The sequence below is a fragment of the Alosa sapidissima genome, chromosome 5, assembly GCF_018492685.1.
Source record: "Alosa sapidissima isolate fAloSap1 chromosome 5, fAloSap1.pri, whole genome shotgun sequence".
NCBI classification, from domain to species: Eukaryota; Metazoa; Chordata; class Actinopteri; order Clupeiformes; family Clupeidae; genus Alosa; species Alosa sapidissima.
The window spans coordinates 20,445,389-20,517,140 of record NC_055961.1 but is presented as its reverse complement, the minus strand read 5'-3'; the positions used below and the strand labels follow the sequence as shown (position 1 = coordinate 20,517,140).

At 41.0% G+C, this 71,752-nt stretch overlaps 3 protein-coding genes and 2 long non-coding RNA genes across 13 annotated transcripts; 3 read left to right on the top strand and 2 right to left on the bottom strand.

The window, feature by feature from the left end:
- Window positions 1–5,379: 5,379 nt before the first annotated feature.
- On the bottom strand, window positions 5,380–13,395 carry LOC121708798 (sericin-2-like). 7 transcript variants are annotated; one of them, XM_042091705.1, is made up of 11 exons: window positions 13,234–13,395; window positions 13,049–13,147; window positions 12,883–12,966; window positions 12,697–12,777; window positions 7,377–7,457; window positions 7,197–7,277; window positions 7,005–7,085; window positions 6,834–6,905; window positions 6,575–6,667; window positions 6,338–6,427; window positions 5,380–5,493 (listed from the first exon to the last, which is right to left on the bottom strand). In XM_042091705.1, the coding sequence occupies exons 1-11, from the start codon at window positions 13,289–13,291 to the stop codon at window positions 5,474–5,476; spliced, it is 840 nt and encodes a 279-aa protein (XP_041947639.1). In that variant the 5' UTR covers window positions 13,292–13,395; the 3' UTR covers window positions 5,380–5,473. The 7 variants fall into 7 exon arrangements, with proteins under 7 accessions (XP_041947639.1, XP_041947643.1, XP_041947642.1 ...); XM_042091709.1 differs by lacking the exon at window positions 7,005–7,085; XM_042091708.1 differs by lacking the exon at window positions 7,197–7,277.
- A 3,086-nt stretch (window positions 13,396–16,481) lies between these two features.
- On the top strand, window positions 16,482–20,391 carry LOC121708807 (ependymin-like). Of its 2 annotated transcripts, XM_042091721.1 has the most exons (5): window positions 16,482–16,544; window positions 18,782–18,916; window positions 19,376–19,562; window positions 19,897–19,984; window positions 20,143–20,391. In XM_042091721.1, exons 1-5 carry the CDS (start codon window positions 16,503–16,505, stop codon window positions 20,264–20,266), a joined length of 576 nt encoding a protein of 191 aa, XP_041947655.1. In that variant the 5' UTR covers window positions 16,482–16,502; the 3' UTR covers window positions 20,267–20,391. The 2 variants fall into 2 exon arrangements, with proteins under 2 accessions (XP_041947655.1, XP_041947656.1); XM_042091722.1 differs by lacking the exon at window positions 16,482–16,544 and having other exon boundaries at window positions 18,782–18,932.
- Window positions 20,392–21,547: 1,156 nt separating this feature from the next.
- Window positions 21,548–28,787, top strand: LOC121708789 (pannexin-1-like). 2 transcript variants are annotated; one of them, XM_042091685.1, is made up of 6 exons: window positions 21,548–22,018; window positions 23,120–23,256; window positions 23,806–24,008; window positions 25,363–25,882; window positions 26,385–26,550; window positions 27,193–28,787. In XM_042091685.1, the coding sequence occupies exons 1-6, from the start codon at window positions 21,838–21,840 to the stop codon at window positions 27,276–27,278; spliced, it is 1,293 nt and encodes a 430-aa protein (XP_041947619.1). In that variant the 5' UTR covers window positions 21,548–21,837; the 3' UTR covers window positions 27,279–28,787. The 2 variants fall into 2 exon arrangements, with proteins under 2 accessions (XP_041947619.1, XP_041947620.1); XM_042091686.1 differs by having other exon boundaries at window positions 21,549–22,018; window positions 26,385–26,544.
- Window positions 28,788–40,309: 11,522 nt separating this feature from the next.
- On the bottom strand, window positions 40,310–58,220 carry LOC121708819. Its single transcript, XR_006031771.1, has 4 exons — window positions 58,211–58,220; window positions 52,637–52,642; window positions 44,041–44,049; window positions 40,310–40,385 (listed from the first exon to the last, which is right to left on the bottom strand). It is a non-coding gene; the product is annotated as an uncharacterized LOC121708819 (long non-coding RNA).
- A 10,397-nt stretch (window positions 58,221–68,617) lies between these two features.
- On the top strand, window positions 68,618–69,878 carry LOC121708815. Its single transcript, XR_006031767.1, has 2 exons — window positions 68,618–69,525; window positions 69,725–69,878. It is a non-coding gene; the product is annotated as an uncharacterized LOC121708815 (long non-coding RNA).
- Window positions 69,879–71,752: the final 1,874 nt, after the last annotated feature.

The following is a 71,752-nucleotide window of genomic DNA, read 5'->3' as shown; positions in this document are numbered from 1 at the left end:
GTTTTACTCAAAGATTTTTACATTTACAATATAACTTGATCTCTGACCACTTTCAAGCCATGGCCTTTTAAATTTTGATATAAAAATCCAATGGTGTTGCTTTCTTAACCCTGATGCCTAGTTTGCCAGGTTTAAAAAAGTTATGAGAGGAAATGTTTTTATTTGGTGTGAAACACACACACATACCTGTTTTTTATGTTTTTCATTTATTTTATAATTTGTATTAATATTTATTTTATCATTATTTTATTTATAAGCTAAGGTTGCTAGCACAGGTGTCTAAAACTAGATAAAAACACTTGCACTTTCTGTTTGCAGTTTTGTGTGGTATTTGAAAAAAAGAACATTGCATTTTCAGAAATAGCCGGCCTTCCAATCAGATGACGTTGGCAGAATTGGCCCCCAGCTCATTTGAGTTTGAGACCCCTGCCTTACAGTATCAAGCGGACTTAAACTGCCATATCGTGGCGAATGTTGTAATAACATTCACGCAGCTCCATGAGTCAAGGAAAGCGCGAATGAAGTAGCCACTTCTAAATGGGACCCACTACACAGTAGCTTAAGGTGTGTTGCTAAAGCAGCCATAATGAAATGAAGGTGTCATTGTTTGGATACTTCACACACACGTGCTTTTTAATTTCACAGACGACAACTGCCAAGCTGGAATCAAAGCACATCGATTCCCCTCTCACACCCTGCACGCACGTAAAACAAAATAAACAGGCGTCTCAGTCTCACGCATGTATAGGCAAAACTGTATCAGACCGGTGTAACGTTGGTAAATCTTCCATTGCACAGAATGATTTTGTAGCACATGCAATAAATGACAGTCGAAAGATACAAACAGTGCTGCTATCAATTTGCTTGGTATAACCGCATTTATAGTTTTCTACAAATGCAATCAATCAAATGGGCCTCCATCACTCAACCAACGCTAACGGTAACATTACCTAGGTCCTTATTGATATTACAAGATTAACGTACCTGCAGTAAAAACCAAGCATGTCCGATAAACATCCTCAGATTTATTTCGGCTTTATTTTCGTCCTATCCTTATTAGATGTTCGCTTCGGTAAATTACAGTCCTTGTAGGAAGCGTCCATTGTTCTTCCAACCCACTTTTAACTTCCAACAAAATTACGTCTCACTGCAACGATGCGCCATCTAGTGGACAAACGACTACTTATCGCCAATACTGAAAATGCAGCCATGATGATGATGATGAATATTTATTTTGGCTTTCTTTTAATCCTACTGAATTTGTAATTATGTATCGGCCGTTCTAATACCGATAGTATGTGGGTGCCTGTGTGTGTGCATGTGTATATGTGTGCACCGCCATTTACAGGCCAATGAGTGTACAGTCACTAAATGCAGTGGTGGAGGAAGTACTGAACCTCAGTACTTAAGTAAAAGTACAAATACACAGAGAAATATTTACTTTAGTAAAAGTAAAAGTACCACAATGACAACCCTACTTAAGTAAAAGTAAAAAGTACCTGCTTTTAAATGTACTTTAAGTATTACAAGTAAAAGTATTTGCATAATGATTTATTCTCTTAATATCTATATTCTAAAAGGAAAAATCAGTATGGGCTGTGGCATTTTAATTAAGCTAGTTTTAGGTTATACTCGACTAGATAGTTTTAAGTTAATGCAATTGTGCTTACCATCTGTGGCCCAGTTTACATTCTGACCTATAATTCTAGAGACTGTAATTCTGGTTATCTACTAGGGTGATCTGCTGAGTAATATCATTCAGCAAAACACGAGAGCCTGAAGTTTAACGGGGTAGACAAGGGAAACGTCGGGTGGATCGTAATGCCAATTATGCTGATTGAACAGAAAAGTTGCTGAGAAAGGTGTCTGTCTTTATGATTACGTTCAGTTTCACTTGCGCAGACGCATAGACATTGAATGAGCGCTCACGTTACTACCCCCCAATTGTAGGCTATGCATCTTTATTTAATCACACACAATTAAGGAATATTTCCTAATCTGGAAAATGTTACGTTTTTCCCGGCCACCGGTTCATTAATAGTCTACCATTCATTTGTGCCGCAAATGATCAGACGTGTGACAGAAGCATGGGCATAGCCTGTAACTTCGCTGATCCGCGGATAGCAATCTCATCGGAGTGGAGGCCCTAACGCTGCAGATAACAGACAGAGAAAGGCACAGAACACAGTTGCATGTACAGTGTAGCCATGGGTCTGGTGAATATAGCCTACCGAATGCAGATGGCTACAAGCTCACGCTTTGCCTGGTCTAGACTAGAAGCTTATGTTTCTGAGAATGCACGGAGCGCTCCAGAACCTGTGGTAGCAACCCCCCGGTAAAACAAACGTGTTTGTCAGAGAGAAAAAAAAAACTGATCATAAAATGTATCGTAAAAAGGAACGATGGTGTTGTAGAAATGTAGCGGAGTAAAAGTACAGATAATTGCTGTAAAATGTAACGAAGTAAAAGTCAAAAGTATGCACTATAAAAAAGTAAAGTACAAATACGTGGAAAATTTACTTAAGTACAGTAACGAAGTATTTGTACTTTGTTACATTCCACCACTGACTAAATGTACACATAACCTAATTTTTTTAGACCCCCCCATGGATGAAATTCTACGAAACTTGGCATACCCCCAGAGAATGCCAGGTCAATCATACACATAAAATTTGGTGCAGTTCTGAACATCTTGACTGAAGATAGGGGCGATTAAAGCAGAATAATATTGCATTTTCATTTTTTACCGGGGGGATGGGGACGAAATGACATTTTTGCGTAAAAGTCTAGTGGGGCTACATACCCACCAAATTTCATGTACCCCGGTGGTTCGGTGTCCCGGGTATCAATGACCAAAAATTCAGGAAGTAGATGACGGGAAAAATTCTTCAATTGTGTGCATGTGTGCGTGTACAAGTTTATGTTTATGTGTGTGGGTGTGTGTGTGTGTGTGTGTATGTGCGTGCTTGTGTGTTTGCCTGCGTATGTGTGTTTGTGCATGTGCATGCATGCGTACAGTACATATGTCTACTGTGTGAGTATGTGTCATACGTATGATTACTGTAAATGTATGTGTATGCGTGTGTATCTGTTTATGCACATGTGTGCACATGGAATGGGTTAACATGACCCCTGGAGGCAAACATACGGAAAAAATTGGTCATCCTAGGCCCTACAGTTCTCAAGATATTCACAGAGAACTGTGTCTGCCCTACCCTCCTTTCGGGGGGTCCAGTCCAGCGGGGGGGCTACAGATCAAAACGAAAAATGACGGTTCCATGCTATCCATGTGAGGGTACATGCCCACCAAGTTTTGTGTACCCCGGTCTTTCAGTGTCCCGGGAATCCTTGTTGGTGTACGTCACTAAATGTACACATAAATTATTTTATTGTAAGGCCCCCCATGAACGAAAGTACACAAAACTTGGCATGCATTCGGAGGGTGTCATAATGAACCTACACTTTTAATTTCGTGCAGTTTTGACCTTGTCAGCCAGAGATATTGTGATGAAAACACCTAATTTTTTGCTTTTTAATTTTTAACTAGGTGGCGCTATACATGAAATAAGTGGTAATGGGATGGGTTAACATGCCCCCTTAAGACCAACATACATAAAAAAGGTGGACCTCCTAGGCCCTACGGTTCTCGAGATATTCACAGAAAACTGTCTCCAGCCACCTACAGGCCAGTTGGTGTATAGTAACATAAATTAATTTATTGTGTGGCCCCCCATGAACGGAATTCCACAAAACTTGGCGTGCATACAGAGGGTGTCATAATGATCCTACACTTCCAATTTCGTGCAGTTTTGACTATGTTAGGTCACAGATACCTTCAATTACAACACCTCATTTTTACTTTTTTGTGTTTAACTAGGTGGCGCTATACATGAAATGAGTGGTTATGGAATGGGTTGACATGGCCCCTTGAGATCAACATACAAAAAATAAATGGTCCTCCTAAACCCTACGGTTTTCGAGATATTCACAGAAAACTGTGTCTGCCCTACCCTCCTTTCAGGGGGTCCAGTCCAGCGGGGGGGCTACAGATCAAAACGAAAAACGATGGTTCCATGCTATCCATGTGGGGTTACATGCCCACCAAGTTTCGTGTACCCCGGTCTTTCAGTGTCCTGGGAATCATTGACGGAAATTTGGGCATGCGAAAAAGAAAAAAAAAAAATCTGACTAAACCTACAGTATATGACCGCCGCTTCGCTGCGCGGCAGTCATAATAAGACCAGGTTCCAGTCCAGAAGCCTACAAAAATCCAAAAGGAGCCCTTTACAGTAGGTGCTAATGAAGTTTGAGGATTATTCGTCCACATTTGCTGTAACTACTATAATTTGCTGTAACTGCTGAAGATGTAAGTGAGATCTTGAAACTACTTTTTATTTTGATATGACATGTTAAGTGTTATCCATTTCTAAGACTGTGTGTTTGTTTGGTTTTAGAAAGTACTGTAAGCCCACTTCCGTATTTTAGTTAGAGAGAACAAAGCTTCAACATTACCAATTCATGCTAACGTATTTTGGTTGAATTCCAGAGACTATTTCTGGTTACTACATGTAGCTGCTACCTACACACTGGTGAATAAACTTAAAGAATCCTAACTCCTTTGTGTCCTATGTGGTTGAACTTCCATAGGCTACAAATATAAAACTGTTTAAAGGCAAACAGCCTTACAGCCTGGATGAAGGCTGTTTGCCAAAATGTCAATTATAATCTACAGTGAGCAGCCACTCAGTCCTTACTTCGATAACTTTGTGGCCAGGATCTCTACTCTAAGCTAGTCAGCCCCCTCCCCCCTTTCAGTAATTGTGTCAAATTCAAAACACTGAAAGACCAGGCTGCATGAAACTTAGTGGGCAGGTAGCCCAGCCTGCTTTCATTTATTTTACCGCTACATAGAAACCATCTCTAACCAGGGCACATTTCCAAGATTGGTTGGCTAGTTATGTGGAACGAGGGAGAGAATATCATTGCAGTACTGAATAATTGGAGCCCAGATGCAATTTTGTCATTTTCTAAATTTCTGATCCTCTGAATAAAAACAGAAAAACAGTTCCAAGATCCAATTTAATTTGTCAAGGCGGAAAAAATGAAATTGGATATTTGAATCCATTTCTGTTTTTCCAAATGTCCGTTTGTGTTTAGAAAATCTAACTGATAAGCGTTACACGGACCCAATATCCACCAATTGTATAATTAACTGGACCAACTTCCCTTTTAGTTAGGCTAACACATTACAAAATTAAACGTAAATGTAACAGGAAAATTAATGAGGTCTTCTATTCAGCTTTACCGCCAAATCAGACAAGACAATCACAACTCCCACTTTCAAAAAAAAAAAAACAAAAACAAACAGGAAAGACAATATTGGATAAAAAGTCTGGTCTTTATTGCTTTCAAGATGAAAATGATGAGTAGTTCCATCAGGCATAGCATTCCGAATGGTCACATCAGGAATGGGTTAGGCAGAATCATGGGAGTCTACAGGGATTGGTAAAAAAAAAAAAAGACAAGTTACATTTTACTTACATTTCAGAACTCCTTACCATATGCCATTGCTTCAATCTGGGACTGGTCAACTAGACATTTGTTATGACTATTGGTTGATCTAAGAATGCTACAGCCTGAAATATGAACCAGGCCAGCCCACAATGTTCCATTTCAGCTCCAAAAAGGTTCAAACCAAAATCATTCCTTGTACAGCAGTAGTTGGGCTAACAAACTGCACAAGTTGTTATATAGCCTGCCATCTACAATTCACAGGAGACAAATACAAGATGACTGGGGGAGCTCCATCAGCCAGAGGTTAAGTCTGAGCAGTTTGTTAGGGAGCAGAGTATGCAGCACAGTAAGAGACAGGGATAATAAAGTATTAAAATAATAATTGGTGAGCAAGTTTACAAATGCTATTGCGCTCCAACATGGGGTTGATAACCACCAGAGGTTTGTGACACTACTGGCACTGATTATTATATAAGAGACCTGCTGGGCTAAGATATGAACCATACAACCAAGCCAGCCCACAGTGCCCAGTTTCTGCACCATTGCTCTAAAATCAGTCAACCAAAGGGACTCCTTCCTTGTGTGGTACAGAGCACTAGTGGGGCTAATGAACTGAATTCACACATCTACAATCCACAAGTCTCAGAAGACCAGCGCTAAAGAAGCTAGAGATTGTCATGATGGATGGGGAGAAATTCCACAAATCTAAATCAGATACTAATGTACTGTAGAGCATCATGTCTTGGTCAAGTTTCAAATCCCAGATGTATCAATAAAATTGAAATCTCACAGAAACATGTCAAAAAGCCAAATCAGCAAATACCAGTAACCGTGGTCCCATCTTGGGCAGCAGTAGTCTCATTATGCAGGTTCAGTACAGTAGTTAACACAAAAGCATCCTCACTTGCACCATCTTGGGATACCACATGAGAAAACAAGGAGAAAGTCATGGAGGATCCAGTTAGTTTCAGAACCAAACCGAGTCATAAACAGATTATTCCCAACTGCAGTTGTAAGCAGGACAGGGACACACTGCCCTTCAACAGCCAGCGAGCCTTACCAGTTCCTACAGTGTGGTCTGAGGTGGTCTGGTTTTGGACATTTGGTGTCGGCATGGTAACCTCAGCATCTTCACTTGGACCATCCTGGGACCCTACACAAAAACAGCCGGCTCATTTTAGACCATAGTATAATTTGGGAATGATGTAGGTGGTGGCATAATTTAAAGTGACCCCAATGGTTTTCACTAATAGAAGTTTGTTCAGGCTATGTTAGCAACTACCCCCGTAGGATTTGATTGCCAGTAACAGTTACTCCACCTGCAGCATATGACGTAGTCTGGTTTTGGGAATTTGGGGCTTCAGTTACCAGGTCATCTTCACTTGCTCCATCTTTGTATTTCACAAAATAAATTTATGTCAGTGGGGCTGTGTATGGAATGGTATATAGTGAAGTACACAAATCATATTCAAATGACCCAATGTCCTTACCAGCATTTCCAGTTTGGGCAGCTGTTGTCTGGTTTTGGGAATTTGGGCCTTCAGTTACCACGTCATCTTCACTTACTCCATCTTTGTATTTCACAAAATAAATTTATGTCAGTGGGGCTGTGTATGGAATGGTATATAGTGAAGTACATAAATCATATTCAAATGAAGCCACAAATGACCCAATGTCCTTACCAGCATTTCCAGTTTGGGCAGCTGTTGTCTGGTTTTGGGAATTTGGGCCTTCAGTTACCACGTCATCTTCACTTACTCCATCTTTGTATTTCACAAAATAAATTTATGTCAGTGGGGCTGTGTATGGAATGGTATATAGTGAAGTACATAAATCATATTCAAATGACCCAATGTCCTTACCAGCATTTCCAGTTTGGGCAGCTGTTGTCTGGTTTTGGGAATTTGGGCCTTCAGTTACCACGTCATCTTCACTTGCTCCATCTTTGTATTTCACAAAATAAATGCATTTCAGTTGGGTGATGGGATTGGTATATGGTCACGTATAACAAATATAAAATGAAGGCAAAAATAACCCATTATCCTTACCAGTAACTTCAGTTTGTGCAGCATCTGTCTGATTCTGGGGATTAGGTGCTGGAGTGGCTGATTGAACATCTTCACTTGCACCACCTGGGGATTCCATTCAAGTTTAGACATTTGAGTTCAACACAACCAGCTTGTAAGACTATAGGAGCACTACAGAAATACTCACCATTATCTCCGGTTTGGGTCTGGTTGTTGGGATTTGGTGTTGTAACATCAACCACATGGGCACCTTTCTCCACAACATCCCTCTTTGGAAGACAGAAGACTGCTCAGATGAGCAAAAGAAATCATGATTTAAGTGTGATTTAAAAGACACAATACAACTGCCAAAAGATACTTAACACCACTCACCATTACTAACAGTAGCAATGAGAAACCACACAGCGACAACTTTTGCCAGTACTGCCATGTTGGATCACTAAACAACAATGGAAAGGATGATTTCAAGCTGGCATTATGGAGGCTTATAAAGGCAGGACGCCCTCATGCTCAATTCAGTGATAATTAGAATCAAATGAGTTCCAGGTGTGCATTGTTTAGTGATGCGTGCCAGTGTCTCTGGGGTGTGGCCAGACATTAATAGACCTATGAAGTTCACCTACAAAAAAGCTACCATCTTTGCCCAAATAAGGAGATCCGGTATCTTGAGATTTTTTTCTATAGGAAAATAACATGGGGATTTTGAATAATCGCACCTGTTAAACTCTCACAGGGACGAAGAAATTGGAAATGCAGACGTTTTGCTCTACACAGTTTTGTCGCAGGTGCTAAACATCTTGCACTAACTTAGGGTGTTTTCACATAGGCCATTTATCGACCTACACAGAGCACGCATTCTTGAACCAGTGGCGTTCCGAATTCTTTAAACCTTGGTGCTATCTAGTGGTATCTTGTGCGGTCCAGAACTGGTGCTATCTAGTGAACCAACCAGTTTTGAACCGCACCAAGGGTGTGTCATCAACAATGGGTATTGCATGCAAAACAAAAGTTAATGAGATGCATAAACGGGAGAATGATATGAACAGTTGTCCCCTAAAAATGGCAGAAATTAGCTAGATAGATAGATTGATAGATACTGGTGTGGTGATTTTGTTTCATATAAAAAAAATATGAAATATGTAATATATATATACATTTTTAATGAATTCTGATCTGAAGTTATTGCAAAGATCCTCTAACTGTCAGTCAACATGTCAGCCAATCAAACTTTCTAATTCAGTGCAGGCCCCCTCACATTATGCACAAAAAAGTCGTCAATCTGAGTTCGTTTAGAAGGCTGAAAGGGACCAAGTGTGAAAACACTCTTATGGCGGAGTCTCTAACGGCATCACCGTCGGCCATCTTGTCACAGGCAAGCTATCTGGTGGGCTCTGTGGTACCTGATGTAAGGTGATTGATCTGCACAAACACAAATACTCTTATCTCGCTGAAATCTTGACAGATTTACAAACGGTTTGGTTTCTTACAAACATTATTAACGTAGCTATAATCTGGATACTTGAACATGTTGAAGTTTTTATTATTATTTATAAGTATGCAGTGTCATAACTACATCTCTGACGTTTATAACAAACCAAACCGTTTGAAAATCGGTAGAAAATTGAGCAAGTTATGGTTGTTTAAAAAGTATGCACCATTGAAACACAATGTTAGGCCTATGAGTGAGCGAGCTGACTGTGGCAAGGTGGCCTCCAGGTGTGGACGTCAACCTCTATTGGCCAGCAGTGCGGACGAGACATCTAGCCTGTATTATGTATATCTATGGTTCAACAGACCTCTGAAGTTCGCCTATAAAAATAGTAGGGGTTAAGTCATTGAGAGACCTCAGACCAGCCTCAGACGAGTCCAGGAAGTGACGTCAATTCCAGAAATAAGTACATCATTTACTTTACTCTTTATGGAGAATACAGCAGGAAAACACATATTTTCTTTTACAGTTTATATAGAAAATAGTCATATTAGGTAGAAGCGTTTTATTATTATTCATAATTCACATTTATTTATTAAATAACCGATCGCGACTGACTGTCCATGTGATCTGCCAGAGTCAGCTGGGAGGAGCTCGTGACTCACGCATAGGGACTCACGGCAGATATTTTGGTTTATGGCTATGGTTTAAGTGTCCTTCCTATTCATTAACATGAACATGATGACTGACGAAATAAATGACTATGATGTTTAATAAACCTTTGTAGGCATACATTTAACAAGTTATCATTATATCACATCAATTAAGTGTTTTCTGTAGGCTAGGCTTGATTGTAATTTTTTGCACATTCCAACATGAGGAAACTTGTCTTTTTTCTGCCTTATGTTCTAACTAATTTTACGAGTCTGCAGTATCACCGAGTACAGCTGATACAAGAGGGTCTGGCGTCTCTTTGTTATGATGCACTTCCTGCGACGGTCACCCGTCTCTAAATAACTTAACTCCCTCTAAAGGAACCAAAGCTGCCATCTTTGCCCATATAAGGAGATCCGGGTGTTAATTAAAGCTAACTACCTATGGCCAGTTTTATTGCAAGTTAGCTCTGGGTCGTCTTACCAAACACACCAAAGATCACAGTATCCACTAGAAGGCAGAGGACAAAAGTGTGTAGAGCAAAACATCTGCATTTCCGATTTCTTCATCATCAACATTACCAATTCATGCTAACGTATTTTGGTTGAATGCCAGAGACTATTTCCGGTTACTAGCTGCTACCTACACACTGGTGAATAAACTTAAAGAAAGAATCCTAACTCCTTTGTGTCCTATGTGGTTGAACTTCCATAGGCTACAAATATAAAACTGTTTAAAGGCAAACAGCCTTACAGCCTGGATGAAGGCTGTTTGCCAAAATGTCAATTATAATCTACAGTGAGCAGCCACTCAGTCCTTACTTCGATAACTTTGTGTCCAGGATCTCTACTCTAAGCTAGTCAGCCCCCTCCCCCCTTTCAGTAATTGTGTCAAATTCAACACACTGAAAGACCAGGCTGCATGAAACTTAGTGGGCAGGTAGCCCAGCCTGCTTTCATTTATTTTACCGCTACATAGAAACCATCTCTAACCAGGGCACATTTCCAAGATTGGTTGGCTAGTTATGTGGAACGAGGGAGAGAATATCATTGCAGTACTGAATAATTGGAGCCCAGATGCAATTTTGTCATTTTCTAAATTTCTGATCCTCTGAATAAAAACAGAAAAACAGTTCCAAGATCCAATTTAATTTGTCAAGGCGGAAAAAATGAAATTGGATATTTGAATCCATTTCTGTTTTTCCAAATGTCCGTTTGTGTTTAGAAAATCTAACTGATAAGCGTTACACGGACCCAATATCCACCAATTGTATAATTAACTGGACCAACTTCCCTTTTAGTTAGGCTAACACATTACAAAATTAAACGTAAATGTAACAGGAAAATTAATGAGGTCTTCTATTCAGCTTTACCGCCAAATCAGACAAGACAATCACAACTCCCACTTTCAAAAAAAAAAAAAACAAAAACAAACAGGAAAGACAATATTGGATAAAAAGTCTGGTCTTTATTGCTTTCAAGATGAAAATGATGAGTAGTTCCATCAGGCATAGCATTCCGAATGGTCACATCAGGAATGGGTTAGGCAGAATCATGGGAGTCTACAGGGATTGGTAAAAAAAAAAAAAGACAAGTTACATTTTACTTACATTTCAGAACTCCTTACCATATGCCATTGCTTCAATCTGGGACTGGTCAACTAGACATTTGTTATGACTATTGGTTGATCTAAGAATGCTACAGCCTGAAATATGAACCAGGCCAGCCCACAATGTTCCATTTCAGCTCCAAAAAGGTTCAAACCAAAATCATTCCTTGTACAGCAGTAGTTGGGCTAACAAACTGCACAAGTTGTTATATAGCCTGCCATCTACAATTCACAGGAGACAAATACAAGATGACTGGGGGAGCTCCATCAGCCAGAGGTTAAGTCTGAGCAGTTTGTTAGGGAGCAGAGTATGCAGCACAGTAAGAGACAGGGATAATAAAGTATTAAAATAATAATTGGTGAGCAAGTTTACAAATGCTATTGCGCTCCAACATGGGGTTGATAACCACCAGAGGTTTGTGACACTACTGGCACTGATTATTATATAAGAGACCTGCTGGGCTAAGATATGAACCATACAACCAAGCCAGCCCACAGTGCCCAGTTTCTGCACCATTGCTCTAAAATCAGTCAACCAAAGGGACTCCTTCCTTGTGTGGTACAGAGCACTAGTGGGGCTAATGAACTGAATTCACACATCTACAATCCACAAGTCTCAGAAGACCAGCGCTAAAGAAGCTAGAGATTGTCATGATGGATGGGGAGAAATTCCACAAATCTAAATCAGATACTAATGTACTGTAGAGCATCATGTCTTGGTCAAGTTTCAAATCCCAGATGTATCAATAAAATTGAAATCTCACAGAAACATGTCAAAAAGCCAAATCAGCAAATACCAGTAACCGTGGTCCCATCTTGGGCAGCAGTAGTCTCATTATGCAGGTTCAGTACAGTAGTTAACACAAAAGCATCCTCACTTGCACCATCTTGGGATACCACATGAGAAAACAAGGAGAAAGTCATGGAGGATCCAGTTAGTTTCAGAACCAAACCGAGTCATAAACAGATTATTCCCAACTGCAGTTGTAAGCAGGACAGGGACACACTGCCCTTCAACAGCCAGCGAGCCTTACCAGTTCCTACAGTGTGGTCTGAGGTGGTCTGGTTTTGGACATTTGGTGTCGGCATGGTAACCTCAGCATCTTCACTTGGACCATCCTGGGACCCTACACAAAAACAGCCGGCTCATTTTAGACCATAGTATAATTTGGGAATGATGTAGGTGGTGGCATAATTTAAAGTGACCCCAATGGTTTTCACTAATAGAAGTTTGTTCAGGCTATGTTAGCAACTACCCCCGTAGGATTTGATTGCCAGTAACAGTTACTCCACCTGCAGCATATGACGTAGTCTGGTTTTGGGAATTTGGGGCTTCAGTTACCAGGTCATCTTCACTTGCTCCATCTTTGTATTTCACAAAATAAATTTATGTCAGTGGGGCTGTGTATGGAATGGTATATAGTGAAGTACATAAATCATATTCAAATGACCCAATGTCCTTACCAGCATTTCCAGTTTGGGCAGCTGTTGTCTGGTTTTGGGAATTTGGGCCTTCAGTTACCACGTCATCTTCACTTGCTCCATCTTTGTATTTCACAAAATAAATGCATTTCAGTTGGGTGATGGGATTGGTATATGGTCACGTATAACAAATATAAAATGAAGGCAAAAATAACCCATTATCCTTACCAGTAACTTCAGTTTGTGCAGCATCTGTCTGATTCTGGGGATTAGGTGCTGGAGTGGCTGATTGAACATCTTCACTTGCACCACCTGGGGATTCCATTCAAGTTTAGACATTTGAGTTCAACACAACCAGCTTGTAAGACTATAGGAGCACTACAGAAATACTCACCATTATCTCCGGTTTGGGTCTGGTTGTTGGGATTTGGTGTTGTAACATCAACCACATGGGCACCTTTCTCCACAACATCCCTCTTTGGAAGACAGAAGACTGCTCAGATGAGCAAAAGAAATCATGATTTAAGTGGGATTTAAAAGACACAATACAACTGCCAAAAGATACTTAACACCACTCACCATTACTAACAGTAGCAATGAGAAACCACACAGCGACAACTTTTGCCAGTACTGCCATGTTGGATCACTAAACAACAATGGAAAGGATGATTTCAAGCTGGCATTATGGAGGCTTATAAAGGCAGGACGCCCTCATGCTCAATTCAGTGATAATTAGAATCAAATGAGTTCCAGGTGTGCATTGTTTAGTGATGCGTGCCAGTGTCTCTGGGGTGTGGCCAGACATTAATAGACCTATGAAGTTCATCTACAAAAAAGCTACCGTCTTTGCCCAAATAAGGAGATCCGGTATCTTGAGATTTTTTTCTATAGGAAAATAACATGGGGATTTTGAATAATCGCACCTGTTAAACTCTCACAGGGACGAAGAAATTGGAAATGCAGACGTTTTGCTCTACACAGTTTTGTCGCAGGTGCTAAACATCTTGCACTAACTTAGGGTGTTTTCACATAGGCCATTTATCGACCGACACAGAGCACGCATTCTTGAACCAGTGGCGTTCCGAATTCTTTAAACCTTGGTGCTATCTAGTGGTATCTTGTGCGGTCCAGAACTGGTGCTATCTAGTGAACCAACCAGTTTTGAACCGCACCAAGGGTGTGTCATCAACAATGGGTATTGCATGCAAAACAAAAGTTAATGAGATGCATAAACGGGAGAATGATATGAACAGTTGTCCCCTAAAAATGGCAGAAATTAGCTAGATAGATAGATTGATAGATACTGGTGTGGTGATTTTGTTTCATATAAAAAAAATATGAAATATGTAATATATATATACATTTTTAAGGAATTCTGATCTGAAGTTATTGCAAAGATCCTCTAACTGTCAGTCAACATGTCAGCCAATCAAACTTTCTAATTCAGTGCAGGCCCCCTCACATTATGCACAAAAAAGTCGTCAATCTGAGTTCGTTTAGAAGGCTGAAAGGGACCAAGTGTGAAAACACTCTTATGGCGGAGTCTCTAACGGCATCACCGTCGGCCATCTTGTCACAGGCAAGCTATCTGGTGGGCTCTGTGGTACCTGATGTAAGGTGATTGATCTGCACAAACACAAATACTCTTATCTCGCTGAAATCTTGACAGATTTACAAACGGTTTGGTTTCTTACAAACATTATTAACGTAGCTATAATCTGGATACTTGAACATGTTGAAGTTTTTATTATTATTTATAAGTATGCAGTGTCATAACTACATCTCTGACGTTTATAACAAACCAAACCGTTTGAAAATCGGTAGAAAATTGAGCAAGTTATGGTTGTTTAAAAAGTATGCACCATTGAAACACAATGTTAGGCCTATGAGTGAGCGAGCTGACTGTGGCAAGGTGGCCTCCAGGTGTGGACGTCAACCTCTATTGGCCAGCAGCGCGGACGAGACATCTAGCCTGTATTATGTATATCTATGGTTCAACAGACCTCTGAAGTTCGCCTATAAAAATAGTAGGGGTTAAGTCATTGAGAGACCTCAGACCAGCCTCAGACGAGTCCAGGAAGTGACGTCAATTCCAGAAATAAGTACATCATTTACTTTACTCTTTATGGAGAATACAGCAGGAAAACACATATTTTCTTTTACAGTTTATATAGAAAATAGTCATATTAGGTAGAAGCGTTTTATTATTATTCATAATTCACATTTATTTATTAAATAACCGATCGCGACTGACTGTCCATGTGATCTGCCAGAGTCAGCTGGGAGGAGCTCGTGACTCACGCATAGGGACTCACGGCAGATATTTTGGTTTATGGCTATGGTTTAAGTGTCCTTCCTATTCATTAACATGAACATGATGACTGACGAAATAAATGACTATGATGTTTAATAAACCTTTGTAGGCATACATTTAACAAGTTATCATTATATCACATCAATTAAGTGTTTTCTGTAGGCTAGGCTTGATTGTAATTTTTTGCACATTCCAACATAAGGAAGCAGCATGAGGAAACTTGTCTTTTTTCTGCCTTATGTTCTAACTAATTTTACGAGTCTGCAGTATCACCGAGTACAGCTGATACAAGAGGGTCTGGCGTCTCTTTGTTATGATGCACTTCCTGCGACGGTCACCCGTCTCTAAATAACTTAACTCCCTCTAAAGGAACCAAAGCTGCCATCTTTGCCCATATAAGGAGATCCGGGTGTTAATTAAAGCTAACTACCTATGGCAAGTTTTATTGCAAGTTAGCTCTGGGTCGTCTTACCAAACGCACCAAAGATCACAGTATCCACTAGAAGGCAGAGGACCAAAGTGTGTAGAGCAAAACATCTGCATTTCCGATTTCTTCATCCCCGCAAGAGATTAACAGGGGCGATAATTCAAAATCTCCATGTTATTTTGTCATAGGAAAAATCTCAAGATACAGGATCTTCTTACATGGGCAAGGATAGTAGCTTTTTTGTAAGCAAACTTCAGAGGTCTATTTTCAGCTACAGAGGTTTTTTTAGCATGGTGTCTGAATTTCAGCCAGAGAAGGTGCCAGGATTTATGTATGGGTCTGGCATTGTTTGAGCGGGCCAACTTACACACAAAGCACATACTGTATCTCAGCAATGCTTTCTTGTATCAAAACCAAACTTGTTAAAGTGCTACAGGGGGTGCGCTCTCCTCAGTAGCACTATCTTTACCATGATAAGGTGGGTCTGGTGGCATGGGTTGGCCCAAAGCTTGAGCACCTTCCAATTGAAGAGGCCACACACCAATCTTTAGGTTATTCATTCAACACCGCCATTTCCGCAAACAGCCGTACACACCCTGGATAAATGCAGTTTGCTGAAATGTCAGTCTTCAATATGTAACCAGGTGGTAAAAAGAAGGGATTAAATTACTACATTTATGGTTCATCTTTTATATTGAGAGATTTTTCATTTGTTTTCTTTTATTGTTTTCTATTGAGATCAAAGGTTCACATTGTCATACACTAAACCTAAAAAAATGGTTGTCTACTATTTGTAGTTGGATGCAATATCTAGAGTAATATGTATACCCAGTAGGGGGCGGTAGTTGCCAATCCTTCTGACGAATTGTATATAGTTAGCCTACTTCATTAGTACTTTCCTGCGTGAGATGGAACCCGCTCTTTTTTACCCGAGGAGGCTACGAGAGAAAGCACGTTAAGCTGTTGTGTATATTAAGAACATTTCCTGGTAAATAGCTTTTCCACACAGTAGTTGAGTGAGTTAAAGTGAGTGTTTAATATGCTGTTAGAAACGTGATATGTTTGTGCTATACTGTAGCTCTGCAAGCTCAATGCTCCGGAGGCTGAATGAAATTCAACATTCAATATATTTTACCGTCATTTGTGCAGGTAAAGGACAGTACAGGTACATTAGTATTCTAAATGGATTTCCTCCAACAGTCTTGTACATCTCTCACAGTGTCAGCTTTTGTAAATGCGGGAAAGAGAGGTAATTAAAAGTAACAAGTAGAAATTACACAGTATATAAAAATACACAGTATAACGATTTATACACGATACACTGAATGATGAACTAATGATGAACTTGCAATGTACAATAGACTGGGGAGCGTGAGAGGGAGTAATTTAGTGGAATAGAAAAAGCCCAGCAAGCAAAGTGTGAGTGTAGTGAGGAGTTAAGATGCAGTCAGCGATTGCACAGGAAGTCACGTTTGTTTATGTTTATGTTTATATTTAAAATGATTAGCAGATACTTTTGTCCAAAATAACGTACATTATATTTTAACTAAGGACCAAACGAAACACATCAGAGAGGTAGCTCACTTCTCCTTTCAGTATTCCCAGAGAAACTCCACACAGGATTTTGTTTTTGTTTAGGGGACAGGCTGCCCCCACTTTGTTTGTTTGCTGTTTTCTGAGCCTGAGCTGTACAGAGACTGTTTTTTTTTTTTACAGTGTACTCACGGAATGGGCAGCTAGCTGACCATGAGGGGATGATTTCTGAATGTGACAAAAATTTTTAGTGGCTTGAAATTGTATATGATCGCTGATTGCACCTTTAAGTCTGTTTATGAACAGCATAGGGGTTGTGATATTCTTCCTGCCTTAACTTTTTAAGCAACGTTTCAGCCTGACAGTGTTCCCTAATAGCTGTTGTGGAAACGTGCCTTGTGAGGATACTGAGAGAGTGAATTGGGCGGTGACAATTACTGAGAATGCTGAAATTGTGTATGATCGCTGATTGCACCTTGTTTATGAACAACATAGGGGTTGTGATATCCTTCCTGCCTTAACGTTTTAAGCATATTAGCCAGTGTTCCATAAAAGCTGTTGTGGAAACGTGCCTTGTGACCTCCGATGCTCTCAGGTCTGTGGGGTCTCGGGTTGAAGTCTGAGTGAGTTGGGTGGTGGCAATCACTGCTCAGAGTGAGTTGGGTTGTGGCAATCACTGAGGATGCTCTGTGCTTTTCTCCTGTGGTGCAGTGTGTGTGTGTGTGGGTGTGGGTGGGGGGGGCACCTTGAAAGAGATTTCCTCTCAGTGTGTGTGATTTTTCTAAACCACACAGTGATGCCGGTGGCGAGAATGCTCTCAATAAATCCTCTGTAGGCCTGGCTGGTAGGGGACTGACCTTAGAGTCCAGCCTGTGCTTTTTTCCCTTTTGCCAGTGCAATAGAGATATTGAACCTCTTCAGTGTCACAAAAATCAGTCTACTTTGACGTTAGATGTGGTAAATGTAACAATAGGTATAGTAGAACAAAGCAGTTCCACAAACTGTCCACTGCGAAATTAGCTCTACTAACTACCCCACCTCCACGAGCACCCCTGTGGCACCAATCCTCTTGGAGTAAGAATGAACAGGTATGATAAGGGATCAGATTCCAAAAATAATTCAGTGGAAATGCATGGATTCCAGTTTCTTCCAGTAGCAGCAACTGGAATCCATGCATTTACACTGAATTATTTTTGGAATCTGATCCCTTATCATACCTGTTCATTCTTACTCGTTGCTCGACTTATCGAGACTAAATTCAAGATAGCTGCAAACGCTAAACTTCGTGAAGATACTGTCTGTATAAATCGTCTTGTAAGTAAACTACCAGTGCTTTTTCAAAGTTCTCAATGTCTCGTTTTAAATGTCAGGGCCCTCGGAAGTCTACCAATGAAGTGTGGAGATACATTGAGCCTCGTAAATGGGTGTAAAACAGTGATTTATTTGCATGGCTAGCCCGATGCCGAAGCACCACTATTGAAAAAGCTGTTGGTAGCATCGGCTAACTAGCGCCAGATTTTGGAGTGCAGGGGACAAGCCGAGATGGGCTATGAGACATACGTTCACACTCGGTATCATGTTTCAATACACTTTAGGTCAATATCACACCGGAATTCTCCTTTAAGAGGGAAACAATGTCTAAGTTTGGACTCCTTTGTTTGGCAGCTTGGTGCATCATTGTTGTGGGGTTTGCTGAAAGTAAAAATCCATGTTGTAAGTATTGTTTCACCATTTTGTCTGATTTTGTCCATTTTGTCTTGCCCCCCCCACCCCTTTCCCCCTGTGACCTCTCCCACCACTTACACAAACACACACACACACACACACACACACTCACACCCACATACACACAGACTGCTGCTAAAGGATTGCAGGCAGGAGGAGGCCAATTCAACTATGATTCTCCAGGGAAACGAGTTCGATTCACAGACAGCGAGAAAATTGTGAAGAAGGCAAAATACCTAGATGTCCTGTTTCTATTTGAAGAGGTAAAATATACTACAGGTACATTGTATGACTGTCACACACGTTGTTTGTACAGTATGCCGTCATGATACAACAACTGAATATTTGTTTTGCCGTCCATATTTTTTCCACATTCTGATCTCAAAGCACACAAACATTGAAAAACAATATTTATGCTGCAAAACTTTTGAGAGGCAGTGTGATTGCCCAAAAAAGTCATACATCTCACAAACTGGCCATTTAGACATGCTATTATGTAGAACGTTGACATTATATCTGTGGCATTTAACTGTCTAAAATGACAATGGTATCGTTTAACATTATATTGTCCAAAAAATAATGGTGACAGGTTTTGTTCTCCTGGTGAACTGCATGTCTCTCCTCAACCTTTCCTCATCGATCCTCATATGTCACACCATTCTCTTTGTCTATCTCTCTCTGGGTTTGTTTGTCTGTCTCTCTCTCTCTCTCTCTGTGTTTAGAGCATTTTCTATGAGATCGACAACAAAACCAGCACTTGCAAGAAAAGGCCTTTACAATCAACGCTTCATCCTATGGAGATCCAACCAAACATGACAGACCTCGGAGACATGTATATGGGCAGCAGAATAGACAGTGGCCAAGGGCTCAGTATGAAAAACTGGGTGGAGATGGTACCGCAACTTAATGGTGAGTGAATCCATAACTAATGACTGGGATAGAGAAGGAATAAGAGACTCTGTGAGAAATGATGAGTGTGTGTACTGTACTCATATTCCACAAAGTGTATGATTTCACACACATTAGTAATCCTTTTATTTATGATATGTTATACAGGCATGTATGCATGTTAGCAGAATGGGTGGGTGGGGGGTTATGGATACCTACTGGAAATGGGAGGGCTTCCTCCTTGAAATGACTTTCTGCAGGTTGGGGTGTCTGTTAGCATGCAGATTTGTCTTGATACTGTGTGCCCGAGTGTTAGTGTTGGTGATGTTCATGTCTCTTTGTATGCGATCCACAGGTGCCTTTTCAGTCGCCGTTAGCAAAGTTGGCTGCCTCACTCTTAGCTCAGTGCTGTTCACTCAATCAAAGGACCTGCTGATATTCAGGTGAGCAGATCTACCTTTCAATTTGTATTTATTTGAGATCACATTTTACATATATGGTACAACATACTATTTAGCAGTGTTTTTGTCACTACATGTATTTGTTATGGTCTTGTTGTGCAGCTCTGAGTATATGTACATCTCTTATTGTCTCTCTCCAGTTTTCTTGAGGTTGTTAAAGAAGTGAAGGACCCACAGGCGTTTGTGCCTCCAACATTCTGTGATGATGTGCCTTTGGAACCTAAAGGAAATACCTTTTTCGGGTTCTTCTTAAACCAAGCATAAAGACATAATTCCTGTTTGGTTCACAGTATGTTTGCAGTCAGCTCAAACAATATAACCCATAGCTTTAAGGGAAATGTTTCATATTAGTTCTTCATGCAAATAAATAAATTATGCATTTTACAACACATTGTTCATATACATACATACACAGATATATATACATATATCTTGCATTACAATCTAGTAGAGTTAAGTTTTAATGTACCACATTGTTCATAGAATAATCAATGATCCTTCTCACCCAAGCCACCACTTTTTCCAGCTTCCAGCCTTTTAGCCTACTTTATTTCTAAGAATAAAATTCTACAACAGAAGCCTAATAAAGGCCTGCCTCGAATATGACCCGGCCCCAAATAAAGACCTATGCTTTGCGCAGCCTAAGTAAATAAAAGACCCCGGTCACAATTTCAGGATTTACGGTAGGCCTATCTATCTATCTATCTATCTATCTATATCACCACGTTCACCTGACTCAAGAGCGAACATAATATGTAAAGTCTTGTAGTCGACTAATAGACTCCTGCAACAAAACTATCCGGGAAAGAGTTGACTTCTTTGTTCTATGTAGGCTAGGTCAGTGTTTTTCAACCACTGTGCCGGGTTACACTAGTGTGCTGTGAGAGATCATCAGGTGTGCCGCAGAAAATTACCCAAATGTCACTCACTGGTCCAGAAAAGCAACTGTTGCATCAAAGAATTTATAACCACATGCTCTCATTGATTGTATGATTGCACTATTTGTGGTATGCAGGCATTGTACAACGGGGGCCCCATCACAAAATCATCACATATCCAGTTCATAACAACAATTAAATTAGATATAGTCACCTACAACAACTTTATTGAGCAGGTCTTGCATAGAAGCCATAATAAGGCCATATCTGTGTATTATTTGAAATTTTAGGCTATGGTATGTTTATTTTTTCTTCACACAGGATGTTAGTGTGCCGCGGGACATTTTAAGTGTCAAAAGTGTGCCGTGGCACAAAAAAGGTTGAAAAACATTGGGCTAGGGCAGTGGTTTTCAAAGTGGGGGCCGCGAGGGGGTGCCAGCGGGGCCTCAGAAAGTTGGAAGGAAAAATAAAAGCAACAAATAAATACATTTGAAATTTTAAAAATATATCTATTACTATGAGTTGTTATACAATGCCATTGTAATAATTTGTTGCATATCTGAACATTAATTTTCCATGATAATGACTGGGAATAAGTAGAGTGATAGCTCTCATATAGCAGAAAGCCCCAAATGCAATTTTTACACAATGTATGCTCCATCGCAACGTGCTTGTGGCTAAAATAATTATTAGGATTAGCTTAATGTATTTTTACATTTTCCGTAGTATTGTCGATGGGTTTAATAACAGATCAAGGGGATTCTTGGCCAGAACCTTGTGGTATTTGGGGGGCCTTGTCGTGGAAAAGTTTGGGAACCCCTGGGCTAGGGGATTGGGGTGTGCTCCATAGCCCACTATGCAAGTCACTTATCTGAGCAGCTTAGGCAACGCTAGACCCAGCCTTACTGGAACTGACCTATAAGGACTCCCACACACCGGTTGCTGTTTTCTGGAATCATGGCAATAGCTCACGTCGCAACGGAATATGTATTTTCTGACTTTTTATTAAAGGAACCCAATGAATCGAAGTACAAAGGGGTGCGGCTCGAACTGGCGGTGGATAAACTTGTCACGTTCATTGCGGTCGGCCTCCCTTTACTGCTCATATCTCTCGCTTTTGCTCAAGAGGTGTCAGTCGGTAAGTATGACATACCAATGAATGCCTGTGTGACTTTTGGAATCAGGCTGTAGCCTACCACAAAAATAGTGAATGAGAAAATTATAGCCTAGCCTACTGGAGGGAAAGCCTGAACGAAGCCTAGCCTATGCATGATATGCAAATAACTGTCCAAAGTGGACTAAAACTGGCACCACCATACTGTCTTTGCTTATTTTTAAATAAAAGGCAGAACATAGTCTGACATGCAATAAACGCAACCGTTCGTTGAGAATTGGCTACCTATAATTGTCTCGTTTCCCAATGCGTTGTCTGTGGTCCTTTGTTATCCAAAAGACAAAAGATTATGTTTCAAAACGGTATGTCTGTCTGAGGAATACGCAGACAATGGGCAGATAGCCTATGTGTCTGTCTGATAGCGGGTTATAGGCTACCTACGCTCTGTGTCGCTCTGTTAGGGAGCGCATCTGTTTCTATTCATTGTTTTACATGGGAGGGTTTAAGTAGGTGAGCTGTTGAGACAAATAGCCTAGGATGATGGTGTAACAGTCCTGAAATAATGAAGCCGGAGGATGAATCAGCGTGGCTTTGTTTGTCGCCGGTTTAAGAGCGTAATTCAGTTTATGTCCCCAGTGACAGAATAGCCTAGGTTAAGTTACACATTTTACGTCGCATTTCTTTGAGTTGAGCAAATTAAATGTAGACACCGTGCCACTATTTTTGTTACACAATAATTCTTATCGCTTCTCCATACGTTACTTGATCCTTGTGTTTATCTGTACAAGTGCAAGTGCACTACTTGGTACCCATAATGCATTACGGCAACATTGTGGAGACCTGGCATTTATCCTTTTCCTAATAGGTTAGGCCACTCGATATTTGTTATTAGGCTATTGGGTTATTTTTTCCGGATGTAATACGAGGTTAACAACTATGTCAACAACATTCTACCTTAATTACACTCACATGCTTGCACATAACGCTCACTTGTCTCTCAATTAACGCATTGTATTCACTACTCACACAGACAGCAGCCTATTGCCTTGATAATACAATGTAAAAAAATAAGAGAAACAGTAAGTAAACTATGTTGATCACTTTTTCTTTATCGCTCTTCTACAGGGACGCAGATAAGCTGTTTTGCACCAACCAACTTTTCATGGCGCCAGGCATATTATGTAGACTCCTACTGCTGGGCGGCTGTGCAGGATCAGCAACCAGAAAATGGGCCCAACAGCTCACCCCTGTGGTTGCATAAGGTATTATATGGCCAGTCAATACATCTATCACATGTCCAACTTAAGTATAGTATAAGTATTTATACTGTTTTGATCCCGTAAGGGAAATTTGGTCTCTGCATTTATCCCAATCCGTGAATTAGTGAAACACACTCAGCACACAGTGAACACAGTGAGGTGAAGCACACACTAATCCCAGTGCAGTGAGCTGCCTGCATCAACAGCGGCGCTCGGGGAGCAGTGAGGGGTTAGGTGCCTTGCTCAAGGGCACTTCAGCTGTGCCTACTGGTCGGGGTTCAAACCAGCAACCCTCCGGTTACAAGTCCGAAGCGCTAACCAGTAGGCCACGGCTGCCCCCGTAAGACCTGTCACATATAATTATGTCACATATAATTAAGCTTACATAGATAACATCATACAGTCATGACCATTATCAGTTGCATCACTGAATCCAGATTGTTATTACGTATTATTATTCATAGATTATAACATCAATTATAACATAAAATGTTACATAGCCTTATGAGGAATGGCTCAACTCATTTTCCTTTGTGCTGCTGTTCCCTCCAGTTCTTCCCGTACATTTTGTTGTTGGTGGCGATCCTCATGTACGTTCCTGCCGTGTTCTGGCGCTTCACGGCAGCGCCACACCTCTCCTCAGACCTCAGCTTCATCATGGAGGAGCTGGATCGCACCTACAACCGAGCCATCCGATTGGCCAAGAACTTGGCCTCCAGCCTAGAAGTACAGGAGTCTTCAGAGGATGCTTACGGGTAAGAACTTTCGGAAGAATATTGCAATGCACTTTTTACTGGTTTCCCCAAAAAGTGTATAAAGAAATTGGAACTCATACAAAACTCTGCTGCTAGACTTTTAACTAAGACTAAGAAAAGAGAACACATCACCCCTGTGTTAGCTGAACTGCACTGGCTCCCTGTTTCCTATAGAATTTTAAGGTTATGTTAATTACTTACAAAGCTCTGAATGGCATAGCACATTCATATATCTCAGAGCTTTTAATATCTTATCAACCACAAAGAAAACTTAGATCTTCTAATGCTAATCTTTTAATTGTACCCAAAGTGCTCCACAAGCAAAGTGGAGAAGCTGCTTTTATCCATTATGCCCCAAAGCTATGGAACACCCTGCCTCTGTACATCAAACAGGCAAGTTCAGTGAATATATAAAAAAAAAGACCTGAAAACATACCTGTATAAGAGAGCCTTTAGTTAACTCATCTTATCTTGTAGACTATTGGATTATTCTACATTTGACTGCTGCCATTAGAGCTGCAGCCAGCCAGATGCAGATGGGCTCCCCCTATTAAGTCCGGTTCTGCTCAAGGTTTCTTCCTGTAATATGGGAGTTTTACCTTGCCACAGTTGCGTGCTTGTAGGGTGTTAAGAGTTAAGGCTGTCAGTCTTCCGGTCGTTGTGTTGCTTAAACGTCTGTATATAAAGTCATATCACAACACATACTAAGAACATACTAAGGCAAAGCGCTTAGAGTCCACATCAAAGGGGCCTAAGCATTTGTTAGCAAAGCTTATATATACAGTATATATACTGCTAAGTATTTTTGACATGTTGGTGATTGGATCATAAACGGCCACAGCAACGAAGAGGGATGACTGATAATGACTGATAATTTTACAAATTATTATTATGTTACATGCTCCAAATGTAAAGCACTTTGAGTTGCATTCTGTGTATGAAAGGTGCTATACAAATAAAGCTTATTATTATTATTATTATTATTATTATTATTATTATTATTATTATTATTATTATATTATTACTGACTAGGGCAATGGAGCAGCTCTGATTGGCTAACGATTTAGTCAGGATTCTGCAAACTAAGGAGACCGGAATAATAGAGACAATCCTTTTTTTATACCTTTACTCTTCACTTTCTTTACTCAGTCATTAATGGTATGGCCACCACGGCAGACAGATGTTGTACTTATTGTTCGTTTTGAAAATTACATGTGACTAGAAAGTGACTAGAGATTGGACAAAAGGATGTTAGTTATACAGTAAACAAATGTATGAACTGTTTTTTATGTTCAATCTTACTTCTCCTCCTCACCATTTTCACCATCGTCATCATCGTCAATGTCATCATCAGGGCTCTGGACCTGACGGAGGGCTGCTTTAAGTACCCTCTGGTAGAGCAGTACCTCAAGACCAAGCGCTTCTGCCGGGCCCTGGTGGTGAAGTACGTGCTGTGCCGGGCACTGACCCTGGCCACGCTGCTGCTGGCCTGCCTCTATCTGGGCTACTACATCCGCCTGGCGTCGTCCGCCCGCAGCGACGAGTTCTCCTGCGACATCCGCTCGGGCGTGCTGCGCCAGCGGGATGCCAACGACACACCGCTGCCTGCTGCCGTGCAGTGCAAGCTGGTGGCCGTGGGCGTGTTCCGCCTCCTCAGCTACATCAACCTGGTGGTCTACGTGCTGCTGGTGCCCGTGGTGGTGTACGCCGCCGTGGCGCCCGTGCGACAGGGGGCGCGCTTCCTGCGGCCCTACGAGATGCTGCCCGCGTTCGGGTCACTGGATCTTGCCACGTCTTTCTACGATGATCTCAGCCTCTACCTGCTCTTCCTGGAGGAGAACCTAAGCGAGCTCAAGTCATACAAGTGTTTGCAGGTAAGATATGAGTGAAAGAGACCATACTCTAGAAGGCAAACACCATTGTGTAATGCTGGAGAGCTGTGCTTGTGTAATTTCCATTTCTGAGATCAGGGGGTCCTTGGGACTTCCCATAGCATTATGCAGATACATCATTATGATTTGTGTGTGGGGGTTTATTGGGTTAGGGTATATGTGAGTGTTTTAACGTGTATGTATGTGTGTGCGTGTGTGAATATGTATGTGTATGTGTGTATGTGTGTTTGTTTGTTTGTGTATGTGTGTGGCTGGGTGTGTGTGCGTGTATATGTATGTGTGTGTGTGTGTGTTTGTTTGTTTGTGTATGTGTGTGGGTGCGTGTGTGTGCGTGTGTGGATATGTATGTGTGTGTGTGTGTGTTTGTTTGTTTGTGTATGTGTGTGGCTGCGTGTGTGTGTGCGTGTGTGAATATGTATGTGTGTGTGTGTGTTTGTTTGTGTATGTGTGTGTGTGCGTGTGTGTGCATTGCACTTGCTCTCAGGTGTTGGAGCTGCTTCGGGAGGGAGGTGGGGAGGCGTTTGACACCATGTGTCTCCTGCGGACGCTCGGACAGGTGAAGACGGATGTGGTGGACGTGGTGGATGGCAAGAAGCCCTCCGCCAGCAAGTCTCAGTCAGAGACAGGAAATAACACACAAGAAGGCAAGGGTGAACAGAGATTACACTATTCATACAAAAAAAATTTAGATTTTTTTTTACTGTGGATTGTTAGCATTTTTTGTAGTGCATATGAAATGTGGGTCAATAGATCAAATATCATGTTCACATAAACATGAATAGAACACTATTCCTCACTATAACAAATACATTATCATGTTCACATAAGTCTAAATAGAATGCTATTCCTCACTATAACAAATACATTGTCATGTTCACATAAGCATGAATTCCATTCCATTCCTCACTTTTGCTATGGATATTTAGCTCTTTTCTATTATGCAGTTACCAACATATTGCATGTATTAGTAATCAGATTGATTTATCTTGTCTTAAAAATGCCATTTTGCATGCATATACATAAATACAAATACATAAATACAAATGCCTAGACACATATTAAACCAAAAGGGGAAAAAAAAGGGCATCATCCAGTGACTAAGTCAGCTACTCTTTATCCATAGTTAATCTACAATGGCTTTTATAGGAATACCTTGTCAAATTGAAAGAAAATTATCGGTTGTTGGGTCTCCAAACTTAGAGGTCCTCTCTTGACTCTCTTGAAAGATATCATTGTGCCTTTGTATTACTGCAAAAATAGAAACCAAAGATAAATATCTTTCCTTCATCTAGACGCCGCGCCTCGACTGAAGGAGGACACAGAGACAAAAGGCACACCGTGTGACTGCAGCAGGGATGTACGTCAGAGGCTAGTCTGAGTAGAAGAGTCTGAATACATGTCTGTCTGAATGCATGGACCTGTCTGAATTTAGGTGACTCTGTGTGTATGGTGTATGTGAGGGACAGAGTTGAAGAGAAGGCTATATGTGCTGGGTCTTTTGTTACTCTTTACAGTTTGCTGACACTAATGATGCTGCAGTCAGTGTTTGGATTGAAGGAAAGGAACAGGAACAGAGAGAGCATGTGTGCCAATGTTTACAATGAATTACAATGAATTCTGATTCTGATTCTGGAATTAGTCGATGTGCACTGTTTAGGTTTACTGTAAGAGTTCCCTGCTACACTTGACGACGACAATGATAATGATAAGGAGGAGAGAGAGAGAGAGAGAGAGAGTGTGTGTGTGTGTGTGTGTGTGTGTGTGTGTGTGTGTGTGTGTGTGTGTGTGAAGGAGAGAGACAGGAAGATAGGGTGAGAGAGAGGAGGAGAGATTGTCTGTTTGTTCAGAGGCATCGTTTAATAATGTCAAATGAAAAACAAAATGTGAGCACTAGTGAAGGCTGTTTTAGGATGTGTGATGCCTGTATTTATATTTTACGATTGGCTGTAAGAATTACCTCAGGTACAGGATAGTGTACCCGCTGCAATATATTGTATTTTTAGGATGTTTTTATTTCTGGTGTGTAAGTATTTCCATGTTAGTGTTTTAAAGTATCTTTTTTACTTGAATTTCTATTTAAATTACCGGTGATTGTTTATTTAGTATAAGGGTATCAGGTGGATTGTTCATGAATATGAAGACATCCCTTTCTATCATCGCTCAAATATTCTTTTTCAAACATTTTTGCATATTATTTTAATCTTGAAAGTAGCATCACAAAGACGCAAAGACATTAGATGAATATGGAAAAAATGTCATTACAATGTAGCAGTTCAAAGAAAGTGATAGTCCAGCAATTTAAAGGGTTTGGAATGCTTTGAATATGTATTAAGAATCTTTTTTGCATGGGGCGGTGGTAGTGTAGTGGTTAAGGAGCTGGGCTAGCATGCAGTAGCCTGAAAGATTTGGGTTTCATTCCTGGCATCCACCGCTGTGTCCTTGAGCAAGGCACTTAACCCCAAGTTGCTCTGGGGACAGTGTAATCCCTGGTAATATAGTTGACATATGTAAGTCACTTTGGACAACAATGTCTGCCAAATGAACAAATGTAAATGTACTGGCGCCAGAGAGGGTTGAAGTGGAGCAGTAATCAAGGTTCTTTGCTTGCATTCTGTTTTCCCAACATTCTGTCCAGTGCTTAAACTATATGGTATGCATGCTGGAAACTAACAATTGATGTAATTGATCTATTTCCTGGGAAATATAGCTACTTATCTGAAGGCAGATGTTGTAAAGACATACAGTATCTGATTATTATGCGTCATGAATAACTAAGTGAGACACATGAAGTCATTGATTTGATGCTCTCATGTTTGGCAAATATATGCACTTGTCCCTTACACTAACATTATAATCACTAACAATGAAATAAACTTTTTAAAAGCAAGGCATTTTGCTGTATTGCCTGTGTCTGACTCCTTTGAAATATGTTTGATGGATGAGTGAAATGGCTTGGTGTTCAAGTACAAGTACAACTGCTGTAAAAAAAGTAGTGCATTCATTTAGTATAATTGAATGTAACTGTAAACTGCAAACAATGACAGTTTGGGGATTATGTCTGTAGTTTGTCCATAGTCCATTATGTCCATGTTTGTATTGCAAAGGGATGAGCATTTGAGAGGCGCTAGGTATAGAAAGTTACATATAAAAAAAAAAACAGACAAATAATCTAATTCCTAGACCTAGGCTGATATAGCTTTTTTTGTAATTTCGGCAAACATCATAGACAGACATTTTTCAACAGTTTTGTGTCTGCAGCAATTAAATGAAAAAGCAATTAAGCCTACTTGTTTTTCCATATGAACGTAAGATGCCCGAGTGTGCACTCTGGTATGGGAAACCTGAAGATAATTATAACATAATTATGACAAATTAAACCTGCATCAATAATTAAACTGGTGATAAAAATATGCTGTGCTGTGTAATTTGAAAAAAGACGATGAAGGACCTGCCCTCCAGGTCTTGCTGTGAAGCGCTTTCCACAACGATGTGGCTCTGCTTGGCTTAGTGATGAGGGTGGATTCTTTTGGGTCTGATGGTGAGTGGGGACATCAGAGACAGAGAGGTACAGGACAGAGACGTGGTCTGCCTTGCAATCACTAAACCCAAGCCTTTGATAAGGCCGTCTGACCTTAGGGCATTTGTCTGATTTTCTTTTTATCTGTCTGTTTAAAGCCTTTAACATGTTCTCTCTCTCTCTCTATCAGTCTCTTTCTCTCCCTCACTCCCTTTTGTGACTCCCTTTATTCTCTACTATCTTTAATTTGTTGTTTGCTTGCCTTGTCTGTTTCAAATGAACAAAAACTTCTGAGAGTTTCTCGCTCTCTACAGAAATCCATGCGGACCCATATTCACTGCACTTTGTCATGCTGTGAAAACAATGAAACAAACAAAGAAATGAAATTGTGCTGTTCTCTGTATGGCTGCCATCTCTCTCTCTCTCTCTCTCTCTCTCTCTCTCTCTCTCTCTCTCTCTGTCCCCTTTTCTTTCTTTGTATCTCCTTGTCTATGGTACTTCTTCTCTTTCTAGAAAATGTATATTTGGTTTATGAGCTACACATGTTTATTTACTCTATAGACATTATTCTATTCATAATCTCATTTCATCCAAGCATTTGGTCCTTTGTTGATTTGTTATGCTGTAGGTTTCTTATGTTCAGTTCACTAGTCTATTTGGGTACGTCACATTACACTATAAGGAACAGCGTTGATAGACAAGATATTGATTTTGTCTGTCTTCAATTCTCTTGTTCAGTCTTGCTTTATGGTGAAACAACAAGAAGAAAATGTTTGAAAGGGATTTAGAGGGGGTTTACACTTGCTTGTAAAATCCTGTAGGATCTGTGGATTCAGATGGTGTGACCTGGACCTGGATATACATACCGATAGCAGTGCTGTTCTGATCAATTTCCCTCTATTCCTTTACTATTCTTAACGATTTACACAATCCGTGTAACTTTTTGCTTTCAAAATTAAGGTAGTCTCTTTATTATTCTGTTTGCACTATCGTGCTGTGAGGAATGCTTTGTGTCTTTTAACAAACTTTAGTTGAACGACTCCACTTTGCTTCATTATGTAATGATAGTCCTAGAAATATTGTCTGAACACAGTGTGTGAGGCCAGATGATTGCTTCTATTCCCAAAGATGTCTGTCAGCACACAAGGGAACCCTCTTTAGCTCCATTTTACCAAATTATGCTCAGTCCAGTTGGCACAAATGCAATCACCCCCTCTTGTTTTGATGGCCAAGCACATTTCCCAACATGCTCTCTTTATCTCGCTGAAATTGGTCCATGTCGCTCCACCTCCGGATCTCCTGGGTATATCCCAGTTTCACCCCATATCAAAATGGCCAATTAGGCTAGTCCATGTTGTGTGATTGATGCGAGATAATACATATTTGTTTCATAGTTTATCATTACGTTCCAGTAAGGTATTGCATAGCAATTGACAATATCATTCATACAAATAGCAACACACAATGTATTACCAGCTAAAGTCTGTGTTTAGCTCAGAATACTTAATTTATGACTCAAAAGTAGATATTCATGTGGTGCGTTCATGTTGTATTTACAACAAGATTATACTTGATGTTCTGATCTGAAGCAGCAGGCCTGACATAAATGTTGATAAACCTTTTTGTACATATTACATATTGATCTATTTGGATTTGAGCCTTTCTAAGGATGGAAGTAAGTTCAACAGTGATCATGCTATCAGTTTTATGTTTTTTAAGCTAAGCTCACCACTATGAAATATGCAGATGTGCAGGTGGAAAAAAATCACTGAAACTGAAATATATAGATGTTTTGAGGGATATGATCATTCAACAAAAGAAGTTGCATGACATATTGTGATCAACACACCATATGCAATTGATAATGTACATCCAAAAATAACTCTCAATAAAACTCATCTTCATGAATGTACAAAGGACTTTGCAATCTTTTCTAAAATGCCTAAGAATGACAGTGAGGCTCCAAAAAAGACCTCCTTCAGCCATTATCCTCAGCAAATGCAGAGCATGCCTGGTGGAATTGAGGGTTCAGAGAGGCAATCGTCAGTACATTGGGAGCTACTGCATCTTGCCTTGGGACACATGACATGAAGCAGCGAGGGGATTATTGTCAAGCAGGTACCCATTGGTCACGAGAAGAGTTGTCTGCCACCTGAGCCATGGCCCTCGGTGGTTGGCACATCATTTTATACTGTCATGTGAGATAGCAATCCCTGTTTGCCCCAGGTGTGTGTGTGTGTGTGTGTGTGTGTGTGTGTGTGTGGTCTCTGTCCATACACGTTTGAGATGTAAGAGCTGGGCTCCTCTTATGTTCCCAGGCATGCAGTGAGCCCACACGAGTTCTCCAGACAAGATGGACATTGCAGCAGAAATCGGTTCCTAGAGTAATTAGAGTGCCAGCTGTGGTGCGGGCCGCAGAGGTCCATCTGTACTGGAGCGTTGGTCTGGCCGATCCATCAGCCCAGAACTGCATGATACCGCAACAGCACTGCTGAAGCATCTGGCAAATTAAAGCACATTTCAGATGAAAAAGTGTGTGTGTGTGTGTGTGTGTATGTGTGTGTGAAAGTGACAAGACAAGACATCACTTTCGTGAAGGAGAGAAGGAGATCACTTTATCCATATTTGGAGAAAATCTGTAGGCTGGATTGATTTCTGTATGGGGATTAAGAAAACTCACTGTAACTGCTATGTTCTTTTCATGTCTTATCATAAAAGGTAATAAGTGCCATGTTGTCACCCTGTATGATATGAATGTAAACGCACCTCTTTGTTGATGATTGCAAGCTCTTTCAGAGTTCCCATCGAATTATAGGAAATGACTCAATCATTACAGCTTCCTGTCTCTGACTAGCAATGTTTCTTCAGAGACCCTTTGGTTGCACTCTTTGACAATCTTTCAATGGGATTTCCTTCTGTAGTCAATCGGTGAGAACATACAATACAGTAGCTACTTAAAGTAAATTTAGCATTGGATTCAATGGTGCAGGCGTTAGAAAAATATCAGTTTAATCAGTTTATTTGTTATTTTGCATTCACCTTTGAGATTCTGTGTAGGTTTATTAAATAGCATCTAGAATCTAGAAACACTCTCTAGTCCTTTAACTTATGGACACCCATATCTGTCACAATGTTTCCTGCACCCAGAGCACCCATTTAAAGCAAATCAAACGTGTAATGTCTAACCAATCATATCTGTGATTTACTGTGTGGCACTTGGTGAATTACACACTAAACAAATAGGCTACTAACACACATTGTGAAAATGTGTTATTTGAGGTTCTGTCATATCAGTCATATAAGTGGAATTAAAGGTTGTGTTGGTGAACTGTCATGTTAGGTTCATATTTGCATGAATGACATATTATGACATATGAGCCAGAGATCTATGAGAATATAGTGAGTGGTGAAAGTTATCCACTGTAAATGAGTTAACGTAAAATGTCCTGAGATTTCATGTAGTTACAGTAACAAGATATTCCAGATGGCCCTGGTGGATGGAACCATGCCTACCCATGGATGGAAGCCAAGATTAGCTGACCAGAAAGAGACAGACATCCAAAAACAAGCTGCTATGCCGTGAAGCTATGCTTCAACAGAGAGGGGCCCCAGAAGACTTATCTTCTTCAGTTGCAGCTGGCTGCCAAGGTTGCTAAGGTCTCTGGTTGACAGAAGAGATTGGCTTTCAAGTGCCGTTGGCACTACATAGGATGACACTTCAGGTAATGTTTGTATGTTTTATAATATAGTAGTTTATGTCAGTGACATCACAATGCCACTTAAAGTTATGGGGGTGGGGTGGGAGCATTGTCTGTTTGTTTTAATGAATTGTTTTGTTTAGGAAGACCTCCACATGGTTCAAAGTTCTCAGTCAAAGTTCAATTTGACAAATTAGCAGAGCTCATCAGTCAATCAAACAACAAGTTATTTATTTCATCATCCCAATCAACCAGCCAACCAACCTAAGCATCAATCACAAGTCCATACTTCCTCCATCATGTCTATGCTCAGTCTCTCTTTCTTACAATCTCTCTTTTCTTACTTTCTTAGGAAGTCATAATTTATCCATAGAAATCCTCTCCATAACAGCGAGAATTCTCATTATACATTCAAATACATTAGTGCTTTGTGAACGTTCCTTAGCAACAGCTCAACAGTGACTGACTCTTCCAACCATTTGTTAGTGCTTTCTGTCTGTTTGCTATTCCACCACATGCAGCTGCTATTGATTATACTTTTCTTTTCAGATCCATACTGTGTTTTTTATTCTGCTATTCTAAGACACACAACACAAGGTATCATAATAAAATGCAATTGTATCCTTGCTGACGTACTGGTTTTCGTTCTGGCTTGTCTCTGTGTGAGTGTTGAGTATTGTATCTTTCATTTAATACAAAATTGTATGTTTAGTTGAATACTGAGTGGAATTTTTCTAAAATTAAAAACATATTCCTCTGGGGCGCTGTGGCGCAACAGGCTATAGCGCCCATACCATGTATGGGTCCACGTGCCCACGGGGACCCAGGTTCGAGTCCGGCCTGCGGTCATGTACCGATCCCACTCCTTCCTATCTTCACTGTCCTATGCGAATAAAGGCAAAAAGCCCAAAAAATAAACAAACCCCCCCCCCCCCCCCCCCCCAAAAAAAAAACAAATTCCTCCAAGTTACACCAGATCAATCCCATGCCCTTCATCCATGTTTTGATCACATAAATGTATAAAAAGTATATGTAGATGTTTTTGATGCTGACACTTGGTGGTCGTCTGTTATATTGCATTTTCAGACATTTCTTATGCATCTAGGCCACAGCAGGCCTTTAATTAGACACTCCTCAGCTAATCTGTGTTTTGTATTCTCACACGGGCATGCAACTTTATCGGAGGTGGTCCAGAGGACGAAATGTTAACCAACAAGCACTGAGGGATTAGTCTGCTCTTTAAAATATTCATCTGTCATTTGTTTATGTAACTGAGCATGGGCACCAGACAAACAGAGTTTAGCGCCAATAAAGAGAGTGCATGGATGAGTGACTAGACCTAATTAATGTTGTTTTGTGCTGGTGCTCACATATTTGTCTACAATCACTGAAGTGTAAGTTAAATTGCCATTGGAATAGTTATTGTGTTAGTGTGTCCCATGGCTTCATTAACCTATGCTAATCGGAGCTTGATCAATCATGTCTTCAATGTTGGCTGCTTTTGGACTTATACATGCATCTCACATTTACATCATTAGTGGTTTCATGAAGTTGTACATCAAACTTAAGCAATGCAACTATCAAAGGCTTATTCTGACAAATAGCTGTCGGGTGAAACGGAAACTTAAAGATTTGAGTTAGGCTCCACCATCAGGAAACATAATATGATCCCTTGCATTTTACATTTCAGTGTCCATGTTTAAAGAAAATGTTGTGAAAGTGTTTGTGAGGTTACAGCACATTTTCCAACTGAAGGTTTAAGCACTTAAAAATTATGCTAATTAGTTTGGAAACCATAAGGGTAATACCCATTATCATATTAATTTAATCATATTAAGCTATTATTATTAAGCCATTAACTTCAGTGTGTCATAGTTAGTTCTCCTAACACTAAGGGCCAGATGTACTAACGCTTTTGCGCCCATTTCAGGCGTAGGCTATTTGTTTCGCAATGTGCGTAAAATCATTGCGAGGTATGTACAAACAGGCCGCAATGATGTAAAAGCGCAAACTGCCTGTCGCGGGAGCTGAAAGTGGCAGATTGCGATTGTCATGTCATGCATATGCATTGGATCCAGGGGAAAGTGGGAGTTTAGCGTAAAAAGACGGGAGGGGAAGAGTAAAGAGTGCCTAGTTATGTATTCCGCGGTATGTACAAAGACTGCTCCTGAAAGCGCACGTCTATTCTGCGCCTAAATACTTCCGCCTTGTAAAAGCAGGTGTTAATCCACATTGCAGTTCAATGCGTCAATAAGAGAACCTTTCAAAGACAACAGAATCGCTATTTAGAACACCAGTTTTTGTGGTGAAAGTATTTGTACTACCAAAAGCAACCTTAACTTTCGTTGGCCTTTCGCATGTCTTACTTTCACTTTCACGTCATTCACTTAAACTTTCCTACTTGCTAGATTTGACCAATCTTCCATAGCCTACGTGCACAAGTAGCTTGTAGGCGCTGCCATTCAGTTGTGGACGTTCGTAAATTGCGTTTATGGGCGGAGAAGGGCAGAGAAAGGCGCAGTTTACACTAAGGATTGAAAGATTGATAAATACGACGGAAACTTGGGTCTGACAGCGCTCACAATCTGCGGTGTGTCCATGGCGCTGATAACGCTACGTTTGCAAATGTACGTACATCTGGCCCTAAGTGTGCAATTATTTCCACTTTAGACTTTAGGACCTATTAGAAAGATAGATAGGTAGGTAGGTACAGTAGGTAGGTAGATACAATAGATAGATAGATAGATAGATACTTTATTAATCCCAAGGGAAATTTTAGGGAAGATAAATAATATAAATGACTGACAGCAATTTTACTGGAAGTGGTTTTAAAAGCAGCAGTCATACAACTTGACCTAAAGGGTTCTGGGGTGAGCTGGGAACAGGCTGACCAGGACATCAGTAATCAGGACAGAGAAGAGAGCTCGTCTGGAAGAGCTGGGAAGCCAGGAGAGGGCAACTGTGTCCACACACACGCACACACACAAACACAAACACACACACACCAGGAGAGGGTAACTGTGTCCTCCTTGACCACGTGCTGCATGGTATTCTGTGTCATTCTGTCTTCACACAGACGCACCTGAAACACACAGACATGCACACACACACCACCACACACAAACATGCACACACACACCCACAAGCATGCACACGCACGCGCGCACACACACACAAATAAAAACACTGTCCTCCTGTGGCTTATTTCTGTATTAGATGTGAAAGTGGAGAAAATCAGATGGGAGCACTGCCGTGTGTGTGTGAGAGAGTGTGTGTGTGACTGTGTGTGTGTCTGTGAGTGTGATTGGTGTTATCTTACAGCCGGGATTGAGGGTCCATGATTACAGTTTGGCAAGTTCATTTAATTTTGCCAAATGGGAATTTACTATAAAGTGATTGCTTTCCACTGGTTGATTAGGCACAAATGCCTGCATCCTGCCTCACTAGTAACGATGGGATGTTTTTTAGCCCTTGGTTTCAGGAGAAATTCAGAGAATTTCTCTCCTATATTTGAAAGTTACTGTTTCATTGAAACTTCTCCATAGATGAGTTTCCACTGCCTCAGACTTACCAGGCATGTATTACATGTGACAAATATGATTTCTACACGTGTACAGATCTATTTCATGGTCATATAAGACCCCTTTTCGCTGTGGTCATTCATCATCACTGTCACGGACAGAAGACGACCCAAGAGCGCAAGTTCAAATTCAGAGTCTTTTATTGAAGGGTTCAGGGGAAGAGGAGTGAGAGAAACGTGAGGTCTTGGAGGTTCCGGTTCCAGGGGTGCTAGGAGTGCCAGGGGTTCTCGGGGCTCAGGGGAACACACACACACAACAGCAAGGCGAACAGCAGGCAGTAGTACAGACCAGGGCTAGGCACTAAACGTGGTGAGGGACAGAAGGCAGATTCGAGTTACCGGGGGGGCTGAAGATCGGAGAGTAATCGAGAAGATCCGGAAGGCAGGTCGGGATAACCGGGGCGGTAGAACAGGGAGGCAGTCAAGAAAGGATCCGAATCACAGGTAGGAGTCCACAGAGTAGACAGACAGACAGGCAGACAGGCAGGCAGGCAGGCAGGCAGGCAGGCAGGCAGGCAGACAGGCAGACAGGCAGGCTACTGGTCCAGGTTTGAAGACGATCTGACAGGGCTTGGCGACGATCTGGCAGGGCTTGGCTGAAAAACAGGGCTTTATATACTGGGAGAGGTTAGTGGAGAAATGCAGTGCAGCTGGCAGAGTAATTAGAGCAGAGTGGGGCAAGGTGAGGATGGTGAGTGGGAAATGCAGCGCAGCTGGCCAGGTAACAAGAGCAGAGCAGGGCGGAGCCAGGTGGAGCTCGTTAGGCAGAGTAGAGAGAGAGTGAGCAGAGTGGCAGAGAGTTGAATCAATTAAGGTTGTTGCCAGGGAGAGAGAATGCTCATGACAATCACATTAATAATTTTCCTTCCCATCACAAGTCCATCATGTACCAACATGCCTGTGGGCACAAAATCACTCTCGTTCTCTTTCCCTTAAGTGCAGATGAAGGATGTCATGGTTTTAACAAACAGCTCCTGGGAATGTTCAATAGTGATAGTATATTTTTTACTACCATATTTCTCTTAAGACTCAGTCAAGACAATGGAAAATCAGGATCCAGGCTTTTAAACTCTGGCAACCTTGACAGGGACATCAAGGAGGTGGTCATCCCCCAGCCCCCACCCCACCTCATTACCAGTGCAACACTCACCCCCACCATCACTGGATATTGCACCCCTCCCCCACATGGCGACCACGAACAACGAGGTGACAACGACTTCAGTCAACAGCCATCAGACACACAGACCCCACATGCTGCCCCCCTCCCCTCCCCTCCCCTCCCCCCTCCATCATCACTGCTGATCAGGCTATCGCACCTCTCCCCCACATGGTGACCACGAGTAGTGCGGCAACAATGGCTTCAGCCAACGGCCATCAGTCTCTAGCCACACGACAACCCTCTCAGAAGCACCCCTCCTCCTCCTCCCCCTCCACTCCCCTCATCCCCCCCATCATTACTGCTGATCAAGTAAGTTATCTTTTTAAAAAACTTCATCCTCGTAAGGCAGCCAGGCCTGACAGACTGTGTCCAAGGCTGCTCAAGGCCTGTGCTGCTGAACTGGGGGAGCCACTGAAGCACATCTTCAACTAGAGTCTACGTTTCGGACAAGTTCCAACACTGTGGAAGACATCATGTCTCACCCCCGTCCCCAAGAAACCACACCCAGTGAGCTTAATGACTTCAGGCCTGTCGCTCTAACATCACATGTGATGAAAACAATGGAGCGACTGGTCTTAGGTATGCTCAGACCCCAGGTACGCCATGCACTGGACCCGTTACAGTTTGCATACCAGGAGAAAGTGGGCAAGGACGATGCCATCACTTATCTTTTACACAGGACACATTCTCACCTAGACAAGGGGAAAAGTGCTGTGAGAATCATGTTCTTTGATTTCTCAAGTGCTTTTAACACCATCCAGCCCCTCAGATTGGGAGACAAGCTCTTGCAGATGGGTGTGGACGCTCACCTGGTAACCTGGATTACAGATTACCTGACCGAGCGACCACAGTTCGTCAGACTGAAGAACTGTCTCTCTGACACTGTGATCAGCAGCACCGGAGCGCCACAGGGAACTGTGCTCTCTCCAGTCCTGTTCACCCTGTACACATCTGACTTCTGCTACAACACTGAGTCATGCCACATGCAGAAGTTTTCTGACGATACTGCAATTGTGGGGTGTATCAGGGACAAGCAAAAGGAGGAGTACAGGAGCCTGGTGGAGGACTTTGTCCATTGGTGCAAACTCAATCACCTTCAACTCAACACTTCAAAGACCAAGGAGATGGTGGTGGATTTCCGCCCGCTCTGCTACCAGTCTCCATTGATGGGGTCAATGTGGAGGTGGTAAGCACCTACAAGTATCTGGGTCTCCACCTGGATAATAAACTGGACTGGTCAGCCAACACTGATGCACTCTACAAGAAAGGACAGAGCAGGCTGTACTTCCTGAGGAGGCTGCGGTCCTTCGATGTGTGCAGCAAGCTCCTCAGGATGTTCTACCAGTCTGTTGTGGCCAGCGTCCTCTTCTATGCAGTGGTATGCTGGGGAGGAAGCACAAAGAAGGATGCTGGGCGACTTGACAGGCTGGTAAGGAAGGCTGGCTCTGTAGTGGGAGCTGAACTGGAGTGCATCACTTCAATATCTGACAAAAGGACCCTGAACAAACCGATCAACATCTTGGACAATGAATGTCAACCACTCTACAGCACTATTAAAAAGCAAAAGAGCTTGATCAGCTGGAGACTTCGCTCACTGCCATGCACAACTGAAAGGCTGAGGAAGTCATTTGTCCCCAGGGCCGTTGAACTGTTCAATGCCTCACTAAAGGGAAGAGGAGAGATAGACTTCTCTGCTTAGTCTGTCTGCCTCTCCACCCTCTCCATGTTTGAGTACTGACTGCCCACTACTGCTTTACTACTGTTTTACTAATGTACACAGCCTGATGTTTTCACTACTGTTTTACTGCTACACTGTTTTTCATGCTATATTAGCACACATGATCAATGGCTGCGGTCAGGCTTCTGCTACAATACTGAATGAATGAATGGCTATAACCCTATTACCTCAACCTGTTCTTGCACTGACATAGTTTTTTTATATTACCTTACATTATACTTTACTCTCCTATTTGTCCATATTATTTATGCTGGTCTCTAGACCTTATTCTTGCACTGTTGCACTGTTGGACTAATGTTGGACTACTTTTTGCACCTTCACCATGACACTCTCTCTCTTGAGCACCTTGCCATACACACATAACTTAAGGACTATGGTTGGACTACTTTTTGCACCTTCACCATGACACTCACTCCCTTTAGCACCTTACCAGTCCGGCCCTGTCACTACAAGCGTCTTATGTTTGATCACCCTCAAGCACATTGGACTTTTAAAATTTAATTTATATAGTGTATTTAGTATTTAGTTTTGTTAGTTTTCTTATCTTCTACTGTCTTTATTGTACAGTGGAGTTTAGTTATATGTTTATCCTTATACTTATAACTTATACTCCATTTTTGCTGTAAGTGCATGTTGTGTGTGATGTCTGTATGCTTGAATTTCCCCTTGGGGATCAATAAAGTATCTATTTATCTCTCTCTCTATCTTTTATTCTTTTCAATGAGGGGCCAGTGCCCCTCAAGGGAGAGATGCATGTTTTGTGTCACCCCATCATGGGTTTCACCAGTATTCTCTAACTACACAGAGGTGTATACTAACTTTATGTTACAAACAAAAGAAGGAGTGAACTCTAGGTCCAACCCAGTTTGAATATGCAATAGAAAGGGAGGATGAGGATTAGGCCTTCATCAGGTCAGATTACTCTTTGTTCTGGGATGTCTCTTAGAGGCCTATGTTTTCACACCTGGAGATAGGCTCCAGATAGAATTCAAGGATACACAGGCTACAGACACAAGGGATACACAATAAAATCACAAATGACCATAAGAAGTACACAGTATGTACATTTACAGAAATTATTCTGATTCACAACACTTTCAAATCAAGTCTAAATCTTATGCAAGTTATAGCATTAAATGGAAGGCATGATTACTTCTAACTCAGAGTTCTAATCTCAGAGAGTCCTTCCTCCAAAGACGGTAGTTAATTAGGAGCACCCCAATCTACACTTGGCCAAATGTTGATGGCCATGGGGGGTGTGCTCCCACAGAGTATACAATAGAAAGTCACACCTGAGGATAACCCAAAAGGTCTCTAGACAGACCCTATTGAATTATAATCATTCAAGAATAAACAAGGGATGCTTGCATAGGACAAGAGAAATACAGTAGACTATAATGCTTATTCACAATTCTTTCAATAGGGACCATTTTCTGTCTTTGTCCCATTATCTTGAGTTGCGTGCTGAGAGATATGTGATGCACCTGCAATTATAAGTATGGTATATATAAGTATATATACTTCAAATTTGGGCTCTGCATTTAACCCAATCGGTGAATTAGTGAAACACAAACAGCACACAGTGAAGTGAAGCACACACTAATCCCGGCACAGTGCCTGCTTCAACAGCGGCGCTCGGGGAGCAGTGAGGGGTTAGGTGCCTTGCTCAAGGGCACTTCAGCCGCGGCCCACTAGTCGGGGCTCGAACCGGCAACCCTCCGGTTACAAGTCCAGAGTGCTAACCAGTGGGCCACGGCTGCCCCCGTGCTAGCTGGGAAGCTTTGTTATGACACACATCTGTGACAACAACAAGACACAAGACTAGATCGGTTGGTTGTCTTTATTATCTGACTGCTACTTTAGTTATTATCTGACTGCCTCCTCACTGATTTATACCGTGTGCTTTATGAATTCACTGAGGCTGATTGACAATAGACAAAAAGAATTGTACAGTAATTTTCATAGGACTGAAAATGTATTTACTATGTTCTATCAGAAAGACTTAGGGAGGTATAATGAAAGTTAATGCATGTCTTAATCCATCAAAGGATACACAAAATACATAAGCAACAATAAGATAGTCTTTGGCATAGGCCTCGTCCTCGGTCCAGGTCACTGAATGTGCAGACCCTTGCAGATCCTCGCGACGGCAGATGGCAGAGCCTACCCCCAAAGAATAAGAAATAAAGATACCCACCAGAAATGTTTAGATGGTCATCATGGAAACAGACAAAGCGAAGAGGAGATGAATAAAGTAAGATTCAATTTAGATAATAGCCACCACCAGACATTTGCAAGAGAAAGTACATGATTACAAGACAGAATATATCCGATTTAAGGACGACCCCTAATAAAATGTGATGAAGCCGCATCCTGCAACAGAATGAAGCTAAAGCAGACCCAAGGGCAAGGTGAAATGAGTGAGGCCATGCTTTCTTGGAAAGCCCCCAAAAATAAGATGAGCAGCATAGGTAACGTTAGCTAAACAAGACAAAAAAAAACAAGACAAGAAAACATGAATATTAGACATTGTCCATGGGTAATAAGTTCAGAAGAGTGCATTGTGCTTGGAAAAAAGTGTATGAGTGTGTGCAGTATTGGCCTGAAGGAGACTTTGTGCCTGCTAGAGGTGTTGCTCTTTCTCGACCTTTCTGACTCGTTTTGAATCGCCTTTGACTACTCAGAGTGGCTGCCAACAGGCATACTGTAGGCTACTCAAACATGTCCTAAAACAACCCATAAACAACCCACTGAGGCATTGACATTCTGTAGAAAATATTACAGATTCACGCCCCCAGGTATTGATTCGAATGGCATTATACATGTGGATGGGTCTGAGAATGTTTTCTGCAGGGTAACATACAATACTACTACCATAGATCAAGCTGCTTTATGCAATAGCTTATATGCTTATATGCTTATATGCAATATGCTTATAGTTCTATTCCAACGTTGATTTCTACCCAGTAAAAAGAAAAGACAAATTTAAAACTAGAAACCTAACAAATATTCTTTCCATACCTCAGCATATTCCTCAAAAGCCAGAGGCATTTTCAGCTAACATGGGTTTACTAAATATAGGTGCACTTACTACCAAAACCTTTGCAATCAATGATTTTATTAGTGAAAAAAATTTGGATTTTCTGTTTCTTGTTGAAACCTGGCTGACTTCAGACAGCGAAGTTGTTCTTGTTGAAACTTGTCCCCCAAATTATAATTTCTTCCACTCAATTAGACAAGGCAAACGAGGTGGTGGAATTGCCTCCATTCTCTCAAACAAATATAGTTGCACTAGAGCAGGGGTCTCAAACTCAAATGAGCTGGGGGCCAATTCTGCCAACGTCATCTGATTGGAGGGCCGGCTATTTCTGAAAATGCAATGTTCTTTTTTCCAAATACCACACAAAACTGCAAACAGAAAGTGCAAGTGTTTTTATCTAGTTTTAGACACCTGTGCTAGCAACCTTAGCTTATAAATAAAATAATGATAAAATAAATATTAATACAAATTATAAAATAAATGAAAAACATAAAAAACAGGTATGTGTGTGTGTTTCACACCAAATAAAAATATTTCCTCTCATAACTTTTTTAAACCTGGCAAACTAGGCATCAGGGTTAAGAAAGCAACACCATTGGATTTTTATATCAACATTTAAAAGGCCATGGCTTGAAAGTGGTCAGAGATAAAGTTATACTGTAAATGTAAAAATCTTTGAGTAAAACAAAAGTTTATGAAGGGGGTAAATGTACCCATCTAATTTGTCACTGGATGCCAAGCACCTCAAATTACTGTATGTACCTTTCAGTAAATACTGGATGAACATATTTAAGCAGGTTTACTTTCCTTTTTTCATACTACCCACATAACAAATTAACAGAAAAACACCTAAGATGTATACCAACACCTAAGATGTTGTGGTTTAGTAATAGATTACTACAATATAGGCCTACAATAAAGTTTTCTGGTCAAACAGTTCCTATCGCGGGTAATCTGCAGTAGCCTACCCAGAAGTTCGCATCATATTGCGGGTGACTTTGTAGTTCTTTAGAGCCCTGTTTCTACTAGCCCTGCTGTCTGTACCACATCCATTACGGACACTATCATCACGATTACCACTGCAACCTCCAAGCTATGTTGGGCAGAGGGTTGAAACAAGCATGGTATGCTTAGTGGACACCGTTGTATACACGCACCTCCATTCACAGACGCACCGTGACTATCACTGTCATAGACGATCGATCATAATCTCCAAAAGGATATTCTCCTTCAGAATTAGAATTAGAATAGGTGAATAACATAGCTTACCTAAGACTTCAACACACGTGAACGTTTTTCAGCATTTGGTGTAGGCCTGGCTATTTCTGCTTAATTTCTGCAACACTATGGCCTGCATCGCTTCCGCGTCATTACAAATGCACGTCTTTGTGTTTCTCGCGTGCAATACAAGTATTTCCTGAAAACTTTGCGCAGCGATTTTGGGTTTGAATCAAGCTCTGGATGTCTTGCACATAGTGGCGCAGAGTAGGCCTACAAATGAGATTTGTCACCGTACCTGGATCTATCGTCTATTTTAATCAGTATCGTTGTTTGTCGCAATTAATAGCCTCAAGGGCCGGATTACATTATTATTTTGTCATACGTCGCGGGCCGGAATTGGGCAGGACGCGGGCCGGGTGTTTGAGACCTCTGCACTAGAGTCAACTTTGGCGAATTCGCTTCCTTTGAGTATATTACCCTCACTCTGAAGGCTGACCCAGCTGTACTTCTATTAACCTTATACCGCCCTCCTAAACTATGGACTGGCTTTCTCGACCAGTTTTCTGAACTTATGTCGCTCATCATCACTAGCTATGATCGGATAATTGTAAATGGCGACTTCATGTCAATAAGACAACTAATGCTAAAGCCAGTAAGTTCCTTAATGTGTTGGACAGTTTAGAGCTAAAGCAGCATGTTACAGGACCCACCCACAACCTTGGCAACACCCTTGATCTAGTCATTTCTAGAGGGATAGAAGTCACAGACTTATCAGTAAATGATATAAATATATCTGATCATTATTGTGTATCTTTTAATGTAGTACTACATACTCCAAAAAATCATCCCGAAATTGCAATCAAATCGCGACTCTTGGACATTAGAGCAGAACAGCAGTTCATAGCTCTTATAGACTCCATAAATTTAGATATTTTACATTATCCCATTGATCAAATGGTAGAGGATCTAAATCGTGAATTAGGCGCTCTGCTTGACAGAGTGGCACCCTTAAAGACTTAAAAAAGGCCCTGTAGCAAACTGACACCTTGGATGAATGAAAATATCCATGATCTAAAAAGATCATGTAGAAAAGCTGAGAGAACATGGAGAAAAACTAAGTTACAGGTTCACAGTGCCATTCTAAAAGAAAAAATAGCAAATTATAATAGAGCTATTCGGAATGAGAGAAGGAACCACTTCTCTAAGGTAATTGCTGAAAACAGTGGAAACTCTAGGGTGTTGTTCTCTACCATTGATAGGCTATTGCATCAAACACCTTTTGATACACTCAGTCAGGCATCCTCTCTAAGATGCGAAGAATTTGCAGACTTCTTCAAAAACAAAGTCATTTCTATAAGGGAGGCTATTGGTAACACAAGTAATATGTTTGATAGTACACCCAAAAACAGCCCCCCAAAATTAAGGTCCTTTAGCAATGTTACTCAATCTGAGCTTGGTAAAATTATAACTCAAACCGGCTCCTCAACATGTGTGTTAGATCCAATCCCTACTAGATTCCTCAAAAAAGTATATGATAGCTTAGCTCCCTTTATTCTCAAGGTAATAAATACCTCATTAGAAACAGGTATATTTCCAACTGCTTTTAAAACCGCTGTTGTGAAACCTTTACTTAAAAACTCAAATCTTGACCATACCAATCTGAGCAACTACAGGCCTATATCAAATCTACCGTTCCTAAGCAAAGTACTTGAAAAAGTTGCTTGAAAACAGTATCCTTGAAAAATTCCAATCAGGTTTTAGATCAAATCACAGCACAGAAACGGCTCTAGTAAAAATAGTCAATGATCTCAGACTGGCTACTGACTCAAACAAAGTCTCAATCCTTATTCTTCTGGATTTGAGTGCGGCATTTGACACCATTGATCATAGCATCCTAATTCACCGCCTTGCGTGGCTGCAAGCTGCAGCCAAGCTCTGGCTGCAGTTGCCTTTCAGTGACCGGGAGGATTGAGCGCAGGCGCCTGCTCATCAGCAGCTGCGCTGGTGACTTCAGTCCATCAACCGGGGTGTTTCTGTATTCCAATAAGCTGCGGTAAGGATCTGTCCCCTGTGCACGCGCTTTGTCCATGAGGGCTTTGGCAGTCTGGACAGTCTTTTCAGCCAACCCATTGCTCTGTGGGTACAGTGGGCTGCTTGTAATGTGCTCAAAGTCCCATGCATGAGCGAATGCACGGAACTCCTGTGAACTGTAGCAAGGTCCATTATCACTGATTATGGTCTGAGGTATTCCAAACCTAGCAAACATGGCTTTCAGCTTTTGGATGATGGTTGTGGAGGTGAGGCTGGTGATCTTCTCTATCTTAAAATATCTGCTGTAATAGTCAGCTGCCACTATGTAGTCAGTGTTGTTCCATGTGAATAAGTCTGTGGCTATTACCTGCCAAGGCCTTTCAGGGATGGAATGTGGAATCATTGGCTCCTTTGGGGCGGAGTTACTTCGCTCGAGGCAGATGTTGCAGGATAGCGCCTCTATTTGTCTCCCCATGCCGGGCCAGAACACCACATCTCTTGCCCGTTGTTACACTTTTCCATTCCTAAATGTCCTGAGTGTATGCGTGCAGCCCTGAGTGAGTGTGGTATAATGATTTTTTCTATTTTTAGCAGGATGCCGTTTGACTTGGAGATCTCATCACGATGATTCCAGTATTCTGTGACAGCAGATGGGCATTTTGTCTTTGACTCAGGCCACCCTGCTAAGGTAACCTGTGTCAGTACTGAGAGCTGTTCGTCTTGGGTAACCTGTGTCAGTACTGAGAGCTGTTTGTCTTGGGTAACCTGTGTCAGTACTGAGAGCTGTTCGTCTTGGGTAACCTGTGTCAGTACTGAGAGCTGGTTGTCTTGGGCTGTTGCAGCTCTGATCTCTGCCATTTTCCTGTCGCTCACCGGAGCGCTGCTGATCACTGTGTGTATTTGTGAGTCCATACCTTCACTCAGTGACTGGACATTGCATTCAATTGGCTTTCTGGACAAAGTGTTCGCAACTGGGATTTGCTTTCCAGGCTTGTGTGTAATGGTGATATCGTACTTTTGCAGCTGTAGTATCATGCGTTGTAACCTGGGCGGTGCAGCTGCCAGTGGCTTTCGCATGATTGCCTCTAGCGGCTTTTGATCTGATTCAACGATTACCTGTCGTCGATATAGGTACTGGTGGAACCTCTTACATCCAAAGAGCACTGCGTAGAGTTCCTTTTCAATTTGTGCATAGTTCTGTTTTCTCTCCCTGGAGCAGAACTGCTCCTAAGCCGCATTTGGATGCATCAACTTGTAGTTTCACATCTTTGGTATGATCAAAGTATGTAAGAACAGGGCCAGGCTCCCGTGTTATGAGGTCTTTTACCAGTGTGAATGCGCTGTTAAGGTTTGAGTCCCTTACAAATTCATTGTCCTCCTTTAGCAACTTTCGGAGTGGATCTGTGGCCTCTGAGAGTTTGGGGGCAAACCTTGAGAGGTAAGTGATCATGCCCAATATGGTCTCCAACTCTGCTCTGTTGCGTGGGGGGGGGGCGTGTCTTTTATGGCTTTGATCTTGTTGGGGTCGGGTCGGATGCCTTCTCGTGTCAGCCTGTGCCCAAAGTAACTCACCTCTGGCACACAGATGACACTTTTATCCTTGTTCAGCTTTATGCCCTTCTCTCTCGTTCTCTCCAGCATGCCATGCAGATTGGCGTCGTGCTCGTCGTCTTTGGTGCGGACATACACCAAGATGTCATCCATAATGGCGGTGATGCCTGGAAGTCCCTTGTAAGCCTCGTCGACTCTCCTCTGAAACTCATCCTGTGCCGAGATGATCCCGAAAGGGAGCCTCTTGAACCGATATCTGCCATACATGTAGATGGTGTTGAATGTAGTGAGGATGGATGACTTGTGGCTGAGTTTTATTGCCCAGTACCCAGACCTAGCGTCTAGTACGCTGAAGTATTGTGCACCAGCTAGTCTTGGTGTGACATCATCTAGGGTGGGGAGCAGATAGTGGGGTCTTTGAATAGCTTTATTCAGGGAACGGGGGTCTAAACATATTCTAAGCCTCCCAGTTTTGGGCTTTTCTACCACCACCAAGGCATTTACCCACTCAGTTGGCTCTGTGACTTTCTGTATAATGTCCATTTCTTCTATTTCTTTTAGTTCGTCTTTGAGTCGGCTTCGCAGGGCATACGGGATACAGCGAGGCAGACACACCACTGGTGTTGCAGCTGGTTGGAGGCGAAGGGTGCACTCCCCAGGAAACAGTCCAATGCCTTCAAATACGTCGGCAAACTCATCTGTGATGCTAGTGTGTGGCGGTGCGTTGACCATATGTACTAGCTTTACCATGTTCAGATCTAGGCATGCTCACATTCCCAAAACAGGAGGTGCATTTCTTGCACGGACTATGTCAAAGTCTAGCATGACTATTTGTTCTTCATATCTGCATGCGAGTTTGCATGACGAGCCACTACGAGCCTCTGTCCACCATATCCTGAGATATTACTGTCTGGTGGGCTTAACACTTTATTGCCAAACACTTTGTGGAATGTGTCTGCTGGTATTATGTTGGCTTGGGCACCCGTGTCTATTTTGAATTTCAATTTGTGCCTCTTTTCCCCTAATTCCACCTTTGCATATGCCTGTTCTTTGGCGGTTCATCTGGTGGCTGCTCCTCTGTCTGAGATAACATGCACTCTCTTGGGCTTGTATTTGGTCTTTGGTTGCTGTGTGTGTGTCCTGCATACTTTAGCAAAATGGTTGAGCTTCTTACATTTGTTGCATTGGCGTCCTTTGGCTGGGCATTCCTCTGTGCTTCCGTGTTCTCCATGCTTCACATTCCTTGTTCCATACTGTATTTTTAGGGTCAGTCCAGTTTGTTGTGCGTCCATAACATGTATGCTCGGATTTGAACGGCTTTCTGCTAACTGCATGAGCTGACTGGTTAGCTATGCCAAAGATAATGAATGCGTAGCAAGATCGTCCTAGTTCATGTCTATGAGGGCAAAGTGGAGTTCAGTCAGAGACGGGCTCTGGTTCAGTTCCCGCCTGCACAGGGGCGTGTCACTGACGTATGACTTACGTTTGAACGCCTCGGTTCCACGCCAGACAAGCCGGAGTACAAAATAAACTTGGTGTACACCTTCATTAATGTTGATTTTCTCTCGACTGGAGGGTCATACTATCACGACATTCTACTGAAATAGGGAGGAGGGTTTGGAGATCATGATACCGTGTCCGAAATGTGCATCCATTGCTCAGAAAAATAAGGCTATGACAAATTCTGGGAAATTCTTGGATTCTGCCATAGACCTCAATGTTAAAAAGAGAGCCCGATCACTGCATAAATGTGCGGGGGCGTGTACTGCTACCCTATTTGCATACATTTCCAGGGACAGGAAATGGCCTCTCATGAAGTATCTTCGTAATCAACCATCTTTGGTGGGACTACGCATGGTCTTTAGCTGCTGCTGCTACAGCTCATATGTCCGTGCAATATCAATAGCATTCTCTAACGTTAAGTCTGTGTGGCTTCAGTTTCTCACGCACTTTAGGAGAATTTGTGCCAAAGACGATTCTGTCTCTAATCATTTCGTCACTGTTAGGAAAATTGCAGTCCTTCACAAGCAATCTTAGCTCGGTTACAAACAGGTCGAAATTTTCACCCTCCCACTGTACTTTCTGGTGGAATTTATACCGCGTGAAAATGGGGTTTGCTCTGGGTTTAACATACGCTTCAAACCTGTAGTAGTACGTATTGAGTGCTTTCCTTTCATCTGCTGTAAGTGTCCATGTGCTAAATATATCCATTCCCTTCCTTTTTCGCCAATCCATAGAAGTAGATAGCTGCACTTTTCTTCCTGTCGTTTGCTGTGTAGCGGAGCAGGGGCGCCTGCAGGAATTAATGTTATGGTACGCACACCCATCACCCCCCGCCCCACCCCCCCCCCCCCCCAGCCCCGCGCAAAAAAAAAAAAAAAAAAAATAATCACGTGGATAATATTTGCCCCGTGCATCCACATGCAATAATACAACAACAACGTCTACAATTACCTATTCATTTGGACAACTTGATACAGCCCTATACAGGCTAAAGTTACCTTGTTTTGTTCTAGCATACCGTGATGTCTGGCTTTAAACAGCTGTAATGCAGTCTAACGTTCTGACAAGCACACCAATTGCCTACCTTGTTCTTGCCCATCTGGAATAACTCCTTTAGCTTTGCTGACTCCATACTTTCTGTTTTCGTTGTTTAAACTTGTGATATGCATGATGAGTATTGAGTGAATTAGCTAGATTAGATTAGAATTAGTTAGAATTAGTTAATTATTATCAACATTGTGTGCTGATAACCATATATAGATAGCCGAGTAAAAGAAAATAACTAGTAGCTAGTTGCATGCCTGCGTGCGTATTCTGTCTCCTGCTCAAACAAAATGTGCGCGCGTTAATTTTGATAACGTGTTCACTAAGCTATGTAATAGAAAATTGTAAATAGCCTGATGATGGCATGCAGCTAATGGGATACTGTGCATAGTTGGGAAGGTATGGTGGGCCAATTTGGTGTGAATACACATTACACACACATGTGGAAATTGCAGTAAATCGCAAGAGACAATTTCTCACGTTGAGCACACAAATGTGTGTGTCGTTTATTTTCATAGGAAAAACACTGAAAACTAAAATGGTGCTGTCCAGCAACAAAACAGGCATGGGGCTACACGTCATCACACATTCATAACATTTAAAGGGACCACGATCCCTGAACAGTTATACTTACATGAAGTGACTACAGACAGAACAAAGTGCTGTGTTTAATATAAACGGTGTGTAGAACCACACTTAATAACAAAGGTGAATTATGCCGGTCACATTCACTACACATACACAATTTTCTCTCGTTTTTGAGTAGCCTGATGGTACGCACAGTGCGTACGGACGTACACCTGCAGGCGCGCCTGGTCCGGAGAACATCCGCTCTACAGGCAAAACTTTTTCCATGCATCGGGCAGATTGCCAGGCGCGTAGCAAGTGTCGTGACTTTTATTGAAATATATCTTTAGTTTATATATCTTTTATGTAGTATCTTTATTCTGTGTAATATCATTGTTTTGTGAAACTGAAGTCTATAGTATGTTCAGTGTGGGAAAGGAAGACTGGTTTAAGTGAAAGAGCAGGCCTGGCAGAAAATGGCATAGACAAGGTTTGGTGCCAGGAAATGTAAGCAAAACCTAAAGAATGGCACAACCTAAAGAATGTAGGAATAACAGGATGAGAGGGCAAAGGTGAAGTACCATATATTACTTGGTCAGTTATCTGTAAACATAGAGTGACTTGTCTGGGATGACTTGAAGGGGTATAAAGGCTGGACAACAGCCAGAGGATGGTAGCTCACATTGCTCACTGCTCACTTTCTTACTTTGCTTTCACTTACTTGCTTGCTTCACTAATGCTCCGGAGTGCATTAAAGCCATCATCTGCAGTATACATCCACGGTGTGCGGACTTCTTTTGATGTTGTATTATTTAATGTGGATTTGACACCACATAATTGGCGAGCCAGCCAGGAGTTGGAAAGGACAATATTTAGGCATCATCTCAGAGTCCAGGGTTTGTTCAGGGGAGAGGCTGATGCGCAACTTAAACTAAGGTGAGCAACTTTTGCTTAATAGCAGCTAGACTCCTCTGATCAGGCTGTACACTGAGTTATGAATACTTGTCTAAAACGTCCTCCAGTCAAAGAATCTTGCTAAAACAAAGACCAAGGGATTAATACTGCAGATTATGGTAAGCATTTGTGTGTACACTAATGGAAATGATTTTGCATGTGGAAAATCAAAAGAAATCAGAAGTTCTGCATGTGGAGAACTAGGCAAATTCCTGCATGTGAAGGAATACTATAGCCATATCAAAGAAGTTTTGCATGAGGAAAACTTAAAGTTCTGCATGTGGAGAACTAACTCAATTCCTGCATGAGAAGGAATGAGAGAGATAAAAGTAACAGTTTTGCATGTGAAAAACTGAAAGGTCTGCATGTGAAGACCTCAGGTCTGCATGTGAAGACCTCATTTCCTGCATGTGGAGGAAATAATACTAACAAGTTGAGTACAGCTGATATCAGGTCTGAATAAGTTGAAGTTGAAACACTCCAAGAGCGAGTGGATGGCCAAGTAAGGCACCTGGTGCCTGGAATAATGTTTAATAATGTTGTGTAAAAGTTGTGGATGTAAAGCTAAAAGAAGTGTTGAATGGAAGTATACTTGATTTTTAGTATATGTGGCTGGTAGAATTAGAAGTCCATGGCAGAGCATTGGTAAAAGACGTCATATATTTGCATAACGTGTGATTAAGGAGAAGAGGCTGTGTGTGTGTGTGTGTGATACCAGGCAGAGGAGCTGCTGGTTGAAATAGGCAAAGGTGGGGGCTTGTGTAAACAGAGCAAAGGTCTGCTGGGGACAAAGGATGTAGGTCTGAGATGGTTAAGGCATGTTGAACTGGGAAATATTGGAAAATATTTCACTTTGAAAGATTTTTGGGGAATGTTTAATACTGCAAAGTGTTGGGTTGGATGTTTTGGTCTTCCATGATCAAAATATTAGAAATGGTTGATAATGAGAATGTTGTAGTGAGAAAATGGTTTTGAAAGGTTGGTAACGCCAGAACAGAATGGTTCTGAATTACAGTGGGCAGTTGTCCGCAGAAGTGGAGTGCTGCTTGCTGAGAATATAATATTACCATAATAGATGGGCAAGGCAAAAGAGGAATAGCTTCATTGCTTGACACTGAGGCGGTCATAGTCACTTTGACCTTTTAAAAATTGAATTGGCAATAATGAGAGATACAGAAACAGTTCTGCTAGTTTTTGATTTTCTTTAAAATACTCTACAGTTCTATGTTAAAAGATTTTCATGATACTGGATAAAGGCAAATTATATTAGTGTTTACATACTTTAGTCATATAGCTTACGTGTATAAATAATTCACTATGGTAGTAGTCCCATAATGTATAGTGTATTGGTTGGTTAATAGTCTCTTTAGGTTTCTGTTATGCTTAAAGGTCATTTAATGTTAGCCTTGTTTATAATAAGAGTATTATTACAAGTTAGAGAGAGTTAGTGGGAAAAATCACATCTGTGCTATGCTCTGGATGAGTAGACCAACTGACAGATGCATAAGTAGGCCCGTCATGGTTAAATATAGAGTTTTAAGATCCAGGATTTGGGATGAATGCTGATGGCGGTTCCAGGTGTTGGAAAAGTGTTGTTGTGTCCAGTGTTGACTAAGATATATTATGTATTAGTAGTAGTAGTATGTTGGCAATTGATAGGTTATATTAGTGGTAGCCCACTAATGATATATATTAACTTATCAGTAGGTGGTAGGTTCAACTGTTAAATTAGCATTGTTAAGGATATGATAATTATGATAGTAGTATTAATAATAGGTCTAAATTAAATAGCTTAGCTATTAGCATGACTAGGCTAGGTTAGCATAGTATTATTAGGCTCAAATAGCTGTTGGCATTATTAGGCTAAAGCTGGGTCAGCAACTGGCATTACTACACTGGATAGCAGTATTGAAGTTAATTTGGTTCATGGTAACATTGTTGAAGCTTAGGTATGCTTTAGAAAGATTTTGTGATGGATTATAGTTCATGGAGGACCACAATGTTATTGGGGAAAAATAATTGAATTTAAGCATCCTTTGGATAATGTTCTAGACATATACAGGAACTCAATAAGGTTTATCAATAACTCATATTACAGTTATATGTTTGGTGTATTGTGGTATGTGTGTCATGAGTATGTGTGGTATGAGTGAACACCTTGTGGTGTTATGGGTGTTAATATACAATAAGATCAGGTATTGTTTCCATGTACATTTACAGTTAAAGGTACAGGTGACTGTTTAGCTCTGAAGAGGTGGTTTGGGCAAGGTCATTTGGTTTTAGAGCTGTCCTGCTATGTGGAAAAGGTTTATGGCTATAGGCTATGGTTATAGCCTTCCCACATAGTCCTGTTTTTGTTAAGAGTTGGAAAAGGGGTTTTGTATTGTCCACATCACTGGTTGCATAAGCCAAGATCAACTGACATATGATAATAATCAAAAAATGGTTAATATTTGAAATAACGGCGACACTGAAAAAGACTGACTCTGACTGACTTAAAACGTTTTGGATTACTACTTTATATTTAACAATCTAGATGATGGGGATAGTGATGGTTTCAGAAGATCTCTGGGGATATTTAGTTTCTACCTGTCAAATGGGTTGAAGAATCATATGGTATAAGGCAGCAATTGTTGTTAGCACTGAGGGGTTATTTGATGGAAAGTGGTGCTAAGCTGCTTGGCCCTAGAGTATCATTTGTTATTTGTATAGCTATATTATAATTTAGATAATACTGTTATAATTAAGTGGTTATAGGGTTATATGGGGTGTTAGTTAATTTGCTGTTGGGGGTTTTATGGGAGCTCAGTACAGAGGGAACTGAGTAGTGACTCCCTTAGCAAAATTAGTTTGTGAAATGTACTGTGGGTCTATTTATTTCTAACTAAGAATATGCATAGCTTAAACTTTTTGTGTAAAAATCATAGAAATGGTAAATTGATTTATACTTGGCATACATAAAGGAGTTTAAGTATATCTAGCCTACACTTATACTTAGATTTATACTTAGAGACTGTATATGTAGTATAGTATATGTATACTGAAGGAAAGGTTTAAGGATACTTATTTAACTATAGCTAGAGGTTGGGATAGATAGATGGATGCTTTATTTATCCCAAAGGGGAAATTCCTCACTGATTTATACCGTGTGCTTTATGAATTCACTGAGGCTGATTGACAATAGACAAAAAGAATTGTACAGTAATTTTCATAGGACTGAAAATGTATTTACTATGTTCTATCAGAAAGACTTAGGGAGGTATAATGAAAGTTAATGCATGTCTTAATCCATCAAAGGATACACAAAATACATAAGCAACAATAAGATAGTCTTTGGCATAGGCCTCGTCCTCGGTCCAGGTCACTGAATGTGCAGACCCTTGCAGATCCTCGCGACGGCAGATGGCAGAGCCTACCCCCAAAGAATAAGAAATAAAGATACCCACCAGAAATGTTTAGATGGTCATCATGGAAACAGACAAAGCGAAGAGGAGATGAATAAAGTAAGATTCAATTTAGATAATAGCCACCACCAGACATTTGCAAGAGAAAGTACATGATTACAAGACAGAATATATCCGATTTAAGGACGACCCCTAATAAAATGTGATGAAGCCGCATCCTGCAACAGAATGAAGCTAAAGCAGACCCAAGGGCAAGGTGAAATGAGTGAGGCCATGCTTTCTTGGAAAGCCCCCAAAAATAAGATGAGCAGCATAGGTAACGTTAGCTAAACAAGACAAAAAAAAACAAGACAAGAAAACATGAATATTAGACATTGTCCATGGGTAATAAGTTCAGAAGAGTGCATTGTGCTTGGAAAAAAGTGTATGAGTGTGTGCAGTATTGGCCTGAAGGAGACTTTGTGCCTGCTAGAGGTGTTGCTCTTTCTCGACCTTTCTGACTCGTTTTGAATCGCCTTTGACTACTCAGAGTGGCTGCCAACAGGCATACTGTAGGCTACTCAAACATGTCCTAAAACAACCCATAAACAACCCACTGAGGCATTGACATTCTGTAGAAAATATTACAGATTCACGCCCCCAGGTATTGATTCGAATGGCATTATACATGTGGATGGGTCTGAGAATGTTTTCTGCAGGGTAACATACAATACTACTACCATAGATCAAGCTGCTTTATGCAATAGCTTATATGCTTATATGCTTATATGCAATATGCTTATAGTTCTATTCCAACGTTGATTTCTACCCAGTAAAAAGAAAAGACAAATTTAAAACTAGAAACCTAACAAATATTCTTTCCATACCTCAGCATATTCCTCAAAAGCCAGAGGCATTTTCAGCTAACATGGGTTTACTAAATATAGGTGCACTTACTACCAAAACCTTTGCAATCAATGATTTTATTAGTGAAAAAAATTTGGATTTTCTGTTTCTTGTTGAAACCTGGCTGACTTCAGACAGCGAAGTTGTTCTTGTTGAAACTTGTCCCCCAAATTATAATTTCTTCCACTCAATTAGACAAGGCAAACGAGGTGGTGGAATTGCCTCCATTCTCTCAAACAAATATAGTTGCACTAGAGCAGGGGTCTCAAACTCAAATGAGCTGGGGGCCAATTCTGCCAACGTCATCTGATTGGAGGGCCGGCTATTTCTGAAAATGCAATGTTCTTTTTTCCAAATACCACACAAAACTGCAAACAGAAAGTGCAAGTGTTTTTATCTAGTTTTAGACACCTGTGCTAGCAACCTTAGCTTATAAATAAAATAATGATAAAATAAATATTAATACAAATTATAAAATAAATGAAAAACATAAAAAACAGGTATGTGTGTGTGTTTCACACCAAATAAAAATATTTCCTCTCATAACTTTTTTAAACCTGGCAAACTAGGCATCAGGGTTAAGAAAGCAACACCATTGGATTTTTATATCAACATTTAAAAGGCCATGGCTTGAAAGTGGTCAGAGATAAAGTTATACTGTAAATGTAAAAATCTTTGAGTAAAACAAAAGTTTATGAAGGGGGTAAATGTACCCATCTAATTTGTCACTGGATGCCAAGCACCTCAAATTACTGTATGTACCTTTCAGTAAATACTGGATGAACATATTTAAGCAGGTTTACTTTCCTTTTTTCATACTACCCACATAACAAATTAACAGAAAAACACCTAAGATGTATACCAACACCTAAGATGTTGTGGTTTAGTAATAGATTACTACAATATAGGCCTACAATAAAGTTTTCTGGTCAAACAGTTCCTATCGCGGGTAATCTGCAGTAGCCTACCCAGAAGTTCGCATCATATTGCGGGTGACTTTGTAGTTCTTTAGAGCCCTGTTTCTACTAGCCCTGCTGTCTGTACCACATCCATTACGGACACTATCATCACGATTACCACTGCAACCTCCAAGCTATGTTGGGCAGAGGGTTGAAACAAGCATGGTATGCTTAGTGGACACCGTTGTATACACGCACCTCCATTCACAGACGCACCGTGACTATCACTGTCATAGACGATCGATCATAATCTCCAAAAGGATATTCTCCTTCAGAATTAGAATTAGAATAGGTGAATAACATAGCTTACCTAAGACTTCAACACACGTGAACGTTTTTCAGCATTTGGTGTAGGCCTGGCTATTTCTGCTTAATTTCTGCAACACTATGGCCTGCATCGCTTCCGCGTCATTACAAATGCACGTCTTTGTGTTTCTCGCGTGCAATACAAGTATTTCCTGAAAACTTTGCGCAGCGATTTTGGGTTTGAATCAAGCTCTGGATGTCTTGCACATAGTGGCGCAGAGTAGGCCTACAAATGAGATTTGTCACCGTACCTGGATCTATCGTCTATTTTAATCAGTATCGTTGTTTGTCGCAATTAATAGCCTCAAGGGCCGGATTACATTATTATTTTGTCATACGTCGCGGGCCGGAATTGGGCAGGACGCGGGCCGGGTGTTTGAGACCTCTGCACTAGAGTCAACTTTGGCGAATTCGCTTCCTTTGAGTATATTACCCTCACTCTGAAGGCTGACCCAGCTGTACTTCTATTAACCTTATACCGCCCTCCTAAACTATGGACTGGCTTTCTCGACCAGTTTTCTGAACTTATGTCGCTCATCATCACTAGCTATGATCGGATAATTGTAAATGGCGACTTCATGTCAATAAGACAACTAATGCTAAAGCCAGTAAGTTCCTTAATGTGTTGGACAGTTTAGAGCTAAAGCAGCATGTTACAGGACCCACCCACAACCTTGGCAACACCCTTGATCTAGTCATTTCTAGAGGGATAGAAGTCACAGACTTATCAGTAAATGATATAAATATATCTGATCATTATTGTGTATCTTTTAATGTAGTACTACATACTCCAAAAAATCATCCCGAAATTGCAATCAAATCGCGACTCTTGGACATTAGAGCAGAACAGCAGTTCATAGCTCTTATAGACTCCATAAATTTAGATATTTTACATTATCCCATTGATCAAATGGTAGAGGATCTAAATCGTGAATTAGGCGCTCTGCTTGACAGAGTGGCACCCTTAAAGACTTAAAAAAGGCCCTGTAGCAAACTGACACCTTGGATGAATGAAAATATCCATGATCTAAAAAGATCATGTAGAAAAGCTGAGAGAACATGGAGAAAAACTAAGTTACAGGTTCACAGTGCCATTCTAAAAGAAAAAATAGCAAATTATAATAGAGCTATTCGGAATGAGAGAAGGAACCACTTCTCTAAGGTAATTGCTGAAAACAGTGGAAACTCTAGGGTGTTGTTCTCTACCATTGATAGGCTATTGCATCAAACACCTTTTGATACACTCAGTCAGGCATCCTCTCTAAGATGCGAAGAATTTGCAGACTTCTTCAAAAACAAAGTCATTTCTATAAGGGAGGCTATTGGTAACACAAGTAATATGTTTGATAGTACACCCAAAAACAGCCCCCCAAAATTAAGGTCCTTTAGCAATGTTACTCAATCTGAGCTTGGTAAAATTATAACTCAAACCGGCTCCTCAACATGTGTGTTAGATCCAATCCCTACTAGATTCCTCAAAAAAGTATATGATAGCTTAGCTCCCTTTATTCTCAAGGTAATAAATACCTCATTAGAAACAGGTATATTTCCAACTGCTTTTAAAACCGCTGTTGTGAAACCTTTACTTAAAAACTCAAATCTTGACCATACCAATCTGAGCAACTACAGGCCTATATCAAATCTACCGTTCCTAAGCAAAGTACTTGAAAAAGTTGCTTGAAAACAGTATCCTTGAAAAATTCCAATCAGGTTTTAGATCAAATCACAGCACAGAAACGGCTCTAGTAAAAATAGTCAATGATCTCAGACTGGCTACTGACTCAAACAAAGTCTCAATCCTTATTCTTCTGGATTTGAGTGCGGCATTTGACACCATTGATCATAGCATCCTAATTCACCGCCTTGCGTGGCTGCAAGCTGCAGCCAAGCTCTGGCTGCAGTTGCCTTTCAGTGACCGGGAGGATTGAGCGCAGGCGCCTGCTCATCAGCAGCTGCGCTGGTGACTTCAGTCCATCAACCGGGGTGTTTCTGTATTCCAATAAGCTGCGGTAAGGATCTGTCCCCTGTGCACGCGCTTTGTCCATGAGGGCTTTGGCAGTCTGGACAGTCTTTTCAGCCAACCCATTGCTCTGTGGGTACAGTGGGCTGCTTGTAATGTGCTCAAAGTCCCATGCATGAGCGAATGCACGGAACTCCTGTGAACTGTAGCAAGGTCCATTATCACTGATTATGGTCTGAGGTATTCCAAACCTAGCAAACATGGCTTTCAGCTTTTGGATGATGGTTGTGGAGGTGAGGCTGGTGATCTTCTCTATCTTAAAATATCTGCTGTAATAGTCAGCTGCCACTATGTAGTCAGTGTTGTTCCATGTGAATAAGTCTGTGGCTATTACCTGCCAAGGCCTTTCAGGGATGGAATGTGGAATCATTGGCTCCTTTGGGGCGGAGTTACTTCGCTCGAGGCAGATGTTGCAGGATAGCGCCTCTATTTGTCTCCCCATGCCGGGCCAGAACACCACATCTCTTGCCCGTTGTTACACTTTTCCATTCCTAAATGTCCTGAGTGTATGCGTGCAGCCCTGAGTGAGTGTGGTATAATGATTTTTTCTATTTTTAGCAGGATGCCGTTTGACTTGGAGATCTCATCACGATGATTCCAGTATTCTGTGACAGCAGATGGGCATTTTGTCTTTGACTCAGGCCACCCTGCTAAGGTAACCTGTGTCAGTACTGAGAGCTGTTCGTCTTGGGTAACCTGTGTCAGTACTGAGAGCTGTTTGTCTTGGGTAACCTGTGTCAGTACTGAGAGCTGTTCGTCTTGGGTAACCTGTGTCAGTACTGAGAGCTGGTTGTCTTGGGCTGTTGCAGCTCTGATCTCTGCCATTTTCCTGTCGCTCACCGGAGCGCTGCTGATCACTGTGTGTATTTGTGAGTCCATACCTTCACTCAGTGACTGGACATTGCATTCAATTGGCTTTCTGGACAAAGTGTTCGCAACTGGGATTTGCTTTCCAGGCTTGTGTGTAATGGTGATATCGTACTTTTGCAGCTGTAGTATCATGCGTTGTAACCTGGGCGGTGCAGCTGCCAGTGGCTTTCGCATGATTGCCTCTAGCGGCTTTTGATCTGATTCAACGATTACCTGTCGTCGATATAGGTACTGGTGGAACCTCTTACATCCAAAGAGCACTGCGTAGAGTTCCTTTTCAATTTGTGCATAGTTCTGTTTTCTCTCCCTGGAGCAGAACTGCTCCTAAGCCGCATTTGGATGCATCAACTTGTAGTTTCACATCTTTGGTATGATCAAAGTATGTAAGAACAGGGCCAGGCTCCCGTGTTATGAGGTCTTTTACCAGTGTGAATGCGCTGTTAAGGTTTGAGTCCCTTACAAATTCATTGTCCTCCTTTAGCAACTTTCGGAGTGGATCTGTGGCCTCTGAGAGTTTGGGGGCAAACCTTGAGAGGTAAGTGATCATGCCCAATATGGTCTCCAACTCTGCTCTGTTGCGTGGGGGGGGGGCGTGTCTTTTATGGCTTTGATCTTGTTGGGGTCGGGTCGGATGCCTTCTCGTGTCAGCCTGTGCCCAAAGTAACTCACCTCTGGCACACAGATGACACTTTTATCCTTGTTCAGCTTTATGCCCTTCTCTCTCGTTCTCTCCAGCATGCCATGCAGATTGGCGTCGTGCTCGTCGTCTTTGGTGCGGACATACACCAAGATGTCATCCATAATGGCGGTGATGCCTGGAAGTCCCTTGTAAGCCTCGTCGACTCTCCTCTGAAACTCATCCTGTGCCGAGATGATCCCGAAAGGGAGCCTCTTGAACCGATATCTGCCATACATGTAGATGGTGTTGAATGTAGTGAGGATGGATGACTTGTGGCTGAGTTTTATTGCCCAGTACCCAGACCTAGCGTCTAGTACGCTGAAGTATTGTGCACCAGCTAGTCTTGGTGTGACATCATCTAGGGTGGGGAGCAGATAGTGGGGTCTTTGAATAGCTTTATTCAGGGAACGGGGGTCTAAACATATTCTAAGCCTCCCAGTTTTGGGCTTTTCTACCACCACCAAGGCATTTACCCACTCAGTTGGCTCTGTGACTTTCTGTATAATGTCCATTTCTTCTATTTCTTTTAGTTCGTCTTTGAGTCGGCTTCGCAGGGCATACGGGATACAGCGAGGCAGACACACCACTGGTGTTGCAGCTGGTTGGAGGCGAAGGGTGCACTCCCCAGGAAACAGTCCAATGCCTTCAAATACGTCGGCAAACTCATCTGTGATGCTAGTGTGTGGCGGTGCGTTGACCATATGTACTAGCTTTACCATGTTCAGATCTAGGCATGCTCACATTCCCAAAACAGGAGGTGCATTTCTTGCACGGACTATGTCAAAGTCTAGCATGACTATTTGTTCTTCATATCTGCATGCGAGTTTGCATGACGAGCCACTACGAGCCTCTGTCCACCATATCCTGAGATATTACTGTCTGGTGGGCTTAACACTTTATTGCCAAACACTTTGTGGAATGTGTCTGCTGGTATTATGTTGGCTTGGGCACCCGTGTCTATTTTGAATTTCAATTTGTGCCTCTTTTCCCCTAATTCCACCTTTGCATATGCCTGTTCTTTGGCGGTTCATCTGGTGGCTGCTCCTCTGTCTGAGATAACATGCACTCTCTTGGGCTTGTATTTGGTCTTTGGTTGCTGTGTGTGTGTCCTGCATACTTTAGCAAAATGGTTGAGCTTCTTACATTTGTTGCATTGGCGTCCTTTGGCTGGGCATTCCTCTGTGCTTCCGTGTTCTCCATGCTTCACATTCCTTGTTCCATACTGTATTTTTAGGGTCAGTCCAGTTTGTTGTGCGTCCATAACATGTATGCTCGGATTTGAACGGCTTTCTGCTAACTGCATGAGCTGACTGGTTAGCTATGCCAAAGATAATGAATGCGTAGCAAGATCGTCCTAGTTCATGTCTATGAGGGCAAAGTGGAGTTCAGTCAGAGACGGGCTCTGGTTCAGTTCCCGCCTGCACAGGGGCGTGTCACTGACGTATGACTTACGTTTGAACGCCTCGGTTCCACGCCAGACAAGCCGGAGTACAAAATAAACTTGGTGTACACCTTCATTAATGTTGATTTTCTCTCGACTGGAGGGTCATACTATCACGACATTCTACTGAAATAGGGAGGAGGGTTTGGAGATCATGATACCGTGTCCGAAATGTGCATCCATTGCTCAGAAAAATAAGGCTATGACAAATTCTGGGAAATTCTTGGATTCTGCCATAGACCTCAATGTTAAAAAGAGAGCCCGATCACTGCATAAATGTGCGGGGGCGTGTACTGCTACCCTATTTGCATACATTTCCAGGGACAGGAAATGGCCTCTCATGAAGTATCTTCGTAATCAACCATCTTTGGTGGGACTACGCATGGTCTTTAGCTGCTGCTGCTACAGCTCATATGTCCGTGCAATATCAATAGCATTCTCTAACGTTAAGTCTGTGTGGCTTCAGTTTCTCACGCACTTTAGGAGAATTTGTGCCAAAGACGATTCTGTCTCTAATCATTTCGTCACTGTTAGGAAAATTGCAGTCCTTCACAAGCAATCTTAGCTCGGTTACAAACAGGTCGAAATTTTCACCCTCCCACTGTACTTTCTGGTGGAATTTATACCGCGTGAAAATGGGGTTTGCTCTGGGTTTAACATACGCTTCAAACCTGTAGTAGTACGTATTGAGTGCTTTCCTTTCATCTGCTGTAAGTGTCCATGTGCTAAATATATCCATTCCCTTCCTTTTTCGCCAATCCATAGAAGTAGATAGCTGCACTTTTCTTCCTGTCGTTTGCTGTGTAGCGGAGCAGGGGCGCCTGCAGGAATTAATGTTATGGTACGCACACCCATCACCCCCCGCCCCACCCCCCCCCCCCCCCCAGCCCCGCGCAAAAAAAAAAAAAAAAAAAATAATCACGTGGATAATATTTGCCCCGTGCATCCACATGCAATAATACAACAACAACGTCTACAATTACCTATTCATTTGGACAACTTGATACAGCCCTATACAGGCTAAAGTTACCTTGTTTTGTTCTAGCATACCGTGATGTCTGGCTTTAAACAGCTGTAATGCAGTCTAACGTTCTGACAAGCACACCAATTGCCTACCTTGTTCTTGCCCATCTGGAATAACTCCTTTAGCTTTGCTGACTCCATACTTTCTGTTTTCGTTGTTTAAACTTGTGATATGCATGATGAGTATTGAGTGAATTAGCTAGATTAGATTAGAATTAGTTAGAATTAGTTAATTATTATCAACATTGTGTGCTGATAACCATATATAGATAGCCGAGTAAAAGAAAATAACTAGTAGCTAGTTGCATGCCTGCGTGCGTATTCTGTCTCCTGCTCAAACAAAATGTGCGCGCGTTAATTTTGATAACGTGTTCACTAAGCTATGTAATAGAAAATTGTAAATAGCCTGATGATGGCATGCAGCTAATGGGATACTGTGCATAGTTGGGAAGGTATGGTGGGCCAATTTGGTGTGAATACACATTACACACACATGTGGAAATTGCAGTAAATCGCAAGAGACAATTTCTCACGTTGAGCACACAAATGTGTGTGTCGTTTATTTTCATAGGAAAAACACTGAAAACTAAAATGGTGCTGTCCAGCAACAAAACAGGCATGGGGCTACACGTCATCACACATTCATAACATTTAAAGGGACCACGATCCCTGAACAGTTATACTTACATGAAGTGACTACAGACAGAACAAAGTGCTGTGTTTAATATAAACGGTGTGTAGAACCACACTTAATAACAAAGGTGAATTATGCCGGTCACATTCACTACACATACACAATTTTCTCTCGTTTTTGAGTAGCCTGATGGTACGCACAGTGCGTACGGACGTACACCTGCAGGCGCGCCTGGTCCGGAGAACATCCGCTCTACAGGCAAAACTTTTTCCATGCATCGGGCAGATTGCCAGGCGCGTAGCAAGTGTCGTGACTTTTATTGAAATATATCTTTAGTTTATATATCTTTTATGTAGTATCTTTATTCTGTGTAATATCATTGTTTTGTGAAACTGAAGTCTATAGTATGTTCAGTGTGGGAAAGGAAGACTGGTTTAAGTGAAAGAGCAGGCCTGGCAGAAAATGGCATAGACAAGGTTTGGTGCCAGGAAATGTAAGCAAAACCTAAAGAATGGCACAACCTAAAGAATGTAGGAATAACAGGATGAGAGGGCAAAGGTGAAGTACTTGGTCAGTTATCTGTAAACATAGAGTGACTTGTCTGGGATGACTTGAAGGGGTATAAAGGCTGGACAACAGCCAGAGGATGGTAGCTCACATTGCTCACTGCTCACTTTCTTACTTTGCTTTCACTTACTTGCTTGCTTCACTAATGCTCCGGAGTGCATTAAAGCCATCATCTGCAGTATACATCCACGGTGTGCGGACTTCTTTTGATGTTGTATTATTTAATGTGGATTTGACACCACATAATTGGCGAGCCAGCCAGGAGTTGGAAAGGACAATATTTAGGCATCATCTCAGAGTCCAGGGTTTGTTCAGGGGAGAGGCTGATGCGCAACTTAAACTAAGGTGAGCAACTTTTGCTTAATAGCAGCTAGACTCCTCTGATCAGGCTGTACACTGAGTTATGAATACTTGTCTAAAACGTCCTCCAGTCAAAGAATCTTGCTAAAACAAAGACCAAGGGATTAATACTGCAGATTATGGTAAGCATTTGTGTGTACACTAATGGAAATGATTTTGCATGTGGAAAATCAAAAGAAATCAGAAGTTCTGCATGTGGAGAACTAGGCAAATTCCTGCATGTGAAGGAATACTATAGCCATATCAAAGAAGTTTTGCATGAGGAAAACTTAAAGTTCTGCATGTGGAGAACTAACTCAATTCCTGCATGAGAAGGAATGAGAGAGATAAAAGTAACAGTTTTGCATGTGAAAAACTGAAAGGTCTGCATGTGAAGACCTCAGGTCTGCATGTGAAGACCTCATTTCCTGCATGTGGAGGAAATAATACTAACAAGTTGAGTACAGCTGATATCAGGTCTGAATAAGTTGAAGTTGAAACACTCCAAGAGCGAGTGGATGGCCAAGTAAGGCACCTGGTGCCTGGAATAATGTTTAATAATGTTGTGTAAAAGTTGTGGATGTAAAGCTAAAAGAAGTGTTGAATGGAAGTATACTTGATTTTTAGTATATGTGGCTGGTAGAATTAGAAGTCCATGGCAGAGCATTGGTAAAAGACGTCATATATTTGCATAACGTGTGATTAAGGAGAAGAGGCTGTGTGTGTGTGTGTGTGATACCAGGCAGAGGAGCTGCTGGTTGAAATAGGCAAAGGTGGGGGCTTGTGTAAACAGAGCAAAGGTCTGCTGGGGACAAAGGATGTAGGTCTGAGATGGTTAAGGCATGTTGAACTGGGAAATATTGGAAAATATTTCACTTTGAAAGATTTTTGGGGAATGTTTAATACTGCAAAGTGTTGGGTTGGATGTTTTGGTCTTCCATGATCAAAATATTAGAAATGGTTGATAATGAGAATGTTGTAGTGAGAAAATGGTTTTGAAAGGTTGGTAACGCCAGAACAGAATGGTTCTGAATTACAGTGGGCAGTTGTCCGCAGAAGTGGAGTGCTGCTTGCTGAGAATATAATATTACCATAATAGATGGGCAAGGCAAAAGAGGAATAGCTTCATTGCTTGACACTGAGGCGGTCATAGTCACTTTGACCTTTTAAAAATTGAATTGGCAATAATGAGAGATACAGAAACAGTTCTGCTAGTTTTTGATTTTCTTTAAAATACTCTACAGTTCTATGTTAAAAGATTTTCATGATACTGGATAAAGGCAAATTATATTAGTGTTTACATACTTTAGTCATATAGCTTACGTGTATAAATAATTCACTATGGTAGTAGTCCCATAATGTATAGTGTATTGGTTGGTTAATAGTCTCTTTAGGTTTCTGTTATGCTTAAAGGTCATTTAATGTTAGCCTTGTTTATAATAAGAGTATTATTACAAGTTAGAGAGAGTTAGTGGGAAAAATCACATCTGTGCTATGCTCTGGATGAGTAGACCAACTGACAGATGCATAAGTAGGCCCGTCATGGTTAAATATAGAGTTTTAAGATCCAGGATTTGGGATGAATGCTGATGGCGGTTCCAGGTGTTGGAAAAGTGTTGTTGTGTCCAGTGTTGACTAAGATATATTATGTATTAGTAGTAGTAGTATGTTGGCAATTGATAGGTTATATTAGTGGTAGCCCACTAATGATATATATTAACTTATCAGTAGGTGGTAGGTTCAACTGTTAAATTAGCATTGTTAAGGATATGATAATTATGATAGTAGTATTAATAATAGGTCTAAATGAAATAGCTTAGCTATTAGCATGACTAGGCTAGGTTAGCATAGTATTATTAGGCTCAAATAGCTGTTGGCATTATTAGGCTAAAGCTGGGTCAGCAACTGGCATTACTACACTGGATAGCAGTATTGAAGTTAATTTGGTTCATGGTAACATTGTTGAAGCTTAGGTATGCTTTAGAAAGATTTTGTGATGGATTATAGTTCATGGAGGACCACAATGTTATTGGGGAAAAATAATTGAATTTAAGCATCCTTTGGATAATGTTCTAGACATATACAGGAACTCAATAAGGTTTATCAATAACTCATATTACAGTTATATGTTTGGTGTATTGTGGTATGTGTGTCATGAGTATGTGTGGTATGAGTGAACACCTTGTGGTGTTATGGGTGTTAATATACAATAAGATCAGGTATTGTTTCCATGTACATTTACAGTTAAAGGTACAGGTGACTGTTTAGCTCTGAAGAGGTGGTTTGGGCAAGGTCATTTGGTTTTAGAGCTGTCCTGCTATGTGGAAAAGGTTTATGGCTATAGGCTATGGTTATAGCCTTCCCACATAGTCCTGTTTTTGTTAAGAGTTGGAAAAGGGGTTTTGTATTGTCCACATCACTGGTTGCATAAGCCAAGATCAACTGACATATGATAATAATCAAAAAATGGTTAATATTTGAAATAACGGCGACACTGAAAAAGACTGACTCTGACTGACTTAAAACGTTTTGGATTACTACTTTATATTTAACAATCTAGATGATGGGGATAGTGATGGTTTCAGAAGATCTCTGGGGATATTTAGTTTCTACCTGTCAAATGGGTTGAAGAATCATATGGTATAAGGCAGCAATTGTTGTTAGCACTGAGGGGTTATTTGATGGAAAGTGGTGCTAAGCTGCTTGGCCCTAGAGTATCATTTGTTATTTGTATAGCTATATTATAATTTAGATAATACTGTTATAATTAAGTGGTTATAGGGTTATATGGGGTGTTAGTTAATTTGCTGTTGGGGGTTTTATGGGAGCTCAGTACAGAGGGAACTGAGTAGTGACTCCCTTAGCAAAATTAGTTTGTGAAATGTACTGTGGGTCTATTTATTTCTAACTAAGAATATGCATAGCTTAAACTTTTTGTGTAAAAATCATAGAAATGGTAAATTGATTTATACTTGGCATACATAAAGGAGTTTAAGTATATCTAGCCTACACTTATACTTAGATTTATACTTAGAGACTGTATATGTAGTATAGTATATGTATACTGAAGGAAAGGTTTAAGGATACTTATTTAACTATAGCTAGAGGTTGGGATAGATAGATGGATGCTTTATTTATCCCAAAGGGGAAATTCAAGAATGAATGTTGAATGTTGAGAGGAGGTATGATAAGGTATGATAAAGTTAATTTCATAAAATTCATTTAGTAAATTTTAATATTACACTTTTGATAAAGTTACAGTGCTAAAGGATATTAAAATACATGGAGACAATTAACAGGAAGTATGTTTTGGTGGTGAGGAATGGCATAACATATTAGACCATTCACTGTGGAATGCAGCATATGGACAGTAAGAGCCAGGTATAGAATTATATAAGATAATTACTCTAGTAATGTTTAGAGAAACTGGGTAAGCTGACTAATGGTAAAGGGAATGCCATGGTCAACCAAGTAAGTATGGAAATTTGATAGTCACCTATAAGGTAATAAGTAGTGTTACAGAAACCCCAGGCTAAAGTAAAATGACTTAGTGTAAAGTGCAATTCCCCATTCTGATAGTTAAAGACACCAAAAGGGATCAGTGGGTAAACAGTACAATGAAAAAGTGTTGCAGAAAAGTGGTTGAGAGAATGAGGAAATATACAGATTTATGGCCTATACAAGAATTAATGGATTTAGCACTGTTACAAAGGTCAGGGATTACATGAAAATTGACACAATAGTAGAGCTATAAGAAGAATAGGTCAGTCATAGTGGAAATAGTAGAAGAAAGAGGTACTTAAAATGTTCAAAAACATCTTGACATCTTGATAGATTAATACAATAGGAGATAAGAGGCAGAAGTAAGGAGATGACTTGGGAGTGAGTGACCATAACTGTAGGAATAATAATAGATGCAGATGTTATAGGAAGATATAAGGGATACAATGTACAGTTAATGGTAAATTACAAAAGGCAAGGTAAAGTAGATGATAGATAGAGAGTAATCTAGTAAATACTACAAGCTGACTGCAGCATGATTTCCTCATTCCCTCCAGCTAAACAGTAAATGTAATGCTGCCTCTTATATCTAAGGGGGGAAAGGCTCATTACCAGCCGTGTGAGGACATGCTGATGTGCAGGGGTTAATCCAAGTACTCCCTGTCCTGACTGAGTTCTGAGCAAGTTCAGCACAACAGTGCTAAGCGACAAACTGAAAATAGATAAGGACTCTGAGGCCTTTGTTAAGGCAACAGGGGCAAGCTGGAGAGCAAAGAGGGAACTTGGAAGTGCAATGGAAGCACTTGCAGCATCAAAAAGACAATACAGGCACCTATGGTGACCTAAGGCTTCAAGTCTGGGGAAACCAGTAGCAGCACCATCCTCAACACTATGGCAGTAGGAGCAACCATCACAGGTGTTCCCAAACCTGTCAGTCTACTGGCCTATGGATACCTATTATAGTGGGCACAGTCAAGCCCATGGCAGCCACAATCTCCACGTCAGTGGGGATGGAGACTCAGACAAGATGGGAATAACTAAGGCAGAGTGAGAGGAAATTACAGAGGAGGCATCATGTGAGAATGGACATCTGAATCGAGACAATCATCAGTTTGTTTTGACTGTCAAAGAAGTGGACAAAAGAAACAGGACAGGGAGAGGGAGGAGACACCTAGGCACTGAAGGATGAGCCCAACGAGCATGCCTTCCTCTTCCCTTGTGAAATAGCATAGTTTTAAGGAGGCCTAGAGAATTCTACAAGAGAAGGTGTATACCAATACTATCAAAGGGAGTTGATGAGGAAACCATGATGAGGGACTATCTTATGGGTGAGCCCACCTGATACCCAGCGATGCCCTGACTAGGTACAGAGAAGGTAGTTAAGACATCTCAGGGTAAGTAGGTAAATACTTTGTTAAGCAAATTTAAAGTATGATTACTCTTATTCTTACCTTTATTATATTTTTATTGTTATTTTGAATAGAAGTGACTACTATTTAATTAATTGTAAATGCAAATGTTTTGATCAAATTAAGTGACAAAGTGATAGCACTGCTATTTTTAATGTCAAATGACACTCCATTAATTTTTCAGGATAGGTGGTGGTGTAAGTAGGTAAGACTAACTTGACTATGTCCTAGGGACTGTTACATATTAAAATATTACCTCTAGATCATGGGAGTTCCCTAGTGGTCACTCACACTCAACAAGTCTAAGGAATAGAATGATTTAGCTTTAATGGGAAAAATAAAGTTTGTAGAAATATTGAAATGATGTAATATCTGCTTTACATGTAACTAATGTGAAGCCAAAAGATCTTACGTACTATACTATAACATTTGATAAAGAAAGCAATAGATAAAATAAAGAAAGCAGAGAAATAGGATTGATAGAATAAGAAAATAGAACTAGGATTTACTAATAGTTTAGATAGCCTAGATAAAGTAGTATAGGGTTAGAATAATTAGGAATAGAGGTAAGCTTAGTTTTTGAAGAATAAAACATTATAAAAGTCTATGACATGCAGAAAATTGGAGTAAGGTATGTTGAAGAATGATGAGATTACTGTATGTCCTAGAACAGCTAATTAATATAGCTTACATAATAACCAGTCTTAAAGTAGTATCTCAAATTGACAATAAGTAAAATAACAATGCTTATAGGGAAATTTGTTTAATCTCTATGCAAAAAGAGAATAGATGGAATTAGGATTATTTTAAGTCATTGTCAGAAGATTAAAATGTTTTATTATTTCAGGAATAGAAAAGCTGGTGGAAAGATGTTGGTCTTCATGGAAGGAATGGAGGTCCACCAACTCTATTCTGTTAATCACAGTAACAAAGGGGGGCGAACCCCTGGTAGAATGTTAAATTGTATGATTTGTTACATTTGTTACCTTGGGTTACAGATTTTTATAATTTTCACTGTCAGTATTTGATTAATGTTTTAGTTGAACGTCCCTTTGGGAAAAAAGAGTCTGCTGAATACCATAACTGTAACTTTAATGGTTAGTGGCATTTATATGATACTAACCAGATACTTTCCCAACAGATACAGTACTTGATTCATACAGTGCTTTCCTTTGCGCATATTTGGGATCTATGCGCAAAGGGGGAGTAGGAAAGAGGAATATTTTTATTGAAGGATTTTCATAGTTACAGGAAGTTATTGATGATAGTCTAACAGATGTCATGTGTATAGTCATAATATCAGAAAGTGATAGTGTTGTCTAAACCATTAGGTCCCAGAAGGATCATTAAAACACTTAGTGATTGATTACATTGATATGATAAAAATAAGAAACTTTGGTAGTGGTTTGTAGGGGTTTTCAGATGATAAGGGCAAATGACATGTTAAAAGGGAGAATTGCTCAAATATATGCCTCAACAGTTTTAAACTGGTTTGATGCCTTACACATTGCTTCGATGCAAATAAGGTCACAACAAAACCACAGTAATCACTTTTTGCATTAAAGATAAAAGCTGAGAGGTCCACCAGAGGCCCACCTTTGGATCAGCTCCAAGGATAAATGAGAAATTATATGGAATAATTGTCATTAATTCACAAAACAATCTATAAGCAGGAAAAGGACTTTCAGATGGACCTACAGGAAAAGAGTCAACAACCTACAGTATACTGCCTGGGGACAGAAATGATCCTGGCAGTGGTGGGTATAGTGTTTTTGGCATGTATGCTCCTGTTCCCCTGTTGAGGGTAGACTTTCAGGCAAGGAATCCAGTGAGGAAGGGGGGACATTGTCCGAGCAACATCTGCCTGATAACAATCAGGGAATGGACAGAAAACGGCAGAGATCCCAGTCCATGACATACCACCAAACCACCAGGAATCTGGAATATTGGTGAATCTTCCAATATGAACGCAGTCTGTTATGTGCTTGGAGCACTAAGAGAACAGGTGGCTGCAACCTTCTGGGTAGCTATGCACAACTGGATGATGTTGGATCAGATATTAGCCAAAGAAAGTGGAGTGTGTGTCAACATAGGAGTATATTGCAGTACTTTTATTCCCATAACATAGCTATGGCAAAACTAATAATGATAGAATGCTAGTTAAGGGGGCATTAGGAGGATTAGAAATATGGCTAGCACAAATAGGAATAGT

Bases quoted from the DNA above. Each gene is read 5' to 3' on its own strand.
- LOC121708807 (XM_042091721.1), top strand. From the start codon at position 16,503: ATGAAATTCAACATTCAATATATTTTACCGTCATTTGTGCAG. The intron at 16,545-18,781 runs GTAAAGGACAGT...ACATACACACAG, and splicing joins TTTTACCGTCATTTGTGCAG to ACTGCTGCTAAAGGATTGCA. The intron at 19,985-20,142 runs GTGAGCAGATCT...GTCTCTCTCCAG, and splicing joins AAGGACCTGCTGATATTCAG to TTTTCTTGAGGTTGTTAAAG.
- LOC121708789 (XM_042091685.1), top strand. From the start codon at position 21,838: ATGGCAATAGCTCACGTCGCAACGGAATATGTATTTTCTGACTTTTTA. The intron at 22,019-23,119 runs GTAAGTATGACA...GCTCTTCTACAG, and splicing joins TGCTCAAGAGGTGTCAGTCG to GGACGCAGATAAGCTGTTTT. The intron at 24,009-25,362 runs GTAAGAACTTTC...TGTCATCATCAG, and splicing joins TCTTCAGAGGATGCTTACGG to GGCTCTGGACCTGACGGAGG.
- LOC121708798 (XM_042091705.1), bottom strand. From the start codon at position 13,291: ATGGCAGTACTGGCAAAAGTTGTCGCTGTGTGGTTTCTCATTGCTACT. The intron at 7,458-12,696 runs GTAAGGACATTG...TGAAATACAAAG, and splicing joins TGCCCAAACTGGAAATGCTG to ATGGAGCAAGTGAAGATGAC. The intron at 7,086-7,196 runs GTAAGGACATTG...TGAAATACAAAG, and splicing joins TGCCCAAACTGGAAATGCTG to ATGGAGTAAGTGAAGATGAC.